We start from the raw sequence: 65,776 nt of genomic DNA on the forward strand, positions 1-65,776 counted from the left end.
AAAATTGCAAGTTTGTGGTCGATGAGATTTCTTTTAAAAGTTTAAAAGTGTGCCGCGCAATGGCAAGCTCATTGCCTTGGAATTTACCATGTCGACTACATTGCGATCACATGGATATCACATCTATCATCAGCAAGGGGGGGAAGAAAGATAAATTGCAACATGGCGAGTCATTGTGTCAAAATAGAGGACGCTCATATGTCAGGGTATTGAGTCATACTTATTTGGCTAGAGTGTAATTCTTTATCCTCAGGTTCTGCAGATTTTCCCCCCTCTTTTTGTGATGCACCTCCCCTCCCCCAGTGTGTGTTCATCGGCCGGCACGCAGGCCTGACTCCCCTATTTTTTTCATTTCATCTTTTGTCTTTTTCTTTTATTTTTCTCCCTTCTTTTTTTGTTTTTTCCTTCTTTAAATTAATTCAATATTTCCAAATTTCAAAACTTTGCAAATTTTAAGAAACATATTTGAGAAATCATAAATGTTTGTGAATTCAGAAATGTGTGGGAAATCATAAAAATGTCGCAGTTTCAATAAATATTAGATTTTGCAAAACTATTCGCAAATTATAAAACATGTTCGCAACATCGCGAGTCACTGTGTTAAAATAGAGAACACTCATATGTCAACGTATTGAGTCAAACTTATTTTGGCTAGCGTGTAAATTTTTTCTCTTCCGTTGCAACGCACGGGCATGTTTGCTAGTATTAATTCAAATAATCTCATATACCTAAATTTTAATTGGTTCAAATAATCTCATATACCTAAATAAACTAGTTCTATTAATTCAACTAGTTCAACTAAGCATTTACTAAAAATAAACTAGTTATATTAATTCAACTAGTTCAACTAAGCATTTACTAAAAATAAACTAGTTATATTAATTCAACTAGTTCAACTAAGTGTTTACTAAAAATAAACTAGTTATATTAATTAAACTAGTTCAACTAAGCATTTACTAAAAATAAACTAGTTATATTAATTCAAATAATCTCATATACCTAAATTTTAATTAGTTCAAATAATCTCATATACCTATAAATTTTCTTACTAAAAATAAACTAGTTCTATTAATTCAACTAGTTCAACTAAGCATTTCCAAAAATAAACTAGTTATATTAATTCAGCTAGTTCAAATAATCTCATATACCAAAATTTCTTACTAAAAATAAACTAGTTCTATTAATTTAACTAGTTCAAATAATCTCATATACCTAAATTTTCTTACTAAAAATAAACTAGTTCTATTAATTCAACTAGTTCAAATAATCTCATATACATAAATTTTCTTACTAAAAATAACTAGTTCTAATTCATCTCACATATAAAATGCATTTCTAACATTCTAAAAATAAACTAGTTATATTAATTAATTCATCTAAACAATAGAAAATAGAAAATAAGTAAAAATATGTGTGTGTGTGTGTGTATGTGTGTACGTGTACTATGTGCGTGTATGTGTGTATGCGTGTGTGTGTGTGTGTGTGTGCATGTGTGTGTGGGTACTACGATCGAGCGGGCGCATGCGGGCGGCGGGGGCGGCGACGATGGGCGGCGAGGACGGCGAAGAGACGGGCGGCGGGGGCGGCGTCGACGACGACGGGCAGCAGGGGCGCGCGGCGACGACGGGGACGGCGACGACAGGCGGTAGGGGCGGCGAGGGCGGCAGGGACGGCGACGACGTGCGGCGGGGGCAGAGATCGAGGGCGGCGGGGGCGACGGCACGGCGGCGCGGCGGCGTCGGCGTCGGAGGTCGATGTCGCGCGAGAGAATTGTGCAACGAAGTGGTCGACGATAACTGAATTTTCGTAAGTGCCATATATATAGGAGGGGCCTTTAGTACCGGTTGGAGCCACCAACTGGTACTAAAGGACAATTTCGGCCAGCCCAAGCGGCGGGAAACGAGGGCCTTTAGTACCGGTTGGTGGCTCCAACCGGTACTAAAGGGCAACACATTAGTACCGGTTGGAGCCACCAACCGGAACTAATGGTCGTGCGCTCCCACCCGCACCGGTGCTATTTTTAGTCCCACCTCGCCGAGCGAAGGGCAGCCGCACTGGTTTATAAACCCAGCCGCGGCTGCCCTTTCGAACTCCTCTATATAGCAGGCTTCTGGGCCTAACTAGGGCGCGCTGCCCTGTGAGCCTGCTGGCCCTTCTGGGCCTAAATTTGCACACCCTAGGTCTGGCAGGCGCACCGGGCAGCGCCCCAACAATTTTTTATATAGTTTTTTCTTTTCTGCTTTATTTTTTTCTTCTATTTATTTCTGAGTAGTTTTTTTGCTGTATTTAGTTTCTTTGTGAATACTTTTGCTTTATATAATTTTTTTTATTTTCTGCATTATTTATTTTCTTCTATTTATTTTTGAGTAATTTTTTATATAGTTTTTTCTTTTCTGCTTTTTCAGAGTTCGTTTTGCTGTGATTTTCTGTTTCACGGTCATTTAGCTCTCTAAACAAATTGGTAAATGACTGAAAACCAGAAGTGCCTATGTAACTGATGAGTTGTCGTCCAAAACCCTGATACTCCAAAGAGATTGTCCAGTTTGTGCACGAAGTTCGTCCTGTTTTTGTCGTGACCCTCTCCCCTCTTTCGCACATGCTATGTGGGTGAAATGATGATACCTTCAACATTTTTAGAGTTTGTTTTGTAGTGATTTTTATTTTCACGGTCATTTAGCTCCGATCTAAACAAATCGGTGACTGAATAACAGCAAATGATGTCAGAACGTGTTGGAAATTGATGACGTCGCTTCGAATGCTGCATAATGTCGGCTCAAAAAAAGTCTGGAGTTCAAATAAGTTTAAAAAAATTAAGTGTCCGTGTAACTGATGAGTTGTCGTCCGAAACCGGTGAAGACTCATATTGAGTCCACAAATTATACACACAGAGTTCAATGAAGACCAAATGCTTGTGATAGTTTGAAAAATAACATATTTAAATTGTGCTTCTGAACGCAGAAAAAATACATTGATCAGTACCGCCTTTCAGCCAAAACGCGCTACTACTACAGAGAAGTACATATAAAAAATACATTGATCATCAATGATCGTTTTGTATAGAATCTAAATTGTCAATAGGAATCTACCACCGATTTAAGAACAGGCGAAGACTCCTATTGCAACCACAGATCCTACACATAGAGTTCAATGAAGACCAAATGCTTGTGATTGTTTGAGAAGTAACATATTTAAGGTGGTCAAATTCTTGCTAGGAGAGCGAGGTGGGACTAAAAATAGCCCCTTCCACAACCTCTTTAGTACCGGTTCGTGCCACGAACCGGTACTATAGATGCTGGTGCCCAGCCAGCACCTTTAGTACCAGTTTGTGGCACGAACCGGTACTAAAGATTTGCACTGAACCGGTACTACAGGTCTCCTCCCGCCTAGTCATTTGAACTGGCACTAATGGACGCATTAGTGCCGGCTCATATGCAAACCGGTACTAATGTTTCTCATATTTGACCCTTTTTATACTAGTGTACCTTGCCATCTTGCATAAGCACGCACCTAAGTCCTTGCCGGGAAGCGTCGCAATATACGTCAAAGCTGCGGTAGATATCTGGCAGTGTTGATACTGGCGCAGTTGTTAAGCGCTTCTTTAACTCGGAGAGACTTTTCTCACAGTCTGACGTCCATTCAAACCTCTTATCCTTTTTAAGGAGCTCCGTCATGGGCTTCGCAATCTTGGAGAACCCTTCAATGAAACGACGGTAGTATCTGGCTAATACAAGAAAACTCCGAATCTGAGATACGGTGGTAGGTGGCAACCAGTCGAGCATGTCTTTTACTTTGCTTGGGTCCACGGCTATACCTTCAGCGGATAGCACATGCCCGAGGAATCCAACTTGCTTTAGCCAAAACTTGCATTTACTAAATTTAGCGTACAATTGGTGCTCACGGAGTCGTTGTAATACTGCGCGGAGGTGTCCTTTATGCTCTTATTCACTCCTGGAGTAAATAAGTATATCATCGATGAAGACGACCACGAACTTATCAAGGAAATCCATGAATACTTTGTTCATCATGTGCATGAAGAAGGCGGGGGTGTTGGTGAGGCCGAAGGACATGACGGTATATACATAAAGACCGTAGCGAGTGGTGAACGCGGTCTTGGGAATATCCTCCTTTTTAATTTTGAGCTGGTAATATCCAGTCCGCAAATCAATCTTTGAGAATACCTTGGCTCCACTAAGCTGACCAAACAAATCATCAATTCTTGGCAGAGGGTATTTGTTTTTGATCGTGACATCATTCAACTGTCGGTAGTCCACACACATACGAAGGCTGCCATCTTTCTTGTCCACAAAAATAGCGGGTGATCCCCATGGCGAGGAACTGGGGCAGATATATCCTTTTTGGAGCGTCTCATCGAGCTGTTTCTTTAGCTCCACCAACTCGGATGACGGCATTCGATAATATTTATTGTGTATTGGTGTGGTTCCAGGAACAAGTTCTATTGCAAACTCAAGCTCTCGGTCAGGTGGCATGCCTGGCAGTTCTTCTGGGAATACATCGGGAAACTCACTGACTATCGAAATTATTCCATTTCTGCTATTGTTGTAAAGACCATTTCCTTGGAGGGTATGCTTCTACGAGCAATAAAAACTTGGTAGCTTGTCCATCTTGTCCGGTCAAGTTGACTTCTCGGGTCGCACAATTTATGCATACTTGGTACTGAGTCAGCCAATTCATACCCAAGATAACATCCAATTTGTCAGACTCAATCAGTATCAAAGACGTCGGGAAACGGATTTCGTTGATACTGACTTCTAGATTGCGGCAGACAAGATTGCTTTGAATAATGGATCCCTGGGTTTGTACCAGCATATTCTTTCCCAAAAGTGAACAAGGAAATTTGTTTTGGGCGACAAAACTCCGAGAAATAAAAGAGTGGGAAGCCCCGGAGCCAATAAAATTACTGCAGGTATGTTATTAACAGGGAACATACCAATGACGACTTCGGGATTTTCTTGGGATTCGTCGGCTGAAATATGATGAACGTATCCCGTGACGTCGTGCTGATTTGGACCAGCTTCCAAATAATGGATTTGAGGCTTGAACGTAGCATTGGCCCGGTTGTTCTTGGGACACTGTTTGGCATAATGTCCGGTTTGTCCGCAACTATAACAAGAATTGTTGCGCAGGCGATTCTCCATAACTGGGTTGAGCACGTCATTCTTCACTTGGGTGGTGGTCTTGTTAACATTTTGTTGCCAACTAGGCTGGTACGCCACTGGAGTTGGCTGCTAGGTACGAACCTTCTGCACTAGTTGCATTTCCTTCTTGGGCTCAAACTTGCGTTAGTGATCATTATGGGCAAACTTATTATCTGACATGAGCTTGTGTTCCCTTTCAGCAATGAAAGCCTTGTTCACCAGGGTTTGGAAATCTGGAAAATCGAACACACTGAGAGCGCAACGAAGTTGTGGGTTTAATCCACCAAGAAATCAGTCCATCTTCATTTATTCAGTGGCCACATCATATTGAGAGTAACGTGACAAGTGGTTGAATTTTTACAAATATTCTGCCACTGACTGACTTCCTTGGAGGAGCGTGAGAAATTCATGCTGCTTAGTCTTCATAATTCCCGCAGGGATGTGATATTTTCGGAATTGCTCCTTGAATCTTGACTAGGTAATTGCTTCATTCTCAGTCCCTATGGCTTTCTCACTTTCCCACCATATGGCAGCAGCGCCTTCCAGATAATGTGTTCCAAATGTAACTTTATCCTCTTCATCAGTTCGAGCAACCTCAAGTTTCTTTTCCATAGTCCTTAACCAATCATTTGCATCCAAGGGATCAACGGCCTAACTAAAACTGGGAGGCTTAGTCCTTTGAAAATCAGATAGCTTGGAGTGAGAGGCAGGCTGATTTCCATTTTGTCCAACCATTGCTTGAATACTTCTGAATATTTCCATTAGATCATTGTTTCGTCATTCCTCGAACATACGCATAATTTGCTCGGTGGAGGGCGGATTTGGCGGTGGAGGCGGTGGTGGAACGTACGGCTCGGGTGATTGTCCTGCCTATCATGCGGAACTCCGAACAGGAGAACCCTCGCGAACGTTGCTACTGCAGCCTCCCCGCATCATCCTAATTTGATTTTTCCCAAGTCAACGCAACCGAGATGAGAGACATTCGACAAAAACTGGAGAGAAGCCAGCAACAAAAACCAAGCGGAACCGAAAAGACGAAGAAAATACGGCGAATGAAATAAAGTCCAACATAATTATACATAGACTCATACATGAAAGATAACAACATGCCAGGTCCAACTACCCGCATACATGAAACCAAATATCATGACTAGTACGACTACATCCATACTCCATCCCGACAACTTAGAATACTCAAAAGCTCTACGGCTCGGCTGGCGCTGCGGGGTCCTCTCCTGATGCGGACTCGGATCCAGAACTGACGGGGTTAACGGAGACCTCCGGGTTAAAAGTTACACGATGACGCTGCCTCGAGGGCTCTCCCTCTGGGGCAGGTGGAGGGTGGATCATCGGGGCTGCAGGAGTGGCGAGAAGTGAAACCCACTCGGCAGGAGCACTAAGTGGACTCGCAGTCGCGGTGCCCGAGCTACTCGGGGGAGTAACCGGAGAAACAGGGGATCTAGAACTGGCAGGAACGTAGGGAAGAAATCCCACAGATGGAGAAGTAGTGGCTGAGCGAGCAGAGACTAAAGTAGAGGCTAAAGCAGTACGGACACGACTCAGCTCACGAGCCAGCTCGTAGATCAGAAGATAGCTAGCAGTGATGTATCGAGAAAGGTGGCTAGCTACACTATCAGACTCCAGATCAATGACAGGGAAATGAACACGACCATTATCGTGGAGAGAAGGGTAATAATGGAAACTTGGGTGATTCTACATCAGGACCTTGTTGTAGCGGAGCTCAACAAGTACCTCGAATGCAGCAAACTAGATAACCTGAGAAGCAGAAGAAGCATAGCCGCTACGAGAGGTACGAGTGTAAGAGCTAGAATCGGAACTGGTGCGCAGAGTAACCACGGCGTGATACTCATACACTGAGTCAGCTAGGCGCTCCCGGTACACACGATATACTAGATCGTCTCCGTGAGGGTACAGCCGACGCCACATGTTACGAAGGAGATGCGGCGACATGTACGGCATCAGCTGCAACTGGCACGGATACAGCACCGAAGCCATCTACACTCACAACCATTAGCAGGTTAGCATAGAACAAAATATAATCGGTGCAAGCAATGCAACAACCAGCTACAGTTATTACCCACACTCAGCTACAACTCGTATCTAGCATCCAATTAACTCGGCTTAGTCTAGCCTGGCCTATAGTCAGCGCGGCTCTGATACCAAGCGTTGTGGCACCCCGGCTCAGAGCGACCGGTTTACCTTGCATTGCCAGCCCAAAGACCTTGTCTTCTGGCAACATACAACAACAAGGTACAGAAAACAACCGCTTTATTCATGCTAGCGGAACATAGTTTATATTACAACAGTTAGCGAGGCCAAGCGGCACACACAGTGCGGCTGAACAATACGTACATTATTTAGTGAACATAAAGGGGCCTCGATCAAGACAACTACTCGGCAGCGGAACAACGTCGTAGCGGAACTCCATAGCACAAGGACACCGACGTGGACACGGTCTAGACTCGAACAACACTCCTTTCCAACGGGACTTTCCTGAAATATGGCATGACACGCCAGGTCAGTACATTGAATGTACTTGCAAGCTCACAATAAACATAGACATGATGACAGACAATGTTATGATATTTATCCAATTAATCAACAATTCAACTATATATATCCAACATGTTGTGACTATGCTCGATAGGTACTCATTCTCCCGACTTGCTTACCAGGTGTGACCAATAAACATAATATTACCAAAACATACTCCTGATCCTTACGGCGACCACAACCCGACCATCTCATGGCCCGTGATCCTTACGACGATCACAACTCGACCAACTCGTGGCCCGTGATCCTTACGGCGATCACAACCCGATAACTCATGTCCAACTCAACCTTATGACCTCACTGCCATCCTTAGTGCAATTTAGTGTGCATAATTATTAAGTGTTGACCCATGGTGTACCTTACTTTCGAGCGTGTCCGTATCCGTGGACTCGGCTATCGATAGGTTAAAAACACTCTGCAGAGGTTAGTACATTGTACCCACACTACAGAACCCATGGCCTCGCACTCCCATTCGAGTGGACCAACAACGTTCGACGAAACCATTTCACTGGCATGACACTCTCCCGGCCCTTTCGACTCAGACCCCACCGGGCTAGTCCTGGGTGGCCCCGTGTCTACCTCCAGACACCTCGACTACCGTTGTGGACACGATCCACACTGGGATCCGGTACCAAAATTAACTTAACAACATGCTCACAAGGTTATGCTTGCCTACCGGGCCAGGGTACAGCGCGCCCATAACCTTCCCTAAATTGAGGTACCGACCAGAGGCACGACAGTGAAACGCATTAAGGCCGTCCCATACAGGCAAATGTGGTTGCACTGGGAAAGACTCGTTTCAGCGGCACCACGACCCGATCAACAACATGTTAAAGTTGAAGTATTCATTAGGTTCAACTTAATGTGAAAAGAAAATAACCGGTGTCATACTGCCATACCATGCATCACTTAACATATGCATCACATAACCGTGCAAAGACTGCACGCACCACGCTCCTACGAAGCCAGCATAAACTCATGCTACTATTCTGGTTAAAACCTCTCTTTACTCATACCAGAACCATTTCTAGCATTATCATCATTATACCTCATGCAAAAATAATATTTAAATTACTCATCAAATTCTATGACCATATTATTTATTTATCACTTGCAACTAAGTTCTCCTTATCTTGCCAACAATATTTACATCAAACATTCTGAAGTTCAAGTATTTTAACATAACAAGCATATAACAGAATATATTTATTATATAACTAATTTAAATGCATCAATATTTATAAGTTCAAGTATGAAAATCATAAATATTGAAGTGGCACAATGAAAATGTTACTGTGGCTTGCCTTAGCACTGATGAGGTTCACGAAGCTCCTGGTGATCCTCAAGACAAGCTGGTTCCTCTGAAAATATTCAAAAACCACAAATGAAAATATCAAGAAACCTTCTGAAAATTGCCGGAAAATCTAGATAGCAAGGAAAAATCCCATCTTTTGGGTGCTGTTAGATTTTTGGACACAGAACAGGATCCAAAAAGAATCACTGCATTTGGACTTGCAGAAAAGTTATGGCCATTTGAAGTCTCTTGGAATTTAAATGAATTTGAAAAGGAAAAACTGAGGGGGGTGACGTCGAAGGCGTAATCTCCCTGGGTGCCACCACTCATACCGCTTCGCGCGCGTAGTGAGTGGCTGACTAGCGAGCCCCGCTAGTCAGGCCGGAGGGAGGGGAGAGGGAAACAGCGGGGAACGGCGATTCGCCGGAGCTCACACCGGTGATGAGACTTCTTGGAGGCAAATGAGAAGGAGGGATCGATGGAGAAGGTTCTTGCGCACCTGCCCATACCCGTGGCATGGCTAACGGTGGCCGGACAGCGTCGGATTTGACCTCTCCAGCGGCGACAGAAGGCGGAGGTCACCGGAGTTGAAGAAGACGGCGGCTTTGGGCGGCTCCAGGCGCTCTAGCTAGGCGTGTTGGCTTCACGAAGGAGAGGCGGAGGCCCTGGCGGGGTTGCCTTGGCTTGGGAGTGGCTGGAGCTGCCGGAACGATCTAGAGGGGATCGCCGGCGAGCTCGGCTCGGGGACGGCAGCCTGCGGCCTGCCTGGCCAGGCTGCGGCGTCTAGTGGCTATAGGAGGGAGTGTGGGTGAGTTGCGATGCTCCAGGAGGCGGCTGAGGGTGGGGGGGTTTATAGGCGGGGCGGCGAGGAGGGCTCGGGCTCCGCCGAAGGACACCTATCCCCGGCGCCCGGCGACGAACGGTGCTAGAGGGCAGTGGAGAAGGCGACGAATGTCACGAAGGAACTGTGCATGGGCGCGGACGAGAACAGGAACGAGGGGCAAAGAGACGAACACAGTGCGTGGGCACTATGCCGTTGGCCGGACCCTGCCCATGCTCGCTATGGCAAGCTCCGGCGTCGGCGAGCGGCAGGGTGGAGTTATGGGGGTGGAGACGAGGATGGTGGCAAGGGGGGACACGCTCTGACTGGCCGAGCAGCAAGCACGCGCTCCACAGTGGCGCTGGCGACGCGCAGAGCACGCGTTTGGCATGCCAGCCTGCTCGGACGAACGCGGTCACCACATGGACCGTGACATCAGGCCACCTATGCACTAACCATGATGTGTGGCATGTAGTCCTTAGTAAACTGACGTGTTACCACGGCTCGGTTTGGTTCCAGGTGTAGTAGAAGTAAAATGGTGATGAGGTTAAGTTACTGGACAGATACTTTGGGGAGTTACTGTGGTCAAACCACAGGGATTCAAGGGCTGAGCTTTGGGGTTTTACTGACTCTTACTAAGGTGAATAAGCTCAGGGAAAACCAGCTACATTGGAGCTAGTAAAAAAGTAGTTGCTGTAGAAACTACCATTTCAGCCTAGAAGTGAAATTATTTTCTGTAGCCAAAATACTCCAAAGAGTGGTGAAATATTTTTTCTCGGAAAGGTGCCCTTGGGTCCAAAGAATATTTGGGATTTTTCTCAGGATTTTTTGGGGCAACAGAAATGAGGGTTGCTTTGGAGGTCAAGGGGTTTAGATAGGGTTTTAGAGGCAAAATGAATATTTTTCATTTAAGGAAAATATTCCAAGCAATATTGTTGGGTTGGCCAGGGGTGAAATGACGGATTTGAGGAGGAGAGGGAACACTTGGGTGAAAATCAAAGGATACCCAAGTGGTCAAGTCCAAATGGAATGATTCAAAACTCCAAATCCAAAATCAACTCAGCTGAAAATCAAGCAAAGAAAAGAGGGCAAAAACCGGGATGTGACAGTCGCCTAGGCCGGACTGGGGGTTTCGCCTCGCCACATCGACCGTGCTATGTAACCACTTCGGAATGTGGAACTCCTTGCTCGGCCATCTCGGGACTGGCTTGGGGGATGGGACCTCGTCCCGCCACAATCTCGGCCTGTGTCATCAACATCGAGCACATTAACCGGCTAAGTCGCTTTCATGCTCAAAAATTTTCAGTTTTAAATTTTGTTCGGTTCGACCAAGCATTATACTTTTTGCAAAAAGTTGTTTGTGAAAAACTGCCTTGTCAGAACTTTGTTTGTGACACACAAATTCAAATACCCCGTTTACTTGGGGGCTTCCTTTATGAAGCCTTTCCTCTTGCATATGATTATACTTGTATGGATTTGTTCCTTGTTCGTGTATTACGCCACAATATGCACCATGTTGACTTAAGTGTTTCGCAAGCCGAGTTTCCTTGCTCATGTGTTTACCCCTACGTTTCTGATTGTTCGGCTAGGGAATAAAGGGAGCACCTCTGCGATTGTCACGATCGGGTCATCCGAGCTCGGACCTCAGACTGGGTGAAGCCGAAAGCTAGCGCTCTTGTTGTTTTCAATCATGGTCGGCACACAACGGAACTCATGAGTACAAAAAATCTATTGCACAAGTCTCATAGTAACAATGAGCAACCGAAGAAAGTTATCGGTGGAGTTACTATTTTCTTCGAAGATGCTTCTTACACTTCGTCAGTAATATAGCATAAGTTCCCTGAGCGCGCTTTGTCTGTTACAACCTTATGGCCTGATTGCCTGGTTATCGGAAACACCATTGATATTCTCGACAGGTGGAGAACATAACACTCTTCGGCCCTATACCGAAGAGGGAGAAGCCGACGGTCGGTTAAGACGCATTTAAAGTTCGGGTGAACACATATATGATATAAGTACTTCGGTACATACAACCATTATACATAAATTTCTTTTACCCAAGTCACTTGGGGGCTCGTAAATTTATATGAGTCATTTTATAATAAGTGTTCTTCTTCTTAGTCGTTGCAAAGTCTTTTTCTATCACTCCTTTTTTCGACGCGAGTGTGTGGTCAATAGCCAAGGAGCCTAATTTCTCTCTCAAAGCCACTAGAGTTTAGTTTGCTAAACTGGCCTAACAAGAAGTACTCCGCCTTCAGGATAGGAGGTTGAAGCCGTAGGCTGACCCTCTTGAAGTCTTGAGATAGGATGTGTCATGTTAAAGCACGACAGAAGCATACTTTTTTTCTAAGACCAATTTTCGAATTGGCACCGAACACTTTATCTAGTTCGAACATCAAGTTTTTACTGAAGTTTTTTTGTTTTCCAAGTCTTTGGCACTTTTAAACTATTTTTGTGTTTCCAGCATAAGTCTTGCAGTGCAACGCCGGACACCTTTAGAGATTCGGCAAAAACATTCTCGGATATTTGCTATATATGCATCGGTTTCGAATTTTGTCTTCGGTAAATAGTTGGGTTGCCCGGCTCCTGTGCTAGCCTCCTACATTCCGCTTTGTTCGGCTAGGTGTGCAAAGGGAGAACCACTGCGATTGTCCTTCCAGCTCGCATGGTTAACGTGCCTCAGTGGAGAAAACCAAAAACTAATTGTCACAATAAGCGCAAACTGGTCAGCGATCCGATGACTGTTTAAACTATAAGATCGATAGAGGTCACTCTGTGTTAAATGACGGGCCGTTCATAACATTGGCCAAAGTGTTTACCGCTTGACCTCTGCTGTTGCCGAACACTAAGCGGGGGCTAGTAACTGGCCTTCCAACTTTAAGCTCCTATGACTAAGTGAAATTTATAAATCCCGCATATCTGATTGCCTCGTTTCTGCTAACACAACCACCTTCGGGAACCGAGATGTCCGCTAAGGGTTGTTTTGTTATTGTGGAAACACCCGCGTAGTGTCTACAAAGGGGTGGAAGCCGATGATGGGCCACTTTCAACTGATAAATGGTTGCAACGGAGTCAAAATAAACATATCATCGGCATTTGTATTTAATATACGAGGGCTGCCTTCCGTAATCATCGTTATAAAGCCATAAATATGCATAAATTTGACTTAAGATTTTGGCCAAGCTGGGTTGCCTGGCTCATGTGCTTACCCCTACGTTCCCGATTGTTCGGCTAGGCAGTAGAGGGAGCACCTCTATTATTGTTACTAGCAGATGCTACAAAATTGCTTGATAACATTATGGCTAATTATTCTCAATGGCACACCGAAAGATCTTCTAGTAAAAAAGTGCATGCAATAGAAGAAATCAATGTTTTGAGTGAAAAGATGGATGAACTTATGAAGATGTTTGCTCCTAAAAATACTCCTCTTGATCCCAAAGATATGCCTTTATCTACTTTGCTTGAGAATAATAATGAATCTATGGATGTGAATTTTGTTGGTAGGAATAGTTTTGGAAACAACGCATATAGAGGGAATTTTAATCCTAGGCCTTATCTTAGTAATCCTTCTAATAATTATGGAAATTCCTACAACAACTCTTCTGAAAATTTTAATAAGATGCCCTCTGAATTTGAGAGTAGTGTTAAAGAGTTTATGAATTCGCAAAAGAATTTTAATGCTTTGCTTGAAGAGAAATTGCTTAAAGTTGATGATTTGGCTAGGAACATTGATAGAATTTATCTTGAAATTGATTCTTTAAAGCTTGATCTATTCCTCCTAAGCATGATATCAATGAGTCTCTCAAAGCCATGAGAATTTCCATTGATGAGTGCAAAGAGAGAACCGCTAGGATGCGTGCTTCCAAAGATGCCTTTATTAAAGCGTGTTCTTCCAATTCCTATGAAAATCAAGATGAAGATCTAAAAGTTATTGATGTGTCCCCTATCAAATCTTTGTTTTGCAATATGAATCTTGATGAAACTGAATATGATCTTCCTTTACCTAGAAGGTGTTCTAAGAATTCGGAGTTTCTAGATCTTGATTATGAAATTGATGAAAGTGGGATTGAAAGAGATAAAAACCTAGATGTTACTAAACCCACTATTTTGGATCTCAAGGAATTTAATTATGAAAATTGCTCTTTGATTGGTTGTATTTCCTTGTTGCAATCCGTGCTAGATTCTCCTCATGCTTATAGTCAAAATAAGGCCTTTACCGAACACATTGTTGATGCCTTGATGCAATCTTATGAAGAAAAACTTGAGTTGAAAGTTTCTATCCCTAGAAAACTCTATGATGAGTGGGAACCTACTATTAAAATTAAAATGAAAGATTATGAGTTTCATGCTTTGTGTGATTTGGGTGCTAGTGTCTCTACTATTCCCAAAGCTTTCTGTGATTTGCTAGATTTACGTGATTTTGATGATTGCTCTCTAAACTTGCATCTTGCGGATTCCACTATTAAAAAACCTATGGGAAGAATTAATGATGTTCTTATTTTGCAAATAGGAATTATGTGCCCGTAGATTTTATGGTTCTTGATATAGATTGCAATCATTCATGTCCAATTATTCTTGGTAGACCTTTCCTTAGAACGATTGGTGCAATTATTGATATGAAGGAAGGGAATATTCGATTCCAATTTCCCTTAAAGAAGGGCATGGAACACTTCCCTAGAAAGAAAATAAAATTACCATATGAATCTATCATGAGAGCCACTTATGGATTTCCTACCAAAGATGGCAATACCTAGATCTATCTTTGCTTTTATGCCTAGCTAGGGGTGTTAAACGATAGCGCTTGTTGGGAGGCAACCCAATTTTATTTTTAGTTTTTAGTTTTTGCTTCTGTTTAGGAATAAATAATCCATCTAGATACTGTTTGGATGTGGTTTTGTCTTTTAATTAGTGTTTGTGCCAAGTAGAACCTATAGGATAACCTACGATGATAGTTGATTTGATTCTGCTGAAAAACAGAAACTTTGCGCGCGCGAATATAGTTTTGTTAAATCACAAAAACGTGATTTTGCGTTGATTTTTTTCGCTACTGTTCAATAAACAAATTTTCCAGGACTTCCTATTTTGGTAGAAGTTTTAGAGTTCCATAAGTTTGCGTTAGTTACAGATTTCTACAGACTGTTCTGTTTTTGACAGATTCTGTTTTACGTGTGTTGTTTGCTTATTTTGATGAATCTATGGCTGGTAAAATAGTTTATAATCCATAGAGAAGTTGGAATACAGTAGGTTTAACACCAATATAAATAAAGAATGAGTTCATTACAGTACCTTGAAGTAGTCTTTTGTTTTCTTTCTCTAACGGAGCTCACGAGATTTCTGTTGAGTTTTGTGTTGTGAAGTTTTCAAGTTTTGGGTGAATTCTTTTGATGGATTATGGAACAAGGAGTGGCAAGAGCCTAAGCTTGGGGATGCCCATGGCACCCCCAAGATAATCCAAGGACACCAAAAAGTCAAAGCTTGGGGATGCCCCGGAAGGCATCCCCTCTTTCGTCCACTTCCATCGGTAATTTTCTTGGAGCTATATTTTTATTCACCACATGATATGTGTTTTGCTTGGAGCGTCTTGTATTATTTGTGTCTTTGCTTGTTAGTCTACCACAATCATCCTTGCTGTACACACCTTTTGAGAGAGCCATACATGAATTGGAATTTGTTAGAATACTCTATGTGCTCCACTTATATCTTTTGAGCTTGATAGTTTTTGCTCATAGTACTTCACTTATATCTTTTGAGCGTGATAATTTTCGCTCTAGTGCTTCACTTATATCTTTTAGAGCATGGTGGTGGATTTGTTTTAAAGAAACTATTGATCTCTCATGCTTCACTTAAATTATTTTGAGATTCATTAATAGCATGGTAATTTTCGTAATGTTAATATACTTGGTATTCAAGATATGTGAAACTTTCTTTTGAGTGAATTGAATACTAAGATAAGTTTGATGCTCGATAATTGTTTTGAGATATGGAGGTGATAATATCAAAGTTGTGCTAGTTGAGTAATTATGAATTTGAGAAATGCTTGTGTTGAAGTTTGCAAGTCCCGTAGCATGCACTTATGGTTAAAGTTGTGTAACAAATTTGAAACATGAAGTGTACCTGGCTTGTGCATCCTTATGAGTGGCGGTCGGGGACGAGCGATGGTCTTTTCCTACCAATCTATCCCCCAAGGAGCATGCGCGTAGTACTTGATTTTTGATGACTTCTAAATTTTTGCAATAAGTATATGAGTTCTTTTGACTAATGTTGAGTCCATGGATTATATGCACTCTCACCTTTCCGCCTTTGCTAGCCTCTTCGGTACCGTGCATTGCCCTTTCTCACCTTGAGAGTTGGTGAAAAATTCGCCGGTGCATCCAAACCCCGTGATACGATACGCTCTATCACACATAAACCTCCTTATATCTTCCTCAAAACAGCCACCATACCTACCTATCATGGCATTTCCATAGCCATTCCGAGATATATTGCCATGCAACTTCCACCATCATCATCATGACATACATTACTTTTGTCATATTGCCATTGCATGATCATGTAGTTGACATCGTATTTGTGGCAAGGCCACCATGCATTATTTTTCATAAGTTGTCTTTTTATACTAGTGGGAATTTTTCATTATAGAACTTGGCTTGTATATTACTATGATGGGCTTCCTCAAATGCCCTAGGTCTTCATCAGCAAGCGAGTTGGATGCACACCCACTAGTTTTCTTTTGTTGAGCATTCATAGCTCTAGTGCATCCGTTGCATGGCAATCCCTACTCCTCATGTTGACATCAATTGATGGGCATCTCCATAGCCCGTTGATTAGCCTCGTCAATGTGAGACTTTCTCCTTTTTTGTCTTCTCCACACAATCCCCATCATCATGTTCTATTCCACCCATAGTGCTATATCCATGGCTCACGCTCATGTATTGCGTGAAGGTTGAAAAAGTTTGAGATTATTTAAGTATGAAACAATTGCTTGGCTTGTCATTGGGGGTATAGAAGTTGGGAACATCTTTGTGTGTCGAAAATGAAGCATAGCCTAACTATATGATTTTGTAGGGATGAACTTTCTTTTGCCCTGTTATTTTGAGAAGACATGATTGCTTTGATTAGTATGCTTGAAGTATTATTATTTCTTATGTCAACATGAACTTTTGTCTTGAATCTTTCGGATTTGAATATTCATATCACAATTAAGAAGATTTACAATGAAATTATGCCAAAGTATCACTCCGCATCAAAAATTCTCTTTTTATCATTTACCTACTCGAGGACGAGCAGGAATTAAGCTTGGGGATGCCTGATACGTCTCCAACGTATCTATAATTTTTGATTGCTCCATGCTACTTTATCTACTGTTTTGGACTATATTGGGCTTTATTTTCCACTTTTATATTATTTTTGGGACTAACCTATTAACCGGAGGCCCGGCCCAGAATTGCTGTTTTTTGCCTATTTCAGTGTTCGAAGAAACGGAATATCAAACGGAGTCCAAACGGAATGAAACCTTCGGGAATGTGATTTTCTCACCGAACGTGATCCAGGAAACTTGGACCCTACTCCAAGAAGTGCCAGAGGCGGTCACGAGGGTGGAGGGCACGCCCCCCCTGGGCGCGCCCCCTACCTCGTGGGCCCCCTGCTGCTCCACCGACGTACTCCTTCCTCCTATATATACCTACGTATCCCCGAACGATCACTAGAGGAGCCAAAAACCTAATTCCACCGCCGCAACCTTCTGTATCCACGAGATCCCATCTTGGGGCCTGTTCCGGAGCTCCGCCGGAGGCGGCATCCACCATGGAGGGCTTCTACATCAACACCATAGCCCCTCCGATGAAGTGTGAGTAGTTTACTTCAGACGTTCGGGTCCATAGTTAGTAGCTAGATGGCTTCTTCTCTCTTTTTGGATCTCAATACAATGCTCTCCCCCTCTCTTGTGTAGATCTATTCGATGTAATCTTCTTTTTGCGGTGTGTTTGTTGAGACCGATGAATTGTGGGTTTATGATCCAGTATTATCTATGGAAATATTTGATTCTTCTCTGAATTCTTTTATGTATGATTGTGTTATCTTTGCAAGTCTCTTCAAATTATCCTTTTTGGTTTGGCCAACTAGATTGGTAGTTCTTGCAATGGGAGAAGTGCTTATCTTTGGGTTCAACCTTGCGGTGTCCTTACCCAGTGACAGAAAGGGTTGCAAGGCACGTATTGTATTGTTGCCATCGAGGATAACAAGATGGGATTTTTATCATATTGCATGAATTTATCCCTCTACATCATGTCATCTTGCTTAGGGCGTTACTCTGTTTTTAACTTAATACTCTAGATGCATGCTGGATAGCGGTCGATGAGTGGAGTAATAGTAGTAGATGCAGAATCGTTTCGATCTACTTGTCTCGGACGTGATGCCTATATACATGATCATTACCTAGATATGCTCATAACTATGCTCAGTTCTGTCAATTTCTCAACAGTAATTTGTTCACCCACCGTGGAGTATCTATGCTCTTGAGAGAAGCCACTGGTGAAACCTATGGCCCCCCGTCTATTCTCATCATATCAATCTCTATTGCTTTATTATTTGCTTTGTTTTTACTTTGCCTTTTACTTTTTACTTTGCATCTATCTATCAAAAATACCAAAAATATTATTTATCATCTCTATCAGATCTCACTCTCGTAAGTGACCGTGAAGGGATTGACAACCCCTAATCGCGTTGGTTGCGAGTAGCTATTGTTTTGTGTAGGTACGAGGGACTTGTGCGTGGTCTCCTACTGGATTGATACCGTGGTTCTCAAAAACTGAGGGAAATACTTACGCTACTTTGCTACATCATCCTCTCCTCTTCGGGGAAATCCAACGCAGTGCTCAAGAGGTAGCAGGCGGCAACGAGGGTGCCCGGCGCGCCCCCTAGGGCTGGGTGCGCCCCCCTCGTGGGGCCCTCGAGCGTCCATCGACCTACTTCTTCCTCCTATATATATCCATGTACCCCGAAAACATCAGAAGCGACCACGAAAAACTATTTCCACCTCCATAACCTTCTGTATCCGCGAGATCCCATCTTGGAGCCTTCGTCGGTGCTCCGCCGGGTGGGGAATCGATCATGGAGGGCCTCTACATCATCTCCAAGGCCCTTCCGATGAGTTGTGAGTAGTTTACCACAGACCTTCGGGTCCATAGTTAGTAGCTAGATGGCTTCTTCTCTCTCTTTGAATCTCAATACAAAGTTCTCCTCGATCTTCTTGGAGATCTATTCGATGTAACTCTTGTTGAAGTGTGTTTGTCGAGATCCGATGAATTGTGGGTTTATGATCAAGTTTATCTATGAGAAATATTTGAATCTCCTCTGAATTCTTTTATGTGTGATTAAGTTATCTTTGCAAGTCTCATCGAATTATCAGTTTGGTTTGGCCTACTAGATTGATCTTACTTGCAATGGGAGAAGTGCTTAGCTTTGGGTTCAATCTTGCGGTGTCCTTTCCCAGTGATAGCAGGGGCAGCAAGGCACGTATTGTATTGTTGCCATCGAGGATTAAAAGATGGGGTTTATATCATATTGCATGAGTTTATCCCTCTACATCATTTCATCTTTCTTAATGCGTTACTCTGTTCTTTATGAACTTAATACTCTAGATGCATGCTGGATCGCGATTGATGTGTGGCGTAATAGTAGTAGATGCAAAATCGTTTCAGTCTACTTGTCACGGACGTGATGCCTATATACATGATCATGCCTAGATAATCTCATAATTATTCGCTGTTCTATCAATTGCTCGACAGTAATTTGTTCACCCACTGTAATACTTATGCTATCTTGAGAGAAGCCACTAGTGAAACCTATGGCCCCCGGGTCTATCTCTTATCATATAAGCTTTCAATCTACTTTTATTTGCACCTTTACTTTTCCAATCTATATCATAAAATACCAAAAATATATTTATCTTATCATGTTATCTCTATCAGATTTCACTTTCGCAAGTGGCCTTGAAGGGATTGACAACCCCTTTATTGTGTTGGTTGCGGGTTCTTGTTTGTTTGTGTAGGTGCGTGGGAATTTTGACGAGCCTCCTACTGGATTGATACCTTGGTTCTCAAAAACTGAGGGAAATACTTACGCTACTATTGCTGGATCACCCTTTCCTCTTCAAGGAAAACCAACTCAAGCTCAAGACGTAGCACTAGGCTAGCCATTTTCAGCTTGAAAAAAATTAATATCTGGGCTGGATATCTGGCCTGGGCTAGACGGGCCACAACCCGCCAAGTTAATACCCTGCTCTCCTTAGAACAACAACGAAAACATCACTCAAGAAAACTCTGCAGTGCTCATACCACTACTAGGAAAAGGCCTACTAATGGCGCACCAGTTTTGCCTACTAATGGCGCACTACTGGTGCGCCATTAGTATCATGCCACTAGTATTTTTTACTAATGGCGCACCAGTGGTGCGCCATTAGTATCTGGTATACTAATGGCGCACCACTGGCGCGCCATTAGTATAGGCCATGGTGCGCCATTAGTATAGGCCACTGGTGCGCCATTAGTATAGGCCACAGTGCGCCATTAGTATTTTTGAATTTTGAAGGCGGGAAAATACTAGTGGCGCACCGTCTAACCCCCACCGTGCACCATTGCTATTTTTGAATTTTGAATTTGCATCTGGATCGTGTTTTTTTACCCATTTTTTCTTGTTTTTTTGCTCGTTTTTTTGCACGATATTATTTCAAATTTTGTTCCCGTTTTTCGATCTTGTACGTTCTTTTGCCGTGTTCTTTTGCCGGAGAGGAGTTCACCGGAGAGGAGGAGGTGACCGCAGAGGCGCTCGCCTACATCGCCGAAGAGGAGGAGGAGGTCGCCGGAGAGGAGTTCACTGGAGCATCGGAGAGGAGGAAGGAGAAACCATAAGGGGATGGGAGGAGAGGAGGGAGGAGGAGCTCACCGGAGAGGAGGGAGGAGGAGCTCACCGAAGATGAGGGAGGAGGAGCTCACCGGAGAGGAGGGAGGAGAAACTGTGAGGGGAGGGGAAGGGAGGGGAGGAGAGGAGAGGAGGGAGGAGGAGGTCGCCGGAGAGGAGGAGGAGGTCGCCGGAGATGAGGAGGAGGAGGTCCCGGAGAGGAGGAGGGTAGTATGGTGGAGGAGAGAAGGGAAGATGGAGTGGAGAAGAGGTGGAGTGGAGGAGAAGAATGAAGAGGTAAGGAGGAGAGGACACGCCCAGCCATATATACGGCATAGTAATGGCGCACCGTGGGCAGGTGCGCCATTACTATGTTTTTTATTTTTTTATTTTTTTTGAATTTTGAAGGCGGGAAGATACTAGTAACTTTTTTTATTTTTTTGATTTATTTTGAATTTTGAAGGCGGGAAGATAGTAATGGCGCACCATGGTGCGCCATTAGTAAATGTTTTTTATTTTTTTGATTTATTTGAATTTTGAAGGTGGGAAGATAGTAATGGCGCACCATGGGCAGGTGCGCCATTAGTATGTTTGAATTTTTTTTGAATTTTTTTGCCTCTCCAGATCTTAAAAGCCCCGTATCTTTTTTTTTGTTAGGTTTTTGAGGATTTTGGAAATGTTTAAATTCGGATGTAACTTTTCGAGTAGATGATTTTTCATATAAAAAACTTTTTCATCCGAGTTCGTATGCAAAAGTTATGCCCATTTTTACAAATTCTCGAGAGATTTTGCAAAATCTTTTATTATTTTTTTGAAACTGAAAAGGCGGTCCGCGGGGGGGGGGCATTCGGGGGAATGTTTGGGCCAAAGTACTAATGGCGCACCGTGGGATGGTGCGCATTACTAGTTAATGGCGCACCACTCCCACAGTGCTCCATTAGTAGTTTTGAAAAAATTAAAAAAAAATTACTAATGTTGCACCGTGGGATGTGGTGCGCCATTAGTATTTGCACACTAATGGCGCACCAACACATGGTGCTCCATTAGTATTTAGTAATGGCGCACCACATGTACAGTGCGCCATTAGTGTACATCCCATCTATAGCCATTTTCCTAGTAGTGTACCTCAAAAACATAAATACTACTCGAGCTGCTAGGTCCCAACTGTCGGCCGTTCCTTGTGCAATTCTCTTGTTTATTGACCATATAGGTTGACAATGGTGTGGGACCGTGATGTCAGGAAACCAGGAAGAAGCAAAAAAAATATATAGGGGCACTTGCGTATGTACGGCTATGGCCCTAGTGGGTCCCTACTGTCATCTACTCATAATAAAGTCATCTCCTGAATCCTCATGTTCGTTGGCCATGTTGACAATGCTCGGCGCCACAGCGACCGCAACAACTCAAAGGACGACGGAGAGGGCCTCGCAGGCCCTACGGATGGTCTGATACAGCGTCCGCTGCTCATCGGACACCTATGAGCACCTTCGAGAGACTGAGACGACATGAAACGGTAAGGCCGTGCTTGGGAGCTCTGGTTTATTTCACACATGTATTAATATACAAGTGTAATTTACTCGTCATCAGAAACAACGCGTAAAATACAGGCGTAATGAAACCAAGGGCCCGAGGTTTGTAAGTAAAACCGGAGGGTTACACGTGTAATTTGAGAGACCAGTGTATATTTTACTAGTCGAAATCAACAAACCAAGCGCTTCGCCCGAGACCATCTGCTTTTATTTACAAGCGTCAGTTTTACAAGCGGTTTTGGTTGGAAAATGATGATCCAATCATGGCCTAGGTGATGAGTTTGTCGAAAGATCATATGGTTTCACCTCTAACCTACCTGAGTTGTCGTATAGGCTATGAATGAAACATAAGACAATGAACTTCTTAAGGACAGAAACAACAGAAAAGGATGATCTTCTTAACATGCAAATCACGGACATTAGATTAACATGAAAAACAATATGAAGCATTATTCTCAGGAGGAATGGTGAACAGCTTGTGATGCCGCATGCCACAACATTCCAAGCTCAACTTTGCAATCAAACTCACAAGTGCTGGCATTACATAGAAACATTCAGAACAAACTCTTAAAATACCTTACATAAGTCAACATTCATGTGACTATGCATCCCAGCAGAGTAAATATTTACTTCTGAACTGAAGATGGAAATAGGAAAAAATGATCGACATTGCTCACAGCAAAGGGTGTCCCACTCAAAAATATCAAATGCATGTTTTCTGGCTAACATCAATGAGCAAAAATTGACAAGGTTTTGCAATTCCAATATATTAAACTAATGTCTTCTTGCTAACATTAATGATTAAAATTTGACAAGCTTTTCCCGTTCAAAATATGTAATGCCTATGATTGTGGAACGAGCATGGTTTGTCATCAGTTTGTCATCGGATAGTCCGGTGGCTCTAGGTGACGATGAATGATTAGAGAACCATTCGATGTATTGTGCATGATGAAGTATTATGGAGGACACGAACCATCTGAACATTTTGTGCAGTTCCACTAAAATCAAGCTGAGCATCCGTGTGGATTTCGTATTTATATGCTGCCAGAAAACAAAGACACATCAGCACACACATGAATATTGGCCCCAGTGTCAACCCACTAATCGGTGGACTAACAAACTGAAAGTATAGTAATCAGATTACCATACCCAGATGCCACATCATTGTTGCTTAGAATGACATTGACAGATATGGAGTCCTGTCCTAGCTTCTTGTACTTGTTTGGGCACTTTTTGCCCAGTGCACTCCACATGTTGTAGAGTTTCCTACGCTCTCTGCAGACTAGTCATGTCACCAGCGTCTAATAATACTCTACAAAGCTTCTCGATCATTCCTTGTGTAATGTAGCACAAACAGTGACTGCTTCTTTCTGCAAAGTGGTAAGACCAACTGGACCCACTAATGCAGCAGTTTGCCTTAGACACATTGGCTCATTTTTGCAGTTAAACTAAATTCAAAGTCGGAATAAAACCGAGCTTTAATTTTGATATCCCTGTAAGCAACAATAGGTATAAGGGAAACAATTTCTGAGAAATAACGGTTGATGACTTGTACTCCCATAAGAAAAACATCAATCAAGTTCTACTTTCCTCCCACTCACTTCTTTCGAGAGAAACTCCTTCTCTAGAAAGGATCCATTCTTAGCAATGAATATTTTGCCTTCGGATCTGTGATTAGAAGGTGTACCCAACAGTCTCCTTTGGGTATCCTATGAAGACGCATTTCTCCAATTTAGGTTCGAGCTTATCATGTTGAAACTTTTTTTTCACAAAAGCATCGCAACTCCAAATTTAAGAAACGACAGCTTAGGTTTATTGCTAAACCACAGTTCATATGGTGTCATCTCAACGGATTTAGATGGTTCCCTATTTTAATGTGAATGCAGCTATCTCTAATGCATAACCCTAAAACGATAATGGTAAATCAGTAAGAGACATCATTGATTGCACCATATCAAATAAAGTGGGGTTATGATGTTCGGACACACCGTTACATTGTGGTGTTCCAGGTGGCATGAGTTTGTGAAACAATTCCACATTATTTTAACATGAAGGCCAAACTCGTAACTCAAATATTCATCTCTACAATTAGATCGTAGAAACTTTATTTTCTTGTTACGCTGATTTTTCCACTTCACTCTGAAATTCTTTGAACCTTTCAACTATTTCAGACTTATGTTTCATCAAGTAGATATACCCATATCTGCTCAAATCATCTGTGAAGGTCAGAAAATAACGATACCCACCACGAGCCTTAATACTCATTGGTCTGCATACATCAGTATGTATTGTTCCAACAAGTCAATAGCTCGTCCCATTGTTCCGAAGAACGGAGTTTTAGTCATCTTTCCCAAAAGGCATGGTTCACAAGCATCAAATGATTCGTAACCAAGTGATTCCGAAAATCCATCTTTATGGAGTTTCTTCGTGCGCTTTACACCGATATGACCCAAATGGCAGTGCCACAAATAAGTTGCACTATCATTATTAACTTTGCATCTTTTGGCATCAATATTATGAATATTTGTATCACTACGATCGAGATCCAAAAAACTATTTTCATTGGGTGTATGACCATCGAAGGTTTTATTCATGTAAACAGAACAACAATTATTCTCTGACTTTAAATGAATAACCGTATTGCAATAAACATGATCAAATCATATTCATGCTCAACGCAAACGCCAAATAACATTTATTGAGGTTTAACACTAATCCCAAAAGTATAGGGAGTGTGTGATGATGATCATATCAATCTTGGAACTACTTCCAACACTCATCGTCACTTCCCCTTCAACTAGTCTTTGTTTATTTTGTAACTCCTGTTTCGAGTTACTAATCTTAGCAACCGAACAAGTATCAAATACTCAGGGGCTACTACAAACACTAATAAGGCACACATCAATAACCTGTATATCAAATATACCCTTTTTCACTTTGCCATCCTTCTTATCCACCAGATATTCAGGTCATTTTCGCTTCCAGTGACCATTTCCTTTGTAGTGTAAGCACTTAGTTTCAGGCTTTGGTCCAGCTTTTGGCTTCTTCACAGGAGTGACAACTTGCTTGTCATTCTACTTGAAGTTCCCTTTCTTTCCCTTTGCCCTTCTCTTGAAACTAGTGGTCTTGTCAATCATCAACACTTGATGCTCTTTCTTGATTTCTACCTTCGTCGATTTCAACATCACGAAGAGCTCGGGAATCGTTTTTATCATCCCTTGCATACTATAGTTCATCACGAAGTTCTAGTAACTTGGTGATGGTGACTAGAGAACTCTGTCAATCACTATATGTTGGAAATATGCCCTAGAGGCAATAATAAAAGTATTATTATATTTCCTTGTTCATGATAATTGTCTTTATTCATGCTATAACTGTATTATCCGGAAATCGTAATACACGTGTGAATACATAGACCATAATATGTCCCTAGTAAGCCTCTAGTTGACTAGCTCGTTGATCAACAGATAGTCATGGTTTCCTGGCTATGGACATTAGATGTCGTTGATAACGGGATCACATCATTAGGAGAATGATGTGATGGACAAGACCCAATCCTAAGCATAGCACAAGATCGTGTAGTTCGTTTTGCTAGAGCTTTTCCAATGTCAAGTATCTTTTCCTTAGACCTTGAGATCATGTAACTCCCGGATACCGTAGGAGTGCTTTAGGTGTATCAAACGTCACAACGTAACTGGGTGACTATAAAGGTGCACTACAGGTATCTCTAAAAGTGTCTGTTGGGTTGACACGGATCGAGACAGGGATTTGTCCTCCGTATCGAGTCTCGGGCAAGTAACGTATCGATTGACAAAGGGAATTGAATACGGGGTTGTTTAATCCTCGACATCGTGGTTCATCCGATGAGATCATCGAGGAGCATGTGGGAGCCAACATGGGTATCCAGATCCCGCTGTTGGTTATTGCCCGAGAGTCGTCTCGGTCATGTCTACGTGTCTCCCGAACCCGTAGGGTCTACACACTTAAGGTTCGGTGATGCTAGGGTTGTATGAATATGAGTATGCAGCATATCGAATGTTGTTCGGAGTCTCGGATGAGATCCCGGACGTCACGAGGAGTTCCGAAATGGTCCGGAGGTAAAGAATTATATATAGGAAGTGATGTTTCGGCCATCAGGAAAGTTTCGGGGTCACCCGGTATTGTACCGGGACCACCGGAAGGGTCCCGGGGGTCCACCGGGTGGGGCCACCCATCCCGGAGGGCCCCATGGGCTGAAGTGGGAAGGGGAACCAGCCCATAGTGGGATGGTGCACCCCCTTGGACCACCCCCTGCGCCTAGGGTTGAAACCCTAGGGTGGGGGGGGGGGGCGCCCCACTTGCCTTGGGGGGCACTCCACCCCCCCCCCCCCCCCGGCCGCCACCCCCTTGGGAGATTGCATCTCCCAGGGCCGGCGCGCCCCCCTGGGGGCCTATATAAAGGAGGGCAGGGGGAGGGCAGCCGCACCCTGTGTATTGGCGCCTCCCTCCCACTGCTACACCTCGTCCTCCTCCCGCAGCAGCTTGGTGAAGCCCTGCCGGAGTTCTGCTGCATCCACCACCACACCGTCGTGCTCCTGGATCATCATCAACCTCTCCTTCCCCCTTGCTGGATCTAGAAGGAGGATACTTCATCCGCTCCGTACGTGTGTTGAACGCGGAGGTGCTGTCCGTTCGGCACTTGGTCATCGGTGATTTGAATCACGGCGAGTACGACTCCATCATCACCCTTCCCTTGAACGCTTCCGCACGCGATCTACAAGTGGTATGTAGATGCAATCTCACTCCCTTGACTCGTTGCTTAGATGAACTCATAGATGGATCTTGGTGAAACCGTAGGAAAATTTTTAATTTTCTGCAACGTTCCCCAACAGTGGCATCATGAGCTAGGTCTATGCGTAGTTCTCTATTGCACGAGTAGAACACAATTTTGTTGTGGGCATAGATCTTGTCAACTTGCTTGCCACTACTAGTCTTTTCTTGCTTCAGCGGTATTGTGGGATGAAGCGGCGCGACCAACCTTACACGTATGCTTACGTGAGACCGGTTGCACCTACTAACATGCACTAGTTGCATAAGGTGGCTGGCGGGTGTCTGTCTCTCCCACTTTAGTTGGAGCGGATTCGATGAAACGGGTCCTTATGAAGGGTAAGTAGAAGTTGACAAAATCACATTGTGGTTATTCGTAGGTAAGAAAACGTTCTTGCTAGAACCCAATTGCAGCCACGTAAAAGATGCAACAACAATTAGAGGACGTCTAACTTGTTTCTACAGCAATTGTCATGTGATGTGATATGGCCAGAAGTTGTGATGAATGATGAATGATATATTGTGATGTATGAGATCATGTTCTTGTAATAGGAATCATGACTTGCATGTCGATGAGTATGACAACCGGAGGAGCCATAGGAGTTGTCTTTATTTTTTGTATGACCTGCGTGTCATTGAAGAATGCCATGTAAATTACTTTACTTTATTGCTAAACGCATTAGCCATAGAAGTAGAAGTAGTCGTTGGCGTGACAACTTCATGAAGACACGATGATGGAGATCATGATGATGGAGGTCATGGTGTCATGCCGGTGACAAGATGATCATGGAGCCCCGAAGATGGAGATCAATGGAGCTATATGATATTGGCCATATCATGTCACTACTATATAATTGCATGTGATGTTTATTATGTTTATGCATCTTGTTTACTTAGAACGACGGTAGTAAATCAGATGATCCCTTACAACAATTTCAAGAAGTGTTCTCCCCTAACTGTGCACCGTTGCTAAAGTTCGTCGTTTCGAAGCACCACGTGATGATCGGGTGTGATAGATTCTTACGTTCACATACAACGGGTGTAAGACAGTTTTACTCATGCAAAAACACTTAGGGTTAACTTGACGAGCCTAGCATGTATAGACATGGCCTCGGAACACAGAGACCGAAAGGTCGAACACGAGTCGTATGGAAGATACGATCAACATGAAGATGTTCACCGACGATGACTAGTCCGTCTCACGTGATGATCGGACACGGCCTAGTCGACTCGGATCATGTAACCCTTAGATGACTAGAGGGATGTCTAATCTGAGTGGAAGTTCATTGTAATAATTTGATTAGATGAACTTAATTATCATGAACTTAGTCTAAAACCTTTGCAAATATGTCTTGTAGATCAAATGGCCAACGCTCATGTCAACATGAACTTCAACGCGTTCCTAGAGAAAACCAAGCTGAAAGATGATGGCAGCAACTATACGGACTGGGTCCGGAACATGAGGATTATCCTCATAGCTGCCAGGAAACAATATGTCCTAGAAGGACCGCTAGGTGATGCACCCGTCCCTGAGAACCAAGACGTTATGAACGCTTGGCAGTCTCGCACTGATGATTACTCCCTCGTTTAGTGCGGCATGCTTTACAGCTTAGAACCGGGGCTCCAAAAGCGTTTTGAGCAACACGGCGCATATGAGATGTTCGAGGAGCTGAAACTAGTTTTCCAATCTCATGCCCGGGTCGAGAGATATGAAGTCTCCGACAAGTTCTATAGTTGTAAGATGGAGGAAAATAGTTCTGTCAGTGAGCACATACTCAAAATGTCTGGGTTGCACAACCGCCTGTCCCAGCTGGACATTAACCTCCCGGACGAGGCGGTCACTGATAGAATCCTTCAGTCGCTCCCACCAAGCTACAAGAGCTTTGTGATGAACTACAATATGCAGGGGATGGTGAAGACCATTCCTGAAGTATTTTCAATGCTGAAGTCGGCAGACGTAGAAATCAAGAAGGAACATCAAGTGTTGATGGTCAATAAAACCACTAAGTTCAAGAAGGGCAAGGGCAAGAAGAACTTCAAGAAAGACGGCAAGGATGTTGCCGCGCCCGGTAAGCCAGTTGCCGGGAAGAAGTCAAAGAATGGACCCAAGCCTGAGACTGAGTGCTTTTATTGCAAAGGGAAGGGTCACTGGAAGCGGAACTGCCCCAAATACTTAGCGGACAAGAAGGCCGGCAACACTAAAGGTATATTTGATATACATGTAATTGATGTGTACCTTACCAGTACTCGTAGTAACTCCTGGGTATTTGATACCGGTGCCGTTGCTCATATTTGTAACTCACAGCAGGAGCTGCAGAATAAACGGAGACTGGCGAAGGACGAGGTGACGATGCGCGTCGGGACTGGTTCCAGGGTCGATGTGATCGCCGTCGGCACGCTACCTCTACATTTACCTACGGGATTAGTTTTAAACCTCAATAATTGTTATTTAGTGCCAAGTTTGAGCATGAACATCGTATCAGGATCTCGTTTAATAAGAGATGGCTACTCATTTAAATCCGAGAATAATGGTTGTTCTATTTATATGAGAGATATGTTTTATGGTCATGCTTCGATGGTCAATGGTTTATTCTTAATGAATCTCGAACGTAATGTTACACATATTCATAGTGTGAATACCAAAAGATGTAAAGTTGATAACGATAGTCCCACATACTTGTGGCACTGCCGCCTTGGTCACATTGGTGTCAAGCGCATGAAGAAGCTCCATGCTGATGGACTTTTAGAGTCTCTCGATTATTAATCATTTGACACATGTGAACCATGCCTCATGGGCAAAATGACCAAGACTCCGTTCTCTGGAACAATGGAGCGAGCAACCAACTTGTTGAAAATCATACATACCTATGTGTGCGGTCCAATGAGCATTGAGGCTCGCAGAGGATATCGTTATGTTCTCACTCTCACTGATGACTTGAATAGATATGGGTATGTCTATTTAATAAAACACAAGTCTGAGACCTTTGAAAAGTTCAAGGAATTTCAGAATGAGGTAGAGAATCAACATGACTGAAAGATAAAGTTTCTACGATCAGATCATGGAGGAGAATATTTAAGTCACGAATTTGGTACACACTTAAGGAATTGTGGAATCGTTTCACAACTCACGCCGCCTGGAACACCTCAGCGTAACGGTGTGTCTGAACGTCGTAATCGCACTCTATTGGATATGGTGCGGTCTATGATGTCTCTTACCGATTTACCACTATCATTTTGGGGATACGCTCTAGAGACAGCTACATTCACTTTAAATAGGGCACCATCTAAATCCGTTGAGACGACACCGTATGAATTATGGTTTGGGAAGAAACCTAAGCTGTCGTTTCTAAAAGTTTGGGGATGCGATGCTTATGTCAAGAAACTTCAACCTGAAAAGCTCGAACCCAAGTCGGAAAAATGCGTCTTCATAGGATACCCTAAGGAAACCATTGGGTATACCTTCTACTTAAGATCCGAGGGCAAGATCTTTGTTGCCAAGAACGGATCCTTTCTGGAAAAAGAGTTTCTCTCGAAAGAAGTAAGTGGGAGGAAAGTAGAACTCGATGAAGTACTACCTCTCGAACGGGAAAGTAGTGCAGCTCAGGAAAATGTTCCTGTGATGCCTACACCAACTGAAGAGGAAAATAATGATGATGATCAAGGTACTTCGGATCAAGTTGCTACTGAACTTCGTAGGTCCACAAGGACACGTTTTGCACGAGAGTGGTACGGCAACCCTGTCCTGGAAATCATGTTGTTAGACAACGGTGAACCTTCGAACTATGAAGAAGCGATGGCGGGCCCAGATTCCAACAAATGGCTTGAAGCCATGAAATCCGAGATAGAATCCATGTATGAAAACAAAGTATGGACTTTGACAGACTTGCCCGATGATCGGCGAGCGATAGAAAACAAATGGATCTTTAAGAAGAAGATGGACGCGGATGGTAATGTTACCATCTATAAAGCTCGAATTGTCGCTAAGGGTTATCGACAAGCACTAGTGCAGAACCGGGCATTAGCACCGGTTCGTAAGGCCCTGTAGTGCCGGTTACATAACCGGCACTAAATTGGGGTCACTAAAGCACCCCCCCCTTTAGTACCGGTTCAGCACGAACCGGTGCTAAAGGGCAACCACGTGGCACGAGCTAGCTCCGGGGGCGTGGAGCCCTTTAGTACCGGTTGGTAAGACCAACCGGTACTATAAGGTTTGGGGGGTTTTTAGTTTTATGATTTCTTTTTCATTTAATTTTGTGATTCCATTTTAATTCTTTTTCGTTTGCTGGTATTTTACGATACTACACATTGTACAAGTTATGCATATATATATATATATATATATATATATATATAATTTCTAGTAGAACCAATCATGCATATATATATCATCAATGTCTCACAAACCACCATATTAATTAATTCACACATAAGCACATGTATAGCTATATACAATTTCTCCTACATATGAATGTTGCCTTCGGAGCCAGTGGCATTAGCCTAATTGGTGCCTTCGGAGCACGATGACAATTGGAAGTGGTTTTCATCGGGGCGGTAGCGGGTAATAGAATTCTCCATTCGGATTTATGACCTAGTCGAGAAAAAATCCCGCTATTTCCTCTTGAAGTGCTTCTACGCGCTCCCTTTCTATGAGCTTCTCCCGCACCTCTTTGAACTGTTAAGAAGGAGATCAATATGCATGTGTATTAGTTGTGTGACTAGATATCGATAATGGTGTAAAAATTGTGAATAGTGTTCTGACAAGCGTACCCATTGCTGTCTTTGAGATCTGCTCCTTTCGGACGCCATCATGCGAATGTTCTCGAAAACGCAGAATGCACACAGATCAGTCGCCTGCCCCTGCTTCAGGGCCTTTACGAGAATGGAATTTGATCAGATAATGATTAATCAAGCATGATAATTAAAGAGATGGCAGCTAGCTAGCTAGCTTGTACTACTTAATTACTTACCTTGGGTCGAATCCATTTAAGCTTTTATTTCCATTCACCTTCCGTGACGCTGATGAATCTTGCCCAAGCCCTGCCCGCCGACAAAGAAAATGAATAAAGGGGTTATTAAATAGTTCATATCATGAAATGACGAACTAAATAGGCCGAGATATATAGTTAATAATGATTGAAATTACCTGTTGACTATCCCATACAAGATGTTATAGTCAGTTTTTTCTGAGATTAGTGAGTCCAGTACATCAACTGTTCCGGCATCAACTTTAATGATACACAAGACCCAGTGAAATCTGCATGCACACACGTTTGCATGTCTTAATTAAGCGGGCATATGTAAGCAAAAACATGTAACTAGCTAGTAGGCAAAAACAGAGAATTTGTAGTACAAGACAGTGTGACTCACTGGAAGTTGTAAGGAAGTAGTATATCTTCATTCTATTTGAGGCGCTTCAAGAACTCTAGCATGTTGTCCTCTACTTCCTTTGCATAATGTTGATTTATCTTCCATGTGTATTCATTAACAGTGTTTGGGTCAATGAACCCAATGCCAAAGCGTCCACCTTTTCTCATTTCATATATCTTCATCCTGCATAATACCACAGAAAAGAATATAGTGAGGATAATTACAGGTAATGATTGATCAAAAGGATCACTACAGCTAGCTTGAGACATAAATTATAGAAAGAAATCACTTACAAACAATAGCAACTAACGATAGATTTGTCGAGTGCGTCTTGATTGTATAACTGAAACAGTTCTAAATACTCAACGGACACAGCTTTCTGATGGTAGTAATGGTCCTGCTTGACATTCACCATGAGGGACAATCGATCTGAAATCTTGGTAATGTTCATGTACCATTGATGCAATTCATACATTCTCGTTGGGAGGTTCTTGACCTTGTCTGGCGCGACCAAAGGTTGGCCCCGGACATATTTCCGTTTTACTTCATCCTCTCTAAGCAAAGGCATGGGCTCGATCTCGAGGAGTTGTCCAACAGTGATGTTGAGAACTTCAGCCTGCATTATATGCTCCTCCATTATTACCACATTGCCACCTCGGGAACATGCACTATTTGCCCACAATAATATTGGGCGCGCGTACTGTCACTTGTTGTTGGCGCAACAAGCGAGGGGATCGATTGCGCCGCCTGTTCTCCCAGCTGGGGAATGGTTTTCGCGCATTTTTTGGCAGCTGCTTCTTGTTTGCTCGATCCCGATGTAGACGTGCTCGCCTCCCTTTTTAGACGTGCTGGATTTAACTTCCTAATGTGGCGCTCATAGTCTGTGTCAACAGGCTTGCGAGCTGGTGGTTGAGCCATACGAATGAAGTGGTCAATCGTTTCCTCAGGCACTTTCTCCCTTGGCGGCGGTGGTGGTTTCAGTGCAAAATGGGCTTCCACCTCGGCCTTCGATATGGCTGCGATTTCCTCCTCGGACCTGTCATAAGACCTCTGCGGAAGAGGCTTGAGGCTTGGACCATATTTATATTGCTTGCCTCCGCATGTACTTCCTATACTACCTCGACTCGTACCGCTACGCACCATAGCTGCGGGGTGTCTCTTCTGCGATTGCTGAGGCGGCGGAGATGGCTGACGGGATTGAGTTGGACGAGGAGGAGTGGCCTGAGGTTGTACCGGACTTGGAGGAGGAGTGGACGTCTGACACTGTGGCGGACTTGGAGGAGGAGGATTGTCCTGACACTTTGCCGGACTTGGAGGAGGAGGAGTGGCCTGACACTTTTCCGGACTTGGTGGACTTGCAGGAGCGGGAGTCTGCTAACTCGGTGGTGGACTTCGACGAGGACTCGGCTCACGCGGTGTCGGTGGCCTTCGAAAGATGATGCAATCCTTTTTCCATAGGATGATATGATGTTTGGCCTCTCCGAGAAAGCGCTCTCCGTCACCTCCAGCAATGTCAAGCTGTAGCCCCGAATATGGTGGGTCCACCACCTCATCAACCAAGACACGAGCATAGCCCGCTGGAATCGGGTTGCAATGGAAGGTTGCCTCGGGGGGATTTGTGAAAGCACAGCCGTCTGCCACCTTCATGGATATGTTCTTCATTTTGACGTGTAGCTCGCAGTTAATGTTCTCCGTGATGTCATCCATGGGGTATCTACCCAGCATTGCGTCGTCCGGGACGGAACCCACGCTGCTTCTCGGCATGGATGGGCCGGTGCTATCCAATGCTGGATCATCCGCTAGCTGCTGCAGCTGCTAAGACCCCCTTTGATGGGTAAGTGAGTCGATCAGCTCCTGCTGCCACTGGAATTTGACTGCCAATTCCGCTTGACTTGCTTCTAGGCCTTGAAGGCGTTCATAGTCCCGCTTCCTCTGCTCCTCCTCCATCTTCCTCTTCTTCTCCTCCACAATCTTCTTTCTCGCACGGGTTCTGTAGTCGTTGTTCCAGTATGAAAACCCCTCATACCACGGCATAGCGCCCTTGCCTTGTGTTCTTCCCGGGTGTTCAGGATTTCCCAGGGCACGCGTAAGCTCGTCGTTCTCTCTATTGGGCTGGAACACCCCCGTTCGTGCCTCTTCTATTGCAACAAGTATCGCATCGTTGGCTCCCTTCAGACTTGCCCTCGTCGAAACATTGCCTGTCTCCAGGTCCAACTCTCCCCCATGCGCATAGAACCAAGTCCTGACCCTGGGGGCCAGCTCTTAGTAGCCGGAGTGACACCTACATCCTCCATCTCTTTCTTAGACTTATCCCACTTAGGCATTGCCACCGCATAGCCACCTGGCCCCAGCTTATGGAACTTATCCTTTTTTTCGGCATTCTTCTTGTTTATTCTCGACCGTTCCTTAGCTAATTCCGAATCCTTGAATTTCACGAAATCGTCCCAATGATCACGTTGGTTCTCCAGTGTTCCCTTGAATACTGGAGTCTTCCTTCCTCCCTTGACGTACTTGTTCCATTCACGATTCTTGTAGTTCTTGAATTCAATCGCCATCATCCTAAGAGCAGCCATCTGCTTCTGTGAAATGATCTGGTAGGGTGAAATGTTCCATGAGAGTATCCCAAAGCAGATCTTTTTGATTCTTGTCGACAAAAGTAACATCTGGACGTGGCTTTGCTAGCGCTCTCCATTCTTGAAGTTTGATCGGGAGTTGGTCCTTCACAAGAACTCCGCACTAACGAACGAACTTGTCCGCAATCTTCTTAGGCGCTAATGGTTTGCCAGTACGGCCGCATGCCTCGATATTGTACTTTACGCCCGGCTTCAACTTTTTGTTCGAGCCTCGTTTCGTCATTTTGCCTGAAGATTTGCTCGATCCGGATGGCTGAAAGAACAAAGATCGATTCGTTAATATATCTTCAAGTCATTTAAAACATGTGATGATCACCAGATGCCTGCTTATATAAATATATATACCTCGCCGGTGTTTGTTGTTTCAGGATCAACATGTTCTTCGTCATCGTCATAATCATAGTTCATGACTTCATCAATTTCGTCGTCGCGATCGAATATCATATCACCCTCTCCGGTGTTGTTTAGAAATTCGGAGCCATCATAATCTTCTTTATTTTGATTATCATCTGGCCCACGTATCATATCGAACATGGTCTGTTCTCCCTCTCTGTCGGTATTCTCTGCCATAGCTTTTGTTTAACTAATCCAAAAGAAATATGAAACAATTTAGTATTCAAATTACATCGTCTCGAATAATAGATATAATCTCGAATACATCGTCTAAAATAATAGATATAATCTCGAATACATCGTCTCGAATAATATATAATATTGAATAGTACATAACTGGCTATTAGCTAATAAAGATCGAATACTACAGAAGAATCTAGGACACTCGCGGTTCCTCCGACGCGGGCGGTGGACACCCAAAGAGAAGGAACCCTCACAGGATCATAGCTGAAGTGAGATCCCCGAAGATACTACCACGTATTGGAGAACCTGCCGCCCTCTAACGCAACCATGTAGCGATGGACGAGCTCGTCCTCCTCCCTGACACGGCGACGTACCACCTCCGACGGGGTTGGGTCCCTCCGCACCGAAACTGGCCCACGCGAACGCCACCAAACGAGATCAGGGTCGACGACGGGACCCGCGGCCGGGTTCCTCATCAAGCGGCGTGCCCCTCCAAGCAGCACCTCCCAGTGCCAGCCCGGCGGAGCCCAGTCCTGGACATGGGTCGGCTGGACGTCGTCGTGGACGGGTCGATGGCGAGGATGCGGGCCGGGCATCGTCGAGAACAAATACTAGCTATATGCCCGCAAAAAGTAACATTTTTTTAATGATTGGATTTTGATAACTAAAATTTCTAACATTTCTATATAACACTAATTATGCTAATCTAAATAATCTAAATAACACTAAAATTTCTAACATTTCTAACATTTCTATATAACACTAATTTCTAACATTTCTATATAACACTAATTTCTAACTGATTAAGCACGAATTATATCCATCTAACATGCATTCATACATATATAATAGTGAAAAAATAATAATCTAAATAATCTAAACTAATTAAACACTAATTATCTAAACTAATTAAACATACAAAATAATAATCTAAATAATCTAAACTAATTAAAGACTAATTATCTAAACTAATTAAACATGCTTGTGTGTGTGTGTGTGTACGGGCTCGGGGCTGGAGGACTCACAGCGGGCGACGGCGACGGCGAGGCGAGGCGACGGCGAGGAGACGGCGAGGCAACGGCCGGGGCGGCGACGGCGGGGACGGCGCGACAGGGACGGGGACGGCACGACGGGGACGGCACGACGGGGACGGGCCCGGGGCGGCGACAGAGACGAGGGCGGCGACGGGGACGGGGGCGGCGACGGGGACGGGGGCGGCGACGGAGACGAGCGGCGACGTCGGAGACGATCGAGGGCGGCGGCGACGGCGACGAAGACGACGGAACAGAGGAACGAAAACAGAGGGAAACTGAAATTTTCGTAGCAGTTGTATATATAGAAGGCACCTTTAGGGGGTGTTTGTTTTCAGGGACTTATTGGTTTAGGGACTTAAAAAAGTCCCTATAAGTCCCACCTAAACCAAACGTAAGGGACTTACTGGGACTTATTGTGGTGATTTGAGACTTATCAAATAAGACTCTCAGGGAGGAGCTTATTGGGACTTATTCGCTCCAGGCTCGTTCCCCGCACGCCCCGTCGCCGCCCCACCTCGGTTCGCCGCCCTGTCGCCGCCCCGCCTCTCGCCCCGTCGTTGCCCCGTCACCGCCCCGCCTCGGTTCGCCGCCCCGTCGCCGCCCCGCCTCTCGCCCCGTCGCCGCCCCGCCTCTCGCCCCGTCGTCGCCCCGTCGCAGCCCCGCCTCCCGCCCCGTCGCCGCCCCGCCTCTCGCCCCATCGTCGCCCCGTCACCGCCCCGCCTCGGTTCGCCGCCCCGTCGCCGCCCCGCCTCTCGCCCCATCGCCGCCCCGCCTCGGTTCGTCGCCCTGTCGCCGCCCCGCCTCGGTTCGTTCTGCCTCGATTCGTTGCACCGGTGCCTCCAATCGCCGGACAGGCCCTCTCCTGAGCCTCGTTGCAGCGATGCAACATGAACTTATAAGTCCCTGTAAACAAACAGGTAGGGACTCGGGACTTATAAGTCCCTGTAAACAAACAGATAGGGACTTATGACTGATAAGTTGGGACTTAAAAAAGTCCTAGGACTTATGAAACAAACAGGGCCTTAGTACCGGTTGGAGCCACCAACCGGTACTAAAGGTCTGTTTTGGCCAGGCCAAGCGGCGGGAAGCGACCCCCTTTAGTACCGGGTGGTGGCACAAACCGGTACTAAAGGCCCCCCCTTTGGTACCGGTTTGTGCCACGACCCGGTACTAAAGGTACTGCGCTGGCGCAGGTGCTACCTCACTGGTTTATAAGCCGCAGTGCGGTAGCTCTCTCGAGCTCCTCTCCTAATCAGGCCTACTGGGCCTACCTGTCCTCCTCGCCTTGTGGGCCTACTGGGCCTTCGTGGGCCTGCATCCTGGCCCAACGAAAGGTTGTGTCGCTAGTCGTATGCAGGCTGCTTTGGCCCAGTAGGCAGGCTTTTTTTTCTTAATTTTTTTTGCTTTATTTTTTTTGTTTTATTTATTTTTGAGTTTTTTTTTGCTGTATTTAGAGTTTCTTTGTGAATATTTTTGCTTTAGGTACAAAAAATTACAAAATTTCTATTAGTGCCGGTAGATTTCAAATTTGAATAGTTTAAATTTTGAATTATTTGAAATTTGTGTGAATCACTAGTTTGTGAATAACTTAACTTTGAAAAAAGTTTTTTCAGTGATTCTTTTTTATTATGTTTAATATTAGTGTGTTTTATCATTATATTCAATTTAGTAATGCTTAGGTTATTTAAAAAATGAAATGCCTTTGTAACAGTTCAGTTTTCGTCGGAAACCCTGATACTTCGAAAGAGATGTCCATTTTGTACACGAAGTGCATCCAGTTTTTGCCGTAACCCTCTCTACTTTCTTGCACATGCTATTTGTATGAAATTATGATACCATGCCAACTTTCAACCTTTTCTGAGTTCATTTGAATTGCTTTTCAATTTCAGGGTCATTTAGCTGGAAAAAAATCAGTAAATGCATGAAAAGAATTTGTTTGCACATAAAATTTCTTCGCGTTTCAAATGCCAAAACACATAACTACCCTAACTATTATAGACATTCCCTCCTGGGTGTGAAACACAGAAGAAAGTGATGATAGTGAAGCCGATCACATCCCAGATCTTTGGGTGTGAAACTTTTTCTTCGCGTGTGTCCCTTTGCGCCATAACCATGGAAAATCTTCATCATTTAACGGGATGCTCGGGTCAATATTCACTGTGAATGGAGCAATTTCATCAAACTTTTCATAATCTTCTGACTTGTCTGTCTTGTCATCCACTCCCACGATGTTTCTCTTCCCAGAAAGAACTATGTGCCGCTTTGGCTCATCGTACGATGCATTCGCTTCCTTATCTTTTCTTTTTCTTGGCTTGGTAGACATGTCCTTCACATAGAAAACCTGTGCCACATCATTGGCTAGGACGAATGGTTCATCTGCATACGCATGATTGTTGAGATCCACTGTTGTCATTCCGTACTGCGGGTCTTCCGTTACCCCGCCTCGTGTCATATTGACCCATTTGCACCGAAACAAAGGGACCTTTAAACCACGTCGATAGTCAAGTTCCCATATGTCTTGTATATAACCATAATATGTTTCCTTTCCCGTCTTGGTTTCTGCATCAAAGCGGACACCACTGTTTTGGTTGGTGCTCTTCTTATCTTGGGCGATCGTGTAAAATGTATTATCATTTATCTCGTACCCTTTGAAAGTCATTATATTCGAAGATGGTAACTGGGACAGCAAGTACAGCTCATCTTCAATAGAGGTGTCATGCATGGTACGTGTCTGCAACTAGTTGGCGAAACTCCTGGTTTGTTCACGTGTAACCCAGTCATCAGACCGCTCCGGGTGTTTGGAGCGTAGCAAATTCTTGTGTTCATCCATATACGGAGCCACCAAGGTGGAATTCTGTAGAACTGTGTAGTGTGCTTCAGTGAGAGAATGTCCGTCCATACATATTATTTGTTCCCCTCCTAGCGTGCCTTTTCCATCCAGTCTGCCCTTATGCCGCGATTCAGGAACACCAATCGGCTTAAGGTCAGGAATAAAGTCAATACAAAACTCAATGACCTCCTCATTTTCATGGCCCTTGGAGATGCTTCCTTCTGGCCTAGCACGGTTATGAACATATTTCTTTAAGACTCCCATGAACCTCTCAAAGGGGAACATATTGTGTAGAAATACAGGACCCAAAACGTTAATCTCTTCGCATAGGTGAACTAGGATGTGCGTCATGATGTTGAAGAAGGATGGTGGGAACACCAACTCGAAACTGACAAGACATTGCACCAAATCACTCTGTAACGTTGGTATGATTTCGGGATCGATTACCTTCTGAGAGATTGCATTGAGAAATGCACATAGCTTCACAATGGCTAATCGAATGTTTTCCGGTAGAAGCCCCCTTAATGCAACCGGAAGCAGTTGCGTCATAATCACGTGGCAGTCATGAGACTTTAGGTTCTGGAACTTTTTCTCTGCCATGTTTATTATTCCCTTTATATTCGACGAGAAGCCAGACGGTACCTTAATACTGAGCAGGCATTCAAAGAAGATTTCCTTCTCTTCTTTGGTAAGAGCGTAGCTTGCATGACCCTGATGTATGCCGTCTTCTCCGTGCATACATTGCTGGTCCTCCCGTGCCTCAGGTGTATCTTTTGTCTTCCCATACACGCCCAAGAAGCCAAGCAGGGTCACGCAAAGATTCTTCGTCACGTGCATCACGTCGATTGCGGAGCGGACCTCTAGGTCTTTCCAATATGGCAGGTCCCAAAATATAGATTTCTTCTTCCACATGGGTGCGCGTCCGTCCGCGTCCTTCGGAACAGGTTGTCCGCCAGGACCCTTTCCAAATATCACCTTCAAATCCTTGACCATATCATGTACATCAGCACCAGTACGGTGGCGAGGCTTCGTCCAGTGATCTGCCTCACCTTTGAAATGCTTGCCTTTCTTTCTTACGGGATGCCTGCTCGGAAGAAATCGACGATGTCCCAGGTACACATTCTTCTTACAACTATTTAAATATATACTGTCGGTATCATCCAAACAGTGCGTGCATCCGCGGTATCTCTTGTTTGTCTGTCCTGAAAGGTTATTGAGAGCAGGCCAATCATTGATGGTCACAAACAGCAACGCCTTTAGGTCAAATTCTTCCCCCATGTGCTCATCCCACGCACGTACACCTGTTCCATTCCACAACGCAGGCGAAATCCACTCAGACACAACCCTGTATCAACTTACGGTAATTACAGCTTCTCGTGTGCGCATGTATACAGTCATACTCAGACACAAGCTCGCTCACACACACACACAAGGGAGTGGCTGTTGCGTCCGGCGAAACGCACTTGGACGGGATTGGCAACGAGAGGTGGCGGGGCTGTGCCAACACAAACAAGTGTCTTCCCAACGTGCGTGAGGAAGAAGAGGCTGACCGAGGAATTCGGGCGCGGCACCGAGGGCAGTTGGGTGGGGAGGACTAGGGGAGAGGGACGAAGACGTCTGCTGTTCTGAAAGGTATCGGCAGCCTCTCAGGATTGACGGGGAGAAATAGTGAGAGTTCTATCCATCCATTAATCCTCCTTTTTTTTATTTATGTAATAACAAAATAATTTGTTTGCAGAGTACTCCTGTCTTCTTTTCCACGGGAACTAAGAACTGCCGCTAGTAATCTTTTTTTTTTACCCGCAAAAAAAATGTAATCTTTTTTTTCCTTACCACAACCACTACTACTTGAGATGACGATTAAGTAACTGTGAGATATACAGCTTAAGCGATTTTTAACCGCTCTCCCTGTCAGAGATTAGAAATGATTTGTGGGTTTTGGCAATTCAGAATTTTCTAATCCACGAAAAAGTTGCAAAGTAGGCACAATATAATTTTTCTACGCTACAACGATGTTGCACAAGAACATGTTTTTAGGTGGCTTTTCTCGATAAGCACGTTTGCGCTAATTGCTTTTGCTAGGGATCGTAGCATGCCATTTAAACGATATTGCAAGCCAGATAGTGAAAGCAAAATGTAGTGGCCCGAATTTTTCATGAGTCCGTACGTCGTTGTTGGGTTTCTTTTTCATCAGCTATTCCTAAATTAGATATACTAGTGTTTCTTTTGTCACTTTTCAATGTTGACTGCTGGAAAATATGTTTACTTGAAACGGAGAAAATACCTTGATGCTTGACATTGCAAAACTGATTAGGCAGCAAGGCGTTGTATCATCGCAGCAATTGTATGGTCTCCGCCCTGAAATAAAAATAGGTTGGGGTTAGAAGCAGCTTATATACGGTGTACAAACAAATGAAGTGAGGTCTGGATCTCTTACATTAAAACCACACCAATTCATAAATGTCATGTATAGTGTCAGAGGGGAAACCGCGCATCTCGATCCTCCCACACTTTGCACATTTACTCCAATAACTCTATCTCCCATGGTAACTGGTCCACCAGACGTTCCAGACTCAGATGTGAAGTCTCCGTCAAGGTATGTAAAATCACCCAGTTGGTAAACACCACTGAAAGAAACATAAAAAGAAAAATAGCACCAGTAAATGATATTGAAAGTCAGACAGTGAAAGCAGAGTAAAATTTGAGTGACTCCCAACACGTACTTAATGTGGCCAGGAAATCTCCCAGGTCGGACAACTGTTCCCCCCGCATGAGGGTAAAATCCATGAACATATACTACCACCCCTCTAAAACTAGTAACATTAGGTACTTCCGCAAATATCATAGGTCGGAACTCTCCGACCACATTATCCAGTCGAAGTAATGCCAGGTCGACAGGGCCCGATCGTAGCACAGTAGCCCCAGGGAACCGAACTTCCCCCACACCAGGACCAGGTCGAGGGAGCAAAACCGTGATTGCCACTCTCCCATGGACAATATGGACACAATGCCGAGCTGTCATAACAAGGCATGTTCGTCCATGATAATGAACAACGAAACCGGTGCCTGTAGAATCAACCCCGTTTCTAGTGACCTCCAACTTGACCACAGACATCTCCTTCAACTTGAGATTCAGAGAACGAAACTGCAAGATGTTGAGAGGAAAGAAAGGTTAACAGGCAGAAGGACTAGACATTCTGAGAGAGATCAAAGAAAGATATGAAAAAAGGAGCAAATAAAACATTGCAGAGGAAAAGGTGTGAAAAGGGGGAATCAGCCAGCAAATAAAAACATTGTAGGGAATCAGCCAGCCTACATTTTGTGAGAGTAACTCGTGTATAGACGGTCGTCGTTGCCTGGTGCCCGAGATGTAGAGAGGCGGGGGGTGTGTTATATATAGTGTCACTGTGGATGCATGGGCATGGGCACGGCCACGGCCACAGCCACAGCCACAGCCCACAGCCCAGAGGGCGAGAGCAAGCTGGCCTACGGGGCTACGAGGCTGAGGGAATCACAAATGATGTCAACAGTGGCTTGACACTGTTTCCATATATCATGTGCCGTGCATGCGTCATAATAATAACAAAACAACAATATAGTACTGCATGCAGTGGAGTCTGGAGTGCAATACTACATAGTGAGAGATGATTGAGATGGATCCAAGCGCAGAGTTTATTTCGTCTGTGTCGTCTCTTATCTGACACAGGAGACGGATTACAGCTTAATTAGCAACACTGTACACAAGTTTTTTTTTGAAGAAAAGAAGGGCTTCCCCTTTCCGATTTCCATTACGGGAAACCAACCACAAGCTAAAAGCACCAATTCACTTTCAGAGAAGCAACAAAACAAAACTAAGCAGCGACAACTAGTTGATGCACAGGCCGGGGTGACCCCCTTTTCGAAAAAAAAACAAAACGAAACTGAGCAGGCATAAAGAAAGCTGCGACAACTAGGCGCATTTAGCTTCGGCATCACCCGAAGAAATGTCACCAGCCAAGCCACAAATCCAGCAGAGCTAAGGCAGCAGCCACTACAAGTTTAAGCTAAAGCAAGAGAGAACAACCCAAAAGTAGCACCAACACTACGAAATAAACTGGTCCTACTAGAAATTAGAACAGATACACAACGTAGCCAAACGCCTTCGGTCCAACTTCACATCATCCCCCCAAGCCTTGGCACATTGTATCTCCACCGCTGAGATGCTCTGTAGACTTCATTTGCTACTTGTTCTAGTAGCTTTGAGCCCAACTCCAACGCCCTTTTGTTTTGTTCCTTTATCTGCAAAATGGCCAAAAGACATGATCCAGTATTTCATCATTTAAATCAAACTCATAGGATCATTATTGTATATTCTATTCTAAAATATAACAGCATTCCTGCATTTTCATATAGTCCAGAATATAGCTTCCACCCCTATCAGGACTAGCTTTTGCTATATCTTTCTAAAGGTTTTAATCCACCTTCCAAAGCAGTCTTCTACAGACCCCAAAATTACATTTAAATAAGCTCCACATCACCGAGGCAGCTGAGCAGTAGAATAGCAAATGATCCACATGTTCATCTTTACCACATAAAACACATTCTTTAGGACCCTTCCATCCTTTTTCAGCAAGGAGTCTTTAGTCAGTATACTTCTTTTGTTTATCAACCACAAAAACACTTTGATTTTAGGAAGAACTTTAGCTTTCTATAGATGGACTTAACCGAAAGCTTTTTGTTCCCAGTTAGAGTCCACTCTACTTTATCTTTACCTCCACTCAACTCAATTTCTTCACATCTAGATTTGAGATTATCCCATAACTCTAAAGTTTCTCCATACAAAGTTCTTCTAAACCTAAACCATTGCCACCCCTTTTGAATGGCTTCTGCCACAATAATGTTGTGGTCAAAGCTCAAATTATATAACCTTGGATACTCATCTTTAAGAGGATGGTCACCCACCAAGACATCTTCCCAAAATTGGTACTATTGCCATCTCCTAATGTTTTCTTAGCAAATTTGTAAAATATGTCTTTCACCTTAAGCAGGCTAGTCCAAAATTGGGAATCTCTAGGTTTCCTTTTAGTACCGTATATACAACCATAAGGCACATATATGTCCAATAGGACAGATTGCCATAATCCTTCTTGATTTTCCATTTTCCAGAACCACTTCACTAAACAAAGCTTTATTAATGATGTCCAAATTGAGAATTCCCAATCCCAGCCCCCTTAAATCTTTAGGAAGGCAACACTCTCCCCAATTAACGAAATGGTTTCTTTTTTCTTGTTTTCATCTTCCTGCCACACTAACCTTGCCCTATAGAAGTCCGCTTTATTCATCACACCCACTATCATGGGATAGAATGACATCATAAAGAGTGGGATATTGCATGTAATACAAGTAACACTGTACACAAGTAATTACAAGGTCGTCTTTTCTTTCGCATGTTGTTTCTCTGCCTCCTCAACCGCTGGCCCGAGGGACGGAAAAAAGCGACTATGCGATTGAGCTCTTCATCTCTCTGCTCTCACTCTATCTCCTGTGGTACCCCGTGTGTTGCCCAAGGACCAACCCATGACTGCCTGCAGGAGGCAGTACGCCGAGTAGTGCGCATGCAAGATCAACATCCATTGCAAGGTCGACACGTAGGTGTCCTGTCTCAATGGCAGCGATCAGCAAAAAAGCTAACGTATCCCTGCACATATCAATGCCCTCTGTGCTTGTGCATGTGCTGTGCTGTGTTGCTCCTTCACGGACATGACTACTGCACACGCTAGTGTGTCATGTGTGTAGTGTAGCTAGGCAAGGACTCCACCTTTAGTGCTAGTACTAGCCAGTAGTAGTATGTAGGAGCACGCCAAACACGGACGCCAACTCTCATGGCATCCACAATGCGGTGATGCTAAGTGTAAATATGACACGGTCACAAAACCTTTGGCATCGATGCCGGATGAGCCATTTCTCCACGGCGTGCTTTGCTTGGTTCCCATCTTGTGTGCAGTAGGGCCCATTGCAGAATAGGATGAAATAGAAAATTACCCACGGTACATTTGTTGCGCTAGTTTAGTGAGATTCACATGGTCTTTATTTAATGTCTTGTCCTAGCCCCATGGGCGAAACACTGTAGAGTACTGCTTGGCTACGCACACTGCGTCTAATTTTCCAGCCCGTGTAAGCTGACAACATGGAATCCCAAAGCCCAAGCCAACCAGCGAATCGAGTAAAGAGCTACAGTCCAAGTGCTGGGCAAGCAACCAGAAGGACAGCGGTCAGCTCAGGTCAGGCCAGGCGGGTTGAGCAGGGATTCGCTACCTTTTCTCTGATCGATGCACTCATGGCTTGTGCCTGCCACCGCAGAATAGATGCCCACGTGTCGACCTTGGAATGGTTTATTATCATGTCTGTGAATTAAGGATTTTTTTTTTGCGAATCAAGGATTGGCTTCCTGTCACGTGGGCATGTAGACACTAGACCTCGCACGAGCATGGTGTTCTACTACCCCTTCCGTTTTACTACCTCCGGTTTATATGGCTCAATTTAAAAATCTCATCAACTAAAGTTGATGGTGAATGATGAAATATTTTTTTGTACTTTGTTAAAGTACTCGATTAATGCACTCATTTTTCTCAAAAAATTATGTTTGCTAATGCTTTAATTGCAATGCATGCATGCATGCATGAACAACAATGACCAAAAACTTCTATATGCATTGGTCAAATTTTTCTTAATCCTTGCATGCAATGATTTAATGCACCTTAAAATCTGAACATATGATGTGGAGCAATCAAACTGAGACTTGTAAAATGGAAAAACTTCAATTTTGACATAAGCCCTATAAATCAGAAGGGAGGGAGTATATTGCTTCTCAAAATTTATGTGTTTTCATTTTATATGTCTCATTTTTATTAAAGTGATTTTTACTTTTTACCCTGCAGTTGTACATTTGTGACACATATTACCCCATTTAGTAGATCTTTTATTCAAATATAAGATTTTGGAGACTTTTAACATGGTTTACCCCAATTTTGCATTTTTCTTGTCTATGTTAGATAGGATTGGCATGTTGCGTCAATCATTCATAAGAAAATCAGTAAAAATCGGAGAGCATCATTGACGATCATGTCGAGACTTACTTGTCCAATTGTTTCATTGCTTGTGTCACCTCACACCTTGCCTGATGGACACGCATGAGAAAATGAGGGTCCAAATCTTCCAAAAGGAATATTCTAGACAAATTTCCACTCGATGGGGTAATTAGTGTCACAAATGTACAACTAGGGTAAAAAGTGGAATTCACTCTTTTTAATATTTCTCATCACATGTTTAGATTTAGAGATGCATTAAATCACTGAATGAAAGGACTAAAAGAAAAATCACCAATGCATGTAAAATCCTTTGTCATTTATTGGCCACACATGCATCATTCAATTAATGCATTGATAATCACAATTTTTTTAAGAAAAACGGGCGTGTTAATTGAGTACTTTCACAAACTACGAAAAACATTCCGCCACTCATTATTTACTCGGTTGATGATATTTTTGAAAATTGAGCCCTATAAAACCAAAGAGAGGGAGTATTAGGGAATCTCCAACACCGATAGACCGTCCTTACCTCCGCACTCGACTGTCCGTATCCCAGAAGTCATCCAACGTCGACCCTTAACGGTCCACTTTGCAGTCCAGACCATATTTTTTTGTAAGCCTAAACTAAATCTGGGAGGGCTTTGCGGGAGTCCGGACACGAGCCTGTCATACTCCGACATCCCAGGCCCACTCAAAACAAGGCAGAGCCAACACTTTTTGTAGTTGGCCATGTTTCCGCGGCAAAATCCCCCATTTTCTTCTTCCATTCAACCGCTCTCCACCCAATCCCAATCAATTTCTTCCACTCTCTTCATCCCTCCCGCCACTGACACATGAAGCCGGAGGATACCCTCCCGCAGGCGAGGTGGTGGTGGACCCGAGATCACACTCACCCGGAATATCAACTCGATGACCAGGCAAAATTGTTGCGTCAAAGCATAGGCCGCAAAGGCGAAACAGCTCAAGAGGCGGAAAGCCCGCGTCGGGCGTGGTGGTGGGCATGCTGGTCGCATACCCGGTGGAGGTTGATACATCTCCAACGTATCTATGCTTTTTTATTGTTTCATGCTATTATATTACCAATCTTTTATGCTTTATACACCATTTTATCATTTTTGGTAACTAACCTATTAACACAGTGCCTAGTGCTAGTTGATGTTTTATATTTGTGTTTGGTTTTACAGAAATCCATACTAAACATAGGCCGAACACGATGAAACTATTTGACGATTATTTCTGGACCAAAAGAGACCCTAGAAACTTCAGGGGGGGTCCAGACGACAGACGAGCCGGCGACAAGGCAGGGGGGCACGCCCTGCCACCTTGTGGGCCCCCCTGCTGCTTTGTTTACCCTAATTTCTGGCATATAAATTTCCAAATATTCAGAAACCCCCAAAGGAGGTCCCAAAACAATTCTTCTGCCATCGCAAGCCTTTGTTCTTCCGCGATCCCTTCTGGAGGCCTTTTCTAGTACTCTGTCGGAGGGGGAATCCACTCGGTGGCTTCCCCTAAGCACAACCTCGTCTTGGTAGTTCCAATCGGTTCATCTCGGTAATTATGAAATGAGTTTGACTGGATACAGAAACTTGGTCACTGCACTTCGATGGGACCGAATGCCATCTCGGTTGTACCGAGTTTCTAGGGTTTAGCTAGTGGCACTGTCTTGAGCAACTCGATGGGTCCGAATGAGGGTGTTTCAATGGGACCAAGTTTGATTTTAGGGTTTTGACATATTGGGATGCGGGGAATTGGTTGGTTTTTTTGGAGCAATATCTTTAAGCATTTTGAGCAATTGAGTCATGATCAAAACGTCATCCCTTTTAATAGTATTGGCTTTTCTATAGACTCAATGTGATCCTGGATCACTTAACCAAAAATGAATAGTCTCGAAGCTTTTGCCAATGCTTGTCTTCTGTAGCTTGAGAGGTCCACAATCACATATATATCCTTGCCATGTCAATGTTGAACTTTCTTGAAATATACTAGATGAAAATGTTAGTCCAAAAAAATGTATGTTGACATGAATTACAAAAACCACCAAGGGGGCAAATGTGCTTTCAGTATTGGAGCGGTAGTGCCGCCGGAGCAGTACTATAGTCCATCCGAGCGGTACTACTGCATCAGATTACTTAGCTCAAAAGAAGAACGGTTGTGATGGGGATCCAGAGCAGAAGTACTTCCTCAAGTTGTATTACCGTATAACTTTAGCTCAACTACTGTTAATGGAAACATAGGCAATAGAAGCATGAAAACAAGCGGTAGTGGTTGCGGTAGAAAGAAACAGAAGTACCGTGCGACTGGTACTACCACAAAATATCACATGCTACAGAGAATCAGCTGAAGTGGAGTAGTACTAGCGCAGAAGTACTGCGTGAGCGGTGCTACCGTGCTACTAGCTCCCAACTTTGGCTAATAAACTAGAGACATAGAAGCCTGAAAACATGTGGTAATACGAGCGCTGCACTAGCCCGCGAAAGTACTACTGGAGTGGTACTACCGCGGGCCTAAGCGGTACTACCACCTAGGTGCTGCTAATTTTCCCAAGCAAAACCATTAGAGAGAAAATATGCCCTACCAATCTCCCCCCTTTTGATGGATTGATGACAACACCCGATTTGCGCAAAGGACAACAAGGAATATAACACAACAACAATCTACAAAATATAGGCGGGGCCCCCCTAGATGTGTGACTATTTAGGTATGCTTTTGAAATGCAAAGCGCACACACTAGAATCAACACTCCCCCCTATATTTTATAGACAAGAAGGCAATACTTGCAACAAATGGAATATAGACACTAAGCATGGTTGCAAGCATGAGCTTGTGAGCATGAAGATAAAGGGCAAAATAATAAGCATAGTTCCACATACACAGATAGGAAGACATGATAATGTAGATAGGGTGGTGTATGTCTCACACCATACTCAAGCATAGTCTCAAGGTCTCAAACCAAAGCAAATAAGATAAATAGTTCACAAGCATAAAAGCGAAGCATTGAATAACAAGCTTGTGACTCGACAAACCCTGCAAATTACCCGGTCCTAAACTCTCCCCACCCTTTGGCATCGAGACGCCAAAAGGGCAAAGAGTGACTAAACGACTCGAGGTGGTAGCTCTACTTCCCATCCATGGACTCATCGGTCTCCTCCTTGTCATCATCATGCCCCTCAGACTCCTCGACGATCTCCTCATCATCAGTAGGTGGAGGTGCAGAGGTGGCCGTGTCGGAATCATCTGAGTCTATCCAGCGACTGTTGCTCGAGATCCACCTCTCCTCAGAAGTAATCTTCTTCTCAGAACCACTCTCAACATCAATGTTCAACTTCCTCATAATTATGATATGACGCTGGCAAGCTTGCTTCTCCTTCACGTGAGCCACGTACATCTTGTGCCGCACATCAGTCAGAAGGCAGAAAAGCTTCCTGACCTTCCTCTTGAGCTTGGCAGCCCAAGTTGGCTGCTCTAAGGCTGGCACATAGTCCATTCTTTGCAACAAACACTTTGTCATTGGACTTTTGGTAGAAGGAATACCCAATTGTTTCTTTGGCATAACCAACAAAGTAACATTTGTCTTCTTTCAGATCGAGCTTATTTGGTTGTAAACGCCTAAAATTGGGTCTCTTCCCATTCCATAACTCATTTGGTGTCGACTCAACAGACTTTGACGGTGCGCTATTTAGTGTATATGTTGATGTTTCAAGTGCATATCCAAAATGATACACACAGATTGGTAAGTGACATCATTGCCCTTCATGTCTAACAAGGTTCGGTTATGCCTCTTAGATACTCCATTTCTTTGCGGAGTTCCGGGAGGAGTAACTTGTGAAACAATTCCACGATCACTTATTTGCTAAACTCATGACTTTGATATTCTCCTCCACGATCTGATCATAGAAACTTTATCTTTTTGCCACGATGATTCTGAACTTCGTTGAAGCAATGATTCAACCGGAAACTCTCGAGGCAATGGCGCTTAAAGAGGCCTTTACTCTAGTTGATGATTTGTACGTCAAGAAACTAAATATCACAAGTGACTGTGTTGCAACGATCAATCATTTGAAAGCAGATTACAGGGGGCCGAGTTCTATGGTAATCAACGACAATAAGTAGAAAATGAAGGAATATGAAGAGGCAGAAGTGGAGCACAAAGGAAGACAAACCAACCTTGATGCACATAATTTAGCTAAAAGCTAGCTTGTCACTAGACTTGGGGCACCATGTGTGACTGTTAAATCCCCCAGAGTTTACCTGTATCCAGACTTTTGTTTCACTTGAATAAAATAGTGACACCCCTAAAAAAGGTAGCCGACCCTTCTTCGCAGACGAATGAGCGAGGTGGGGACCGAGTGGGCCAGACAATTTAGCAGGGTAGGGTAGGGTTTTCTAGAACGGTATTCTACCGGTTTTTGAACCTTCTAAAAGGTTCCTGGTCGGTTTCCCTTTTTCTATTGGTTTCTTTTTACTGAGTTTTCTGTGGTTTTCGTTTCCTTTTTCTTTTTCTGCCTAAATACATAATCTCTAAAAAATATCCGTCTTTTCAAAACTTGTTTGCTTTTTCAAAAAATTTGAACTTTTCACTTTTTTGTGTTTTTTAAAATAAAATCATTTTTTCGAAAAAGTTTATTGTTTCTTGAAAAAATGCTAAAAACATTAAAAATTATTTGACATTTCAAAAAATGCCACAATTCTCAAAAATAATCTTGACATATATGAAAAAAAATCTAGCCTTTTGAAATATATTTCACAACACTTATACAATAAATTAAAATAATATTTAAAATATATCAAAAATTTGTTCGAGCTACTTTTATTAAATATGCATAACATATAAAAAATGGCTATCAATTTTAAAAATTATTCACAACAGTTAAAATATGTTTATGGGAATGTAAAAGTTGTTCACATTATTTTTTAAATAATTCATGACATGTTAAAAAATTCACTAAATTGCAGATATTGTTTTGATCAATTTTATAAAGAAAAAGAAGAAATAAAATAATGAGGAAATAAATTAATCAAAATAAAAAACGAAGATAAAACAGAAAACAGAAAAAGAAAAATCCAAACAGAAAATAAGAATCTGAAGGGAAAAACAGTGAAACAGGAAAAAGAAAAAGGAAAAAAAACTGACCGGAAGCTTCCACAAACTGCCCAAAACCGAATAGAAGAAGCTTGTAAAACAGGAAGAAGGCGGCTGGACTAGATATCCAATGTGATCGACCATTGTCTCATCATTGAATGCCTTAGGGAATCGCTTGGAACAACAATTGTTCTTCATGCAAGGACACTTATCATTGTACACCCCACATGGCCCATGTACCATGAATTCATCCACAAGAGCATAACCCAAAGGATCAACCAAAGGATCTGGTAACTCTGCACAAATAAAGCTGTCTATAAATGAAGGTGAAGGATCTTTAGTGTCAGCCTTCAACCACACCAATGTGTGTGTATGTGGAAGTCCTCTCTTCTGAAACTCCACAACATACAAATCTGGATGGAAAATATATAGCAAACTAAGACCAACTGCATTAAAAAACATTAATTTATGATAAGCATAAGTCACCAAAACGCACATGCTTGAATAGGACCAAAGAAAGAACCATCTTTCACCCCATCTAAAAATTCATCTTACTTCATACTAAACACCTGTGTAGTAATGTCCGGTCGATCAGCAGCACTTTGTCCAGGCTCAGAAGCAAGAGCATCAGTAATCTCTTGCCACTTAGGATTGCACGTAAATGTAACAAATAAATCAGGAGCACCATACTCACGACATATGGCCATTCCATCATGGTAATTCAATAACATGTAGCGCCGACCACCTATAAAACTGCCATGCAATATAAACTGGACACCAACATTCTTTCCAGTAGAATTACCTTGGCCCATCGCATCAGATATGCCCTAATAAGTCTCCGAACAGAGTTTATCTTGTTTCCAAAAATGATACTCCAAACGATCAGATTCAACACACGAATATGCATTGACAACCACCTGTTGGCTTAGACAACCACAACTTGTATACGGGTTCACCTCACCTTCACGATAATGGCAATAATAACTTTAGTATCCCAACATAGAAACTTGCCCACGAGGATTAGCATCATCACCAACATCATCCAACAGTTCACTAAATGGCGCAGTTGTACCGGTCGCAGTAGCTTGACTGCTGACATCAACATATTTAATCCCCAAATGATAACTCTTATCACCGTATGGAAAGAGAATAGGATACTGGAGAGCCATGAGATTACAATTAAGAGCAGATATATGCTTCAGGAATCCAGAATGTGTCTCGGCGACAACATCAAATTTTCTACACTCTGGAGTCAGATCACCCACTATAATCGCAGCAACCTTTGATACTGTGGGACCAGAAAAACGTGTACCATGAGGACCTCCACCATCCCCCAAAAAACGTATAGACAAATTTGAAATACCAGGAGTGCACAAATTTTGCCGAGCAATTCTAAATTTATGGACCAAACGATGATGTGTATTCAGCATTTGAATCAGAGCTGAAACAATCTCGGGATCGGGATCAAGAGAACCACTTTCTTCTCTGTCAAATACATTAATTCTACTCCTGACCTCATCAACAGAATCCACCATATATAACTGCGCAAATTTTGGAGTAGTATCCTCAGGTGGTAAAAGTGAACCAATACGATGGTATATCACTCCATTCATCTTGAACACGTAGGGAGCACAACCGGTATTGATACTATGATCAATATGAGCACCCAATGATGTAAAATAGAACATAGAATTATATTGCCTGATCAATCGCATGAACTGACTGGAAACTGCATCTCCGTTAAATCGCATTAAGCTATCCAATGGAGACAGCCAATCATCAAACTTAGGTAGGGAAACTTTGCCAGCACGGCAACACCCTTTATAAACAGGCTGCCGAGCATTTGCACCTACATGATGGGTAGATCCTTCGCGGAACCAGTAAAAAGGTCCACATCTATGGCAGCTAAAATCCGGTCCGCCGTAGTATGAACGTCCTCTACATGTTTCTGCAGCACACTGTTATACAATTTAAAAATAATAGACAACAAAAAGGAAATGAGTTAAAAAACTATCAACAAATTGCTAATCACATACAACCATACCTTTAAGCAAAAGAATATAATCTTCTGGAATAAGAGGCTCCATTCCACGCACTACATATTAAATAGCATCAACCAATAGATTGGTGATAACAATAATAGAAGCATAGAAACCACATGGACAACCAACCATAAAAGAAATAAAATAAAATAAAACCATACCTTTTTTCCTCCCTGACCGATATGCCCTTATCAATCTCCGTTTCTGTCGGTTACGTAAAACGTCCGCACGCTCCATAATGGGTGTAGCCAACACTAAATATGGCAACAAAACCAAATCAGTAAACAGAACAACATACCAAAAAATACAGTAGATGATCGATCCAAAGACAAACTCACCCAAAGGAGTGGGGCGACAAGAAGACCCCACCCTACGCAACGGAACAACTCGTGGTCGGTTAATTTGATCAACACCAGATGTAAACCCACCAGAAAGATCCTCCATTACGCAAGTGACAACATCAACAGTAGCCGTTTGTGCCGCCACCGGGCCTATCCCATCTTCCTCCCCTCCTCCCGCTGCCGCCGGAGGACACCGTCGGCTTGCGCCCGGAGGCTAACGGCGGTGGCGGGGGCTCTTCCTCCCTCCCGCATCTCAGAGGTGGCGGGGCCCCAAGATGCGTGGAGGTGCGGCCGATCTCGAAGCGACGGCATTGGCTTTGACGGCGGCGGCGGTCGGCCCTGCCTCGGGCCACGGGCGGCGGTGTAAAGCGCATGAAGAAACTCCATGCGGATGGGATTTTGGAATCACTTGATTATGAATCACTTGATTATGAGTGGAGCGAGCAACTGACTTATTGGAAATAATACATATTGATGTATGCGATCCAATGAGTGTTAAGGCTCGCGGCGGGTATCATTATTTTCTGACCTTCACAGATGATTTGAGCAGATATGGGGATATCTACTTGATGAAACATAAGTCTGAAATAGTTGAAAGGTTCAAAGAATTTTAGAGTGAAGTGGAAAAATCATCGTAACAAGAAAAATAAAGTTTCTACGATCTGATCGCGGAGACAAATATTTGAGTTACGAGTTTGGTCTTCAATTAAAACAATGTGGAATAGTTTCACAAATTCATGCCACCTGGAACACCACATCATAATGGTGTGTCCGAACGTCATAACCGTACTTTATTGTACTTTATTGGATATAGTACAATCTATGATGTTTCTTACCGATTTGCCAATATCATTTTGGGTCATGCATTAGAGACAACTGCATTCACGTTAAATAGGGCACCATCTAAATCCGTTGAGACGACACTATATGAACTGTGGTTTAGCAAGAAACCAAAGTTGTCGTTTCTTAAAGTTTGGGGCTGCGATGCTTATGTGAAAAAGTTTCATCCTGATAAGCTCAAACCCAAATCGGAGAAGTGCGTCTTCATAGAATACCCAAAGGAGACTGTTGGGTACACCTTCTATCATGGATCCGAAGGCAAGACATTCGTTGCTAAAAATGGATCCTTTCTAGAGAAGGAGTTTCTCTCGAAAGAAGTGAGTGGGAGGAAAGTAGAACTTGATGAGGTAACATTACCAGCTCCCTTATTGGAAAGTAGTTCATCACAGAAATCGGTTCCTGTGACACCTACACCATTTAGTGAGGAAGTTAATGATAATGATCATGAAACTTCACATCAAGTTGTTACTAAACTTCATAGATCAACCCGAGTAAGATCCGCACCAGAGTGGTACGGTAATCCTATTCTGGAAGTCATGTTACTAGACCATGATGAACCTACGAACTATGAGGAAGCGATGATGAGCCCAGATTCCGCGAAATGGCTTGAGGCCATAAAATCTGAGATATGATCCATGTATGAGAACAAAGTATGGACTTTGATTGACTTGCTCGATGATCAGCAAGCCATGTTAATTAAATGGATTTTTAAGAGGAAGACAAATGCTGATAGTATTGTTACTATCTACAATGCTAGAATTGTCGCAAAAGGTTTTCGACAAGTTCAAAGTGTTGACTACGATGAGAGTTTCTCACTCGTATCTATGCTTAAGTCTGTCCGAATCATGTTAGCAATTGCCGCATTTTATGAAATCTGGAAAATGGATAAACAAAAACCGCATTCCTTAATGGAGTTATTAAAGAAGAGTTGTATGTGATGCAACCAAGAGGTTTTGTCGATCCTAAAGGTGTTAACAAAATGTGCAAGCTTCAGCGATCCATCTATGGACTGGTGCAAGCATCTCGGAGTTGGAATATACGCTTTGATAAGTTGATCAAAGCATATAGTTTTATACAGACTTGCGGTGAAGCCTGTATTTACAAGAAAGTGAGCGGGAGCACTACAATATTTTCTGATAAGTATATGTGAATGACATATTGTTGATCAGAAATAATGTAGAATTATTCTGCAAAGCATAGAGGAGTGTTTGAAAGGAGTGCTCTAAAATAAATACCTCAGTAAAGCAATTTACATATTGAGCATCAAGATCTATAGAGATAGATCAAGACGCTTGATAAGTTTTTCAATGAGTACATACCTTGACAAGATTTTGAAGTAGTTCAAAATGGAACAGTCAAAGAAAGAGTTCTTGCCTGTGTTACAAGGTGTGAAATTGAGTAAGACTCAAAACCCGACCACGGCAGAAGATAGAAAGAGAATGAAAGTAATTCCCTATGCCTTGGCCATAGGTTCTATAAAGTATGCCATGCTGTATACCGGATCTATTGTATACCCCACCACTGAGTTTGACAAGGGAGTACAGTAGTGATCTAGGAGTAGATCACTAGACAGCGGTCAAAATTATCCTTAGTGGAATAAGGATATGTTTCTCGATTATGGAAGTGTCAAAAGGTTCGTCGTAAAGGGTTACGTCGATGCAAGTTCTGACACCGATCTGGATGACTCTAAGTCTCGATCTAGACATATTGAAAGTGGGAGCAATTAGCTAGAGTAGCTTTGTGCAGAGCATTGTAGACATAGAAAATTGCAAAATACATAACGAATCTGAATGTGAAAGACCCGTTGACTAAGATTCTCTCACAAGAAAAACATGATCACACCTTAGTACTCTTTGGGTGTTAATCACATAGCAATGTGAACTAGATTACTGATTCTAGTAAACCCTTTGGGTGTTGGTCACATGGCGATGTGAACTATGGGTGTTAATCACATGATGATGTGAACTATCGAGTTAATCACATGGTGATGTGATCTAGATTATTGACTCTAGTGCAAGTGAGAGACTAAAGGAAATATACCCTAGAGGCAATAATAAAGTTATTATTTATTTCCTTATATCATGATAAATGTTTATTATTCATGCTAGAATTGTATTAACCGGAAACATAATACATGTGTGAATATATAGACAAACAGAGTGTCACTAGTATGCCTCTACTTGACTAGCTTGTTAATCAAAGATGATTATGTTTCCTAACCATGGACAAAGAGTTGTTATTTGATTAACGGGATCACATCATTAGTTGAATGATCTGATTGACATGACCCATTCCGTTATCTTAGCACCCAATCGTTTAGTATGTTGCTATTGCTTTCTTCATGACTTATACATGTTCCTATGACTATGAGATTATGCAACTCCCGTTTACCGGAGGAACACTTTGTGTGCTACCAAACGTCACAACGTAACTGGGTGATTATAAAGGTGCTCTACAGGTGTCTCCAAAGGTACTTGTTGGGTTGGCGTATTTCGAGATTAGGATTTGTCACTCCGAATGTCGGAGAGGTATCTCTGGGCCCTCTCGGTAATGCACATCACTTAAGCCTTGCAAGCATTGTAACTAATGAGTTAGTTGCAAGATGATGTATTACGGAACGAGTAAAGAGACTTGCCGGTAACGAGATTGAACTAGGTATTGGATACCGACGATCGAATCTCGGGCAAGTAACATACCGATGACAAAGGGAACAACGTATGTTGTTATGCGGTCTGACCGATAAAGATCTTCGTAGAATATGTAGGAACCAATATGGGCATCCAGGTCCCGCTATTGGTTATTGGCCGGAGACGTGTCTCGGTCATGTCTACATTGTTCTCGAACCGTAGGGTCCGCACGCTTAAGGTTTCGATGACAGTTATATTATGAGTTTATGAGTTTTGATGTACCGAAGGAGTTCGGAGTCCCGGATGAGATCGGAGACATGACGAGGAGTCTCTAAATGGTCGAGACGTAAAGATCGATATATTGGACGACTATATTCGGAGTTCGGAAAGGTTCCGAGTGATTCGGGTATTTTTCGGAGTACCGGAGAGTTACGGGAATTCGCCGGGGAGAAGTATTGGGCCTTATTGGGCCCTGCGGGAAAGAGAGAGGGGCTGCCTAGGGCAGGCCGCGTCCCCCCATGGCCTAGTCCGAATTGGACTAGGGGGAGGGGCCGCACCCCCTCCTTCCTTCCCTTCTCTCTTCCCCTTCCTTGTCTCCTACTCCTAATACATGGAAGGACTCCTAGTTGGACTAGAAAGGGGGAATCCTACTCCCGGTGGGAGTAGGACTCCCCTAGGGCGCGCCATAATAGAGGGTCGGCCCTCCCCTCCTCCACTCCTTTATATACGGGGGTAGGGGGCACCCCATGGTCACACAAGTTGATCATTGAGATCGTTCCTTAGCCGTGTGCGGTGCCCCCCTCCACGATATTACACCTCGGTCATATTGTAGCGGTGCTTAGGCGAAGCCCTGCGACAGGAGAACATCAAGATCGTCACCATGCCGTCGTGCTGACGAAACTCCTCCCCATGCCTCTGCTGGATCGGAGTTCGGGGTGCGTCATCGAGCTGTACGTGTGTCAAGAACTCGGAGGTGCCGGAGTAACGGTGCTTGGATCGGTTGGACCGGGAGGACATACGACTACTTCCTCTACGTTGCGTCAATGCTTCCGCTTCGGTCTACGAGGGTATGTAGACAACACTCTCCCCTCTCGTTGCTATATCATCACCATGATCTTGCGTGTGCGTAGGAATTTTTTTGAAATTACTACGTTTCCCAACAGTGGCATCCGAGCCTAGGTTTTATGGTTTGATGTTATATGCACGAGTAGAACACAAGTGAGTTGTGGGCGATATAAGTCATACTGCTTACCAGCATGTCATACTTTGGTTCAGCGGTATTGTTGGATGAAGCGGCCCGGACTGACATTACGCGTACGCTTACGCGAGACTGGTTTTACCGCCGTGCTTTGCACACAGGTGACTAGTGGGTGTCAGTTTCTCCAACTTTAGTTGAACCGAGTGTGGCTACGCCCGGTCCTTGCAAAGGTTAAAACAACACCAACTTGACAAACTATCGTTGTGGTTTTGATGCGTAGGTGAGATTGGTTCTTGCTTAAGCCCGTAGCAGCCACGTAAAACTTGCAACAACAAAGTAGAGGACGTCTAACTTGTTTTTGCAGGGCATGTTGTGATGTGATATGGTCAAGACGTGATAAGATATAAGTTGTTGTATAAGATGATCATGTTTTGTTGAAGTTATCGGCAACTGGCAGAAGCCCTATGGATGTCTCTTTGTTGCATAAGATGCAAGTGCCAAATAATTGCTTTACTTTATCGCTATACGATAACAATAGTTGCAAGAGCAATAGTTGGTGAGACAACCATGTGATGACACATTGATATAGATCAAGATGATGAAGATCATGGTGTCGTGCCGGTGACGATAGAGATCATGACAGTACTTTGGAGATGGAGATCAAAGGCGCAAGATGATCATGGCCATATCATGTCACATATTTTGATTGCATATGATGTTTATCTATTATACATCTTATTCTTGCTTTGATTGACGGTAGCATTTTAAGATGATCTCTCACTAATTATCAAGAAGTGCTCTCCCTAAGTATGCACCGTTGCCAAAGTTCGTCGTGCCCAGACACCACGTGATGATCGGGTGTGATAAGCTCTACGTCCATCTACAACGGGTGCAAGCCAGTTTTGCACACGTGGAATACTCAGGTTAAACTTGACGAGCCTAGCATATGCAGATATGGCCTCGGAGCACGGAGACCGAAAGGTCGAGCGTGAATCATATAGTAGATATGATCAACATAGTGATGTTCACCATTGAAAACTACTCCATCTCACGTGATGATCGGTTATGGTTTAGTTGATTTGGATCACGTGATCACTTAGATGACTAGAGAGATGTCTGTCTAAGTGGGAGTTCTTAAGTAATATGATTAATTAAACTTAAATTTATCATGAACTTAGTCCTGGTAGTATTTTGCAAATTATGTTGTCAGATCAATAGCTTGCGTTGTTGCTTTCATACGTTTATTTTGATATGTTCCTAGAGAAAATTGTGTTGAAAAAATGTTAGTAGCAATGATGCGGATTGGATCCGCGATATGAGGTTTATCCTCATTGCTGCGCAGAAGAATTATGTCCTTAATGCACCGCTAGGTGACAGACCTATTGCAGGAGCAGATGCAGACGTTATGAACGTTTGGCTAGCTCAATATGATGACTACTTGATAGTTTTGTGCACCATGCTTTATGGCTTAGAATCGGGACTTCAAAGATGTTCCAGGAAGTTGAAGTTAATATTTCAAGCAAATACCCGAGTTGAGAGATATGAAGTCTCCAACAAGTTCTATAGCTAAAAGATGGAGGAGAATCGCTCAACTAGTGAGCATGTACTCAGATTGTCTGGGTACTACAATCGCTTGAATCAAGTGGGAGTTAATCTTCCAGATAAGATAGTGATTGACAGAATTCTCTAGTCACCATCACCAAGTTAGTAGAACTTCGTGATGAACTATAGTATGCAAGGGATGATGAAAATGATTCCCGAGTTTTTCATGATGATGAAATCGATGAAGGTAGAAATCAAGAAAGAACATCAAGTGTTTATGGTTAACAAGACCACTAGTTTCAAGAAAAGGGCAAAGGGATAGAAGGGAACTTCAAGAAGAACGGCAAGCAAGTTGCTGCTCAAGTGAAGAAGCCCAAGACTAAGTGCTTCTACTGCAAAGGGACTGGTCACTGCAAGCAGAACTACCCCAAGTATTTGGCGGATAAGAAGGATGGTAAAGTGAACAAAGGTATATTTGATATACATGTTATTGATGTGTACTTTACTAGTGTTTATAGCAACCCCTCGGTATTTGGTACTAGTTCAGTTGCTAAGAGTAGTAACTTGAAACAGGAGTTGCAGAATAAACAGAAACTAGTTAAGGGTGAAGTGACGATGTGTGTTGAAAGTAGTTTCAAGATTGATATGATCATCATTGCACACTCCCTATACTTTCGGGATTAGTGTTGAACCTAAATAAATGTTATTTGGTGTTTGCGTTGAGCATGAATATGATTTGATCGTGTTTATTGCAATACGGTTATTCATTTAAGTAAGAGAATAAACTGTTGTTCTGTTTACATGAATAAAACCTTATATGGTTACACATCCAATGAAAATGGTTCATTGGATCTCGATCGTAGTGATACACATATTCATAATATTGAAATCAAAAGATGCAAAGTTAATAATGATAGTGCAACTTATTTGTGGCACTGCCGTTTAGGTCATATCAGTGTAAAGCGCATGAAGAAACTCCATGCTGATGGGATTTTGGAATCACTTGATTATGAATCACTTGATGCTTGCGAACCATGCCTCATGGGCAAGATGACTAAGACTCCGTTCTTCGGAAAAGTGGAGCGAGCAACTGACTTATTGGAAATAATACATATTGATGTATGCGATCCGATGAGTGTTAAGGCTCGCGGCGGGTATCGTTATTTTCTGACCTTCACAGATGATTTGAGCAGATATGGGGATATCTACTTGATGAAACATAAGTCTGAAATAGTTGAAAGGTTCAAAGAATTTCAGAGTGAAGTGGAAAAATCATCGTAACAAGAAAAATAAAGTTTCTACGATCTGATCGCGGAGACAAATATTTGAGTTACGAGTTTGGTCTTCAATTAAAACAATGTGGAATAGTTTCACAAATTCATGCCACCTGGAACACCACATCATAATGGTGTGTCCGAACGTCATAACCATACTTTATTGGATATAGTACAATCTATGATGTTTCTTACCGATTTACCAATATCGTTTTGGGTCATGCATTAGAGACAACTGCATTCACGTTAAATAGGGCACCATCTAAATCCGTTGAGACGACACTATATGAACTGTGGTTTAGCAAGAAACCAAAGTTGTCGTTTCTTAAAGTTTGGGGCTGCGATTCTTATGTGAAAAAGTTTCATCCTGATAAGCTCAAACCCAAATTGGAGAAGTGCGTCTTCATAGAATACCCAAAGGAGACTATTGGGTACACCTTCTATCATGGATCCGAAGGCAAGACATTCGTTGCTAAAAATGGATCCTTTCTAGAGAAGGAGTTTCTCTCGAAAGAAGTGAGTGGGAGGAAAGTAGAACTTGATGAGGTAACATTACCAGCTCCCTTATTGGAAAGTAGTTCATCACAGAAATCGGTTCCTGTGACACCTACACCATTTAGTGAGGAAGTTAATGATAATGATCATGAAACTTCAGATCAAGTTGTTACTAAATGTTGGGGATATTACCACTAGGCGTAAACCGGCCTACTTGGGCCGGGTTAACTTCATTAGTGGTATAAGCAGATAAAGGCCCAAGGCCTGTAGTCGGTTTAGAACCTGTAGCCGTAAACCGGCCTGATGTATAACTTGTATTGTAAGTTAGGAATAGAGAGATACCAACCGGGATACGAGTATGAACCGGTTGGGACTCTATGGACCGACGGGCGTCACCCGTGTATATAAGGGGACGACCCAGCGGCAGTTCAAGACAGAAAACCACAACTCGAGCCTAGGCGAAGCTTGTTTGCTCCCTAGCCATCGAGATCACATCAATTCCATCACAACTAGACGTAGGCTTTTACCTTCATCGAAGGGGCCGAACTAGTATAAACCCTCGTGTCTTTGTGTCTGCTTTAACCCCTTCAAGTAAACCCGTAGCGATGGCTCCACGACTAAGTCCTTTCACTAGGACATCTGCCGTGACAAATCCACGACAGTTGGCGCCCACTGTGGGGCTATCGCACGATGGTTTGACGATCTTGGAGGGCAAGCTCAAAGGACTCGAAGGCTATGCTGTGGGCCGGATGACCAAGAGTCGTCGTGGCAAGATCTACATCGACGACGCAGGATGGGGTCCCGAGGCCGATTCGATCGAGTACGGGTACCGGGTCCCCTTTGGTGGCATACACATTTTCATCGGCAAAATCGGTGAACCTGGGCCTGAGCCGGACATCTGCACCAACCTCGTCGAGACGGCTCAGCGTGTGAGATCTACCCAGGCTAAACCGGCCGTGAAGCGTGCCTTCGTTGGAGTCATCCACGAAGGAGTGCGTGAGGACGAGTCAGAACACGGTAGCGAGACCGTCGTCTATTCCGGCGACGAGTCCTCGACCGGAGAGACCGAATCACTATACCAGTTGCAAGACGACCAGGTTAGGGGCTGTTCCGATGGCGACAGTATTCCGGACCCCCCGGGCCAGGTCAATCGGGTTGGAATATTCATGGCCGGCACCCAGGCGGCGAATCACTCTTTGACCGCCGCAGCAATGCTTTCCGGATCAGCAGCGGCAGCGGCAGCAGGGGCAGGAGGCCTTGTGCGCCCGCCGGTTCAAGTTCTATCTGATCTGTTTGATGCACTAGCCGCGCTTACGGCAGAGGCCAATCCGGCGGATTAGGAGGCCCATGATGCAGAGATTGCAAAGGTGAGAGAGCAGATCGTGCAAGCCAAAGCGGATCTGGCAGCAGAAAAAGACAGGATGGCTGCAGAGCGGGCCGCTTTGGACGCCCAGGCCTATAAGCTCATGCTTGACCAGAACGCATCACAGGAGGTCTTGAAGCGGAAGCACAGATCACGCCTGCCGTTAGGGTTTGACCCCCGAAATCTCTTTCACACTCCAGGAGCTGGACCCAGTAATCCGCCGCAGTACCTGGAGACAAACCGGATTGAGGCACCAGGACCAGGGGCGACGGTCCAACCTCGCCTGATGGAACCTCCTCAACAGAACATTGTGGTTCCTCCGCCGGTCCAGACGCCCCCGGGTCATTATTCTAATCCTATGGACAACCTTGTTGCAGCCGCCGCGCGATTAGAGGCTATCCCAGTCGAAGGGGACTCTCCGCAAGCGATAGAGACGCGCCGGGTTAAGGAGCTTCTCCGGACCGCGCTGATTCAGCAGGAAGCATATTCGTACAGCCGTGATCGGATTCACTCCACGCCCCGTCCAAGCCGGAGCTATAGCAGGTGCATGGATGAACCGGCCATATCGAGCAATGCGCGAGGCCGTGAAGCGGCCCGTGGCAATAACCCGGCAGGTGGTGTTCGCGATGCTCAGGATGTGGTGGACCGGGCCCGGGCACGAAGGGAGGCCGAGTTAGCAGCACAGAATGATGCGGGTCAACTTACACCGGTTCGTCCTACCACCTCCGCCGGACCAGGGGTCGCATCCGCTTTGGGAGTGCCTTGTTTAATCCCCGCTTTACGCAATGTGCGCCTGCCCAAAGATTTCAAGGGTCCGCGCAAGGTGCCGAATTACACCGCTGATTTATCTCCCGAAGCGTGGGTAGAAAGTTATGAGATGGCCATGGAGATGCTAGATGTGGATGAGACCGCGTGTGCGAAATACTTCACCATGATGCTTGAAGGCACGGCTCGTACTTGGCTGAAGAGCCTGCCGCCCAATTCTATCAGCTCATGGGCCCAGTTGCGGGCCCGGTTTATCCAGAATTTCAAGGATACATGTAAGCAGCCCAAGTCCATAGTAGACCTGGCGGCTTGTGTCCAGGAGGACGGAGAATCAACGACCCATTGGGTGCGCCGCGTTTCAGAAGTTTTGCATTCATCTGACAGGATCAATGCTGACTCTGCAATCTTAACCCTGGAAGGCAACTGCCGGTTTAAGCCTTTAAAATTGAAATTGGGATGCAAGAAGCGTTTCTGTAATGACATGGGAACTCTCATGGCCGCTTTAGTGAAGTATGCTGATTCGGACAGTACCAAGGATCCATGAAGCAGGGAAGGGAAAGAAGAATAGCAACTCCAAGGGGTAACAGTACAAACCGGCGGGTCATGGAAATGGAGGCAAGCGCAAGGCGGATGGCAGCATGGACTTTGTGGCCAACACTAATGCACAGGACAAGGGGCAGCGGCGCAGAGGTAAAGCGGCAAATCGTAACGGGGCTCCCAATCCTAATGCCAACCGTTTGAATTATTTGTTGAATCAGCCTTGCCCAAAGCACGGGACGAAGGAGGCGCCGGCTAACCACCTTTGGAAGGATTGTTATATTATGCAGGAGTTTAAAAACTCTAATGCCTTCCGGTATGACCACGGGTCAGGTGGCGGTTCAGGATCCGGTTTCCATGGGCCGGGTCACGATGGAGCTTCTGGTTCAGGTCTCAATCAGGGCGGTCAGAACAACCAGAATAATCAGAACGACCAGCAGCAGCAGCAGCAGTCGGGTTATCAAAGCCAGCCAAAACAGTTGAACAATGGGCAATATCATGTTTTCACAACCAGCTTGGATAAACGCGGCCGAAAGCTCCACAAGCGAGCGGTGAATTCTGTTGAACCGGCCTTACCATGTTACTTACGCTGGTCAGAGCAGCCTATCGTGTGGAGCAGGGAGGATCACCCGCCCCGGGTTGATAATCCAGGCCAGCTAGCATTAGTGGTAGACCCTCAGGTGGGGGGTTACAAATTCACCAAGGTACTCATGGATGGAGGGAGCAGTATTAACATACTATACTATGAGACATTCCGTCGCATGGGTCTAACAGACAAGGATCTCAGACCGTCTAATACGGTGTTCCATGATGTGGTGCCTGGCAAATCTGCATATCCTGTCGGTAAGATAGCCCTGGATGTGGCTTTTGGGGACGAGCACGACTCCCGGTCAGAAAAACTAACGTTTGAGGTGGTGAAGATCCGGAGCCCGTATCACGCCTTGTTTGGCCGGCCGGCTTATGCCAAATTCATGGCGCGGCCTTGTTATATCTACTTACAGCTCAAGATGCCGGGTGACAAGGGGACAATAACGGTTCATGGGAGCCGTAGGGTCGCTTTGGAATGTGAGGAAGGTGATGCGGCTTATGC

General features: G+C 43.9%; 1 protein-coding gene and 1 long non-coding RNA gene across 2 annotated transcripts; both read right to left on the reverse strand.

The window, feature by feature from the left end:
- Window positions 1-32,041: 32,041 nt before the first annotated feature.
- On the reverse strand, window positions 32,042-32,797 carry LOC123138316 (uncharacterized). Its single transcript, XR_006468976.1, has 4 exons — window positions 32,736-32,797; window positions 32,443-32,625; window positions 32,219-32,329; window positions 32,042-32,112 (listed from the first exon to the last, which is right to left on the reverse strand). It is a non-coding gene; the product is annotated as an uncharacterized lncRNA (long non-coding RNA).
- An 8,996-nt stretch (window positions 32,798-41,793) lies between these two features.
- On the reverse strand, window positions 41,794-43,026 carry LOC123138315 (putative protease Do-like 12, mitochondrial). The gene is made up of 4 exons (XM_044558271.1): window positions 42,832-43,026; window positions 42,239-42,660; window positions 41,953-42,142; window positions 41,794-41,873 (listed from the first exon to the last, which is right to left on the reverse strand). Exons 2-4 carry the CDS (start codon window positions 42,628-42,630, stop codon window positions 41,826-41,828), a joined length of 630 nt encoding a protein of 209 aa, XP_044414206.1. The 5' UTR covers window positions 42,631-42,660; window positions 42,832-43,026; the 3' UTR covers window positions 41,794-41,825.
- Between the last annotated feature and the right edge of the window lie 22,750 nt (window positions 43,027-65,776).

Source organism: Triticum aestivum, chromosome 6B, assembly GCF_018294505.1.
Source record: "Triticum aestivum cultivar Chinese Spring chromosome 6B, IWGSC CS RefSeq v2.1, whole genome shotgun sequence".
NCBI classification, from domain to species: Eukaryota; Viridiplantae; Streptophyta; class Magnoliopsida; order Poales; family Poaceae; genus Triticum; species Triticum aestivum.

Excerpts from the sequence above, each read along its gene's own strand:
- LOC123138315 (XM_044558271.1), bottom strand. The coding sequence starts at position 42,630 with ATGTCTGTGGTCAAGTTGGAGGTCACTAGAAACGGGGTTGATTCTACA. Across the intron at positions 42,143-42,238 it reads AGATTTCCTGGCCACATTAA|TGGTGTTTACCAACTGGGTG; the intron begins GTACGTGTTGGG and ends TGTTTCTTTCAG. Across the intron at positions 41,874-41,952 it reads TGAATTGGTGTGGTTTTAAT|GGCGGAGACCATACAATTGC; the intron begins GTAAGAGATCCA and ends TTTTTATTTCAG.